Source organism: Lactuca sativa, chromosome 9 (genome assembly GCF_002870075.4).
Source record: "Lactuca sativa cultivar Salinas chromosome 9, Lsat_Salinas_v11, whole genome shotgun sequence".
Lineage (NCBI taxonomy): Eukaryota > Viridiplantae > Streptophyta > Magnoliopsida > Asterales > Asteraceae > Lactuca > Lactuca sativa.
In genome coordinates, this window is record NC_056631.2 from 188,858,125 (window position 1) to 188,930,213 (window position 72,089).

The 72,089-nt window shown below is 36.6% G+C and overlaps 2 protein-coding genes across 2 annotated transcripts; one reads left to right on the top strand and one right to left on the bottom strand.

The window, feature by feature from the left end:
• Positions 1–28,757: 28,757 nt before the first annotated feature.
• On the bottom strand, positions 28,758–30,023 carry LOC111889749 (uncharacterized). Its single transcript, XM_023885905.3, has one exon. The coding sequence runs from the start codon at positions 29,495–29,497 to the stop codon at positions 28,898–28,900; it is 600 nt and encodes a 199-aa protein (XP_023741673.1). The 5' UTR covers positions 29,498–30,023; the 3' UTR covers positions 28,758–28,897.
• Positions 30,024–48,026: 18,003 nt separating this feature from the next.
• Positions 48,027–48,950, top strand: LOC128129211 (extensin-like). Its single transcript, XM_052767856.1, has 2 exons — positions 48,027–48,179; positions 48,738–48,950. The coding sequence occupies exons 1-2, from the start codon at positions 48,027–48,029 to the stop codon at positions 48,948–48,950; spliced, it is 366 nt and encodes a 121-aa protein (XP_052623816.1).
• Positions 48,951–72,089: the final 23,139 nt, after the last annotated feature.

Below are 72,089 nucleotides of genomic sequence, written 5' to 3' on the forward strand. Positions count from 1 at the left end.
TATAATGGTTGAAACACCAATTACGTTGGGCGTAAATTATGAGTATGTTGGGCGTATTGCTCTAACAGCCACTACGCTGGGCGTACAACTTAGTACGCTGGGCGTACTCTGATGAGTGGCATCGTACATGTTGAACTTGTGTGATACGTGTCAATTGCGAGGAATTGGCGACGTGGCCAATATCGGACCGTGAACACGAGTACACTGGGCGTACTCCGAATTTCCAAACTTCAAAATTTTGTATCTTTTGCATACGAGCTTCGTTTTTTACGTTCTTTATATCCACGCATAGCTGAGATTATGATCTAAAACTGCCGTTTAGACTCCGTTGGCTAATTTTGAATTCATTTTTAATAATATATTTTTAATAGGTCGGGACAGGAAAAGTCCGTAAAATTTTATAACTTCTTCATCCGACGTCCGTTTTCGACTGTCTTTTTACCGTTGTACTACTATTGATGAGACCTTTGATTCTCGATTAGGTTGTGTTGACTAAAAATCGTTCGATCTCATATTCGAACTTTGCACTGCATATTGCAAAGCCGAAACTTAGAAAAATCATAACTTCCTCATACGAAGTCATATTTGGACATTCTTTTTATGCACGCTCTCGGTTTAACGAACACTACGACTTTTGTTTAGATCGCTAAGGTTAAAAAGCACTTTATCTTAAATTCACTTTTTATGTTACGCAACGTCGTTCCGGTTTTGTCACGAAACTTCGACAGGTCATATCTTCTTCGTTATAACTCGGACTTCAGTATTCTTTATATATTCGGAATCCTTGTTTCAACCGCTACAACTTTCTTCATAGATATCGTCTTTATCTAATATTTATTTTCGATGCTTCATTTTATCCTTAATCATAATAATTAAGTTTAAGGCACATAACTCATGCTTATTACTTCAAAACGAGTTCCAATGGTTGACCTAGACTTTTATATCATCATTAATGCTTAGCCCAGAAACACGGGCGTTACAATTCTCTCCTCCTTAGAATGATTCCATCCCCGGAATCATACATCAGCAAACAAATGCGGATAGCGATTCATCATGTCACTCTCCGTTTCCCAGGAGATATTTAGCCCATTCGAATGTTTCTATCATACAAGCACTAAATCGACCATCTTGCGTCGCATCTTCTTAGTCTTATGGTCAACGATTGCCTCTGGTTTTTCAGTTAACCTCTTGTTTTTATCCAACCTTAACTCAGAAACTGGAATTATGTCAGGAACTTCTCCCATGAACTTTCTCAAATAACACACGTGGAAAGTGTTATGAATATCTTCTAGTTCTTCTGGTAGTTCTAGCTTGTAAGCTTGATTCTCAATATTCTAAAGAACTTTAAACGGTCCAATAAACTTTGGACTTAACTCTCCCCGAAGCAGAACTAGATGAGTCTCCGCACCAGCACCATCCACCTACATTGAATCAGCATCCTTTTCAGCGGAAGCTTTTCCTTTTCTCAAACCAAGTAACATACTCATCTTAGTCGGACTCGATTCGACATGACCTCTAGGGTCGGAATGACAATCATCTTCTTAGTCATTACTGAAACGATGGTAACGACATACTTTGGTCAATGGATTGTCAGCTCATGTTTTTTTTAATTCGGGGGCTACCCGATTATATGTATCTCTTGCACTCAGCAAGAGGTTTCGAGATGCTTGCGGATGATCGTACCGTGAATGCTGTGAGGACATTTTGGAGTAATGTTCTGAATATGTTTGGCGAGAGGTTTCTTATTGATTTGGTTCTGATTTGTTTGAGAGGATTGAAAGTAATCATTCGGATGGACTGGTTGGGAACCAATGGGGCCATGATAGATTGTGAATGCCATATGGTGAGAGTTCGAACCCCAAATGGGGGAGAACTGGTTATCCGTGGAGAGAGAGCCTCGCATGGGCCAAACCTCTGTTTGGTTTGTGAGGGCTAGGAGACTCCTTCAGCAAGGTTGTTATGGGTTTTTGGCTTATGTCTCGGATTAGAGGGTGGAGGCCACGTCAGAGATGAGCAGGGTACCTATTTTGCGAGATTTTCCTGATGTATTTCTAGAAGAGTTGACTAGGGTGCCTCCCGAGAGACAGTCGGAGTTCTGTATTGATTTGATGCTTGGTGCGGCTACGATAGCCAATGTTTCGTATCGTCTAGCTCCGAATGAGATGAAGGAGTTATGTGCGCAGCTCCAGGAGCTGATAGACAGGGGATTTATTCATCCGAGCAGTTCCCCATGGGGAGCACCGATCTTATTAAAAAAAACAAGGATGGGTCGCACAAGATGTGTATTGATTATCGGGAACTGAACAAGCTAACGGTGAAGAACCGTTATCCACTTCCGAGGATTGATAACTTATTTGATCAGCTTCAGGGTGCATCTTGGTTTCCAAGATTGATCTTCGGTCGGGGTGTCATCAGATGAGGATATACCGAAGACATCGTTCAGAACTCGTTATGGTCCTTACGAGTTTGTGGTAATGCCATTTGGGATCACCAATGCTCCATCAACGTTCATGGATCTCATGAACCGGGTTTGCAGGTCGACGCTGGATTAGTTTGTGATCGTTTTCCTTGATGATATCTTGGTCTATTCTAAGACCAAGGAGCAGCACAAGCAACATTTGAGGGAGGTGTTGGACACCTTGAGGAGGGAGAGACTATATGCCAAGTTCTTCAAATGCGAGTTTTGGTTGTGTGAGGTGTAGTTTCTGGAGCTCATCATCAACCAAGAAGGTATCTTGGTAGATCCGACCAAGATTTAGCAGGGTACTATCAGAGATTTATTCAGGATTTCTCCAAAATCGTCGTGCCTTTGACCCACTTGACCAAGAAGAGGGTGAGCTTTTGGTGGGGTCCAGAACATCAATTGGCATTCGAGACTTTAAAACAGAGATTATGCGAGGCCTCGATTCTAGCACTACCCAAGGGATTGGATGATTTCAGTGTGTATTGTGACGCTTATATTTCGGGTTTGGGAGCTATTCTGATGTCAAGGGGGCATGTGATTGCTTACGCCTTGAGGCAGTTAAAGCCTCATGAGGCAAATTATCCCACTCATGACTTGGAATTAGGGGCGGTGGTATTTACCCTCAAGATTTGGAGGCATTATTTATATGGGGCCCGATGCACTATTTTCACCGATCACAAAAGTTTGAAATATTTGATGGATCAGCAGAAGCTGAATATGAGTAAGAGGAGATGGTTAAATGTAATAAAAGATTATGACTGCGAGATTTTGTATCATCCCGAGAAGGCCAATGTGGTGGCTGATACCTTGAGTTGTAAGGCGAAAAGTTCTTTGATCCGAGATGTTTGTTTGAGGATGACGATTACCTCACCATTGATGGATATGATCAAAGGAGCACAGGTGGAGGGTTTGAAAAAGGAGAATTAGAAGACTGAGCGGATTTCGGGGTAGATTCCATTGTTTGTTCGAGACAGTCGGGGGTTATTGACTCAGTGTGGCAGAGTTTGGGTTCCGACAATTGGGTGAGTGAGGCAAAAAATATTGGAGGAGGCGCATAAGTCCAAGTTTTCTATCCATCCGAGGGCCAAAAAAATGTACCGAGACCTAAGATTGAGTTATTGGTGGACCTGCTTGGAGTGGGAAGTTGTGTGGTTTGTTTAGCGGTGTTTGATCTACAGGAAGGTCAAAGCCTAGCATCAGAGGCCTCATGGGTTGGTTCAGCTGCTACCCATCCCCATGTGGAAATGGGAGGAGAGCACCCTGGACTTTATCATTAAATTTCCAAGGATGGCACTAGGTGTTGATTCCATTTGGGTTATTGTGGACAGGTTGACCGAGAGTTCTTATTTTATTCCGATTTCCAAGAGTATCTTTGCCGAGAAATTAGCAAATATTTATATGCGGGAGGTGGTGGTCAGGCACGGGGTTCCAATATCTGTGGTCTCGGAAAACGATGTTCGATTCACCTCCAGATTTTGGAGGAAGTTCCATGAGGATTTGGGTACTCAGTTTCACTTCAGCATTGCTTACCACCCCCAGACTGATGGTCAGAGCGAGCGGACGATCGAGACACTCGAGGATATGCTTCAGACATATGTATTAGAATTCAGAGGGGTTTGGGATACTTATCTTCCAATAGCAGAGTTCTCATACAACAATATTTATCATGGTAGTATTGACTGACCCCCATTTGAGATGTTGTATGGTCGGAGGTATATGAATCCAGTTTGTTGGGGATAGGTTGGGCATCAAGTCATGGGAAGCACCTAAGTGGTGCTTAAGACCATTGAACTGATTTAGCAGGTGTGTGATAAACTGCGGATTGCACAGAGCCGTCAAAAAATCTATGCTGACCGGCATCGATTAGATCTCGAGTTTCAAGTGGGAGATTTTGTGTTGCAGAAGGTGTCACCTTCGAAAGATGTCATTCAGTTTCGGAAGAGGGGCAAGCTAGGGCCCCAATTTATTGGTCCATTCAGGATTTATGCCCGAGTTAGCAGGGTTGCTTATTGGTTGGATCTTTCGGATGAGCTAATTCAGATCCATAACACCTTCCGTGTGTTTCAGCTTCGGAAGTGTGTATTAGATGAGGCTACAGTAATTTCATTGGATGATATTCAGGTGGATGAGAGCCTAAACTATGTTGAGAAGCCAATTGCAGTTCTGGATAGAAACACTAAAGCTCTTCAAAATAAAGAGGTGAAGCTAGTGAAGGTGCAATGGCAGCACCGGAGAGACTAATGGACCTAGGAGCCAAAGGACGAGATGAGAAAACATTATTTAGATCTTTTCGCATCAGCAGACTTCGAGGATAAAGTCTAACTCAAGTGGGGGAGATTTGTAACGGTCGGAAAATATGTATTTACCTTTCTTTCCCTTAGAATGAAACTTTAGTGCATGATTGCTCCCTTCGTACGCTGGAACAAAAACGAAGTCAATTACTAGCTTCTTGGTAGCCTTGTGACTTTCCCTGATCCAAGTGTGATTCATGTGCTTCCAGTAGTATAGGCCTCTACTACTATTCACACCTACTAATACTTGTCCCAAGTATTATCTCGCAGTTTTCCATGTCACCATTCAAGAAAATCAAATAACCGTTTAACACATCAGATAACAAAACCAAGTTTTATATAACTTCTTGCTACAATTACACATATGTTTAAGTTTACCCTGTACTATGCCTCTAATAGGCTACACCATACGTTACTATTCACATTGTTACTTCATAACTTGATCTTCGGGTATGAAGTCCTCATCCTTGATTCCTCGCGTTGTTATCTGTTTCGTCAAGGATCATGTGGAATGCCCTTGGCTTTGGTGGTGCATTTGGCTTTGTAGCTCCTTCCCTCTTTGGGCAGTCTTGCTTGTAGTGCCCTTCTTCATTACATATGTAACACACCCTTTTGTTGAATGTACACTCATTGGCATAATGCCCATACTTACCACACTTGAAACATGTAACCTCCTCGCCACATTTTCCAAAATGTTTCTTTTTACACTTTTCACACCATCTTGTTTCACTTCCTCCTTATCCTCTCTTTCTAACTAAAGGTCGACATATCCTATCACCTAATCTTTCTAAGGAGTGAGAGCATGGGAAACCTCTCAGATTGATCTCCTCCAAACGTCGAGAATTTTCTCTTCTTGTTGGACCTTGAAGATCCTTCAAACTTCCTCTTTTCTCCTGCCTTTTCTTTTTCCCAACCCTTTTCTTTTATCTGGGTCTCTACATTCTTAGCTGCTCTAACAGTTGTTTTCAAATTACTTGCCATTTGGACCATCGGGCCAAAGTCCGTTGGCAATCCGCTAGCATATCTATCTATCTTTGAAAGTTCAGTCGGCACCAAGTATGGAAACTGATGAGAATATTATTCTCTTAGATCGATAGATTCAGCAGATAATAAATAATGACAACAAGAATGGAAAACAATGAACGCAATAATGAGTCAAACGAGTGTCGAATGATTAATATGCACTATCTAAGAAGAATTCGATGTGAATTGCTACTGTAGAGATAGGCTAGGGTTACATTACTTGATAAACAAAAATAAAGATCTAGAAGTGTCTCATGATATAATATGTGCATGCACTATATATATACTAAACTCTAAGAAAAAAACACGGTTGGACACGCCCAAACCGAGAGTACATAATGGACCGAACTATCAAGGCCCAATGACGCAATCACTTGGACTCAACAATCTCCCCTTTTGCGTCAATTGGAGTGAGAGATCACTTCAGTTTGGCAAGCGTGCTCTTCTTCACTGTCTTGAATAACATTGGGATGATGGCTAGAAGAGTTTTTCGAAATGAAATGTACTACCAAAGCATATCTGTAAAATTCTTCTTGTCACTCTCACTGTTCTGTTTACACCTATGTATGATATCAATGATGTGCTCCAAACATGTAGTGGAGAATAGGTGCTTGTCTTCAAGAGCGAACACAAACTTTTTACCTTCCCCTTGAGTAAACATGACAGTGTGATATTTTGAATCGATCTTGCCTATCTGCATTTGGTTTGCATCGCCAGTCTTCCCAATTGGTTGGACAGTTGGCTTCTTCCTTAGAACACTTACAATTTCTTGATCCAATCTTGCAACCTCCATGATATAAGAAGCTAACATCCTTTTAATATGATCGATGATTTTTCATACTACTGTTGATTCGTTAGCAAGATGTTATTGAGAATAATCCAGTCAATTGGATTTAGATTCGGTAGATCAGCCAATGAAATCATATGGATCGAACCGTCTGATCCTCGGGTCACTCTGAATTTTACATTTAAAAACATACCCGCAGGAGCCGGTTTCAAAACCTTAACCGAAGTAATATATTGAGCACTCCACGTCAGATATTGAGGTTGAGAAAATTCCAGATAGTAGTTAATTAAAACTTTATCAACCTTTGAATCAGGAGAAGGGACTTGGGAAATAGAATCAAAACAATGAAACACAAAGGCTCTTCGAGTGATAGGCATATCAAATTGAGAATCCCTTGTATTCTCATAGTCAAAAGAAGGCACTGGTTCAAGCCAATGAGTACTAGGGGACTCAATAGCTTCCTTTATCAACTTCTCCAATGACCATAGTGGAAAGAGAGCTTGTCTACAGACCAAAGTGTCATGAGCATCTTTTTCTCTTTTCTCCCTTACTTCTTCGGTTTCCTCTTCTTCAGTATCCAGACCCAAAATACCTTTTCCTTTGAACAACACACTAGAACCCGAAGCTTCATTACCCTTTTGTTTAGTGTTGACAATTTTGGGAGTGTTTTGAAAATCTTCTCCCCCTTGTTGCGAAGTAAAAACCGACTCTGTAACACCTTCAATTCGGCTTAGGATTTCAAGAGCAGGAAGTAGCTTCTCAGTAAGATGCTTTCGAACTGAGAGGGTAAGAACCGAATCATGTGCATTGACTAGGTTGGAAAGAAATGCAAAGACATCAGAGACACAGGTCTTGACAACGGCTCGCTCTGATTTTAGAGAGTCAATCTCTTTATTCGCCTGGTTTAGGTTTGCGGACTGAACTTCAAGCACAGTAGTTTTGCGAGCAAGTTCATCCCTAATCTTGTTCTCCTTGGCAAGATCAGCCTAAAATTTGTTGAGGCGAGAAGAAACAGAAGACATAAGAGTAGCTTGATCGGCTTGAAGACTGGTTCGGATGGACTCAAACTTCTCTTGCTCAGCCTGAAGAGATTTAGACATTGATTCAATGGAAAGGTTGAGCTAGTTGGTGTTAGACAGTGTAGCTTCCTTAAAAGAATCCAATTGAAGTGTAGCATTGGAAATAAATTTGGCTACATCTTCAGAGGCTTTTTGACAAGATAGGGTGGAGGCATCTACAGCCTGAGTTGCCTTTTGGATGGTCTCATCATGCTGTTTGAGAGTTGTTTCAATTAAGGCACGAACAACAGTGTCTGAGCCAGAAGATGTTGAGGAAGAGGAGGATGAAGCGAGCAGCTTGTCAAGTTTCTCGTTCAAATCTTTCAAGTGTTGCTTAGTAAGAGGAGCATCATCATCATCCTCACTCTCAACTCTATAAGGACTAAACTAGTAGGATTCAAAGTCATGTTCTTCACCACGTAGAACAGGGCAAGAATCTGATGAAGGAGATGGGGAAATGGATTTGGTAATGATAGGGGTTCGGGTTCGGTTTCTGAGGTACGTGGCCCCGTATCAGATACGTTGATGCGAACCACATGTTCGGGTGTAGTGGTTGTTGTTGAAGTAACATGAGTGTAAATTGGTGGAGGAAGAGGTGCAGTAGAGATATGTTGAGAAATAGCAGGTGGTGGAAGTGGTGCGATGGAAATCGAAATAGTAGTATGAGATGGAGAATGAGGAGGATTTGGAACAGAGTCTTGAATTTGTACCTCAGGAGTTGGAGAACATGGAGGCGTGTTTCCTCTCAGTGATCCTTCTAGATGAACATCTTCACCTTCGTCAGATTTGTGCTGATCTATGTATGAATCACTAGGCGAAGCTCCCTTCAGTTTCCTAGCCATTTTTTCACCTTTCGCTTCTTTGGAGCAGAAGGGGTTGTTTGTTCGTCCTTACGCTTTTTGGGCGTAGAAGCTTTAGAGGATGGACCTTCTGTCTCGGGCTTCTTTGAATCAGGCATGTTCCCACGTTTTGCTGGTTTGTCAATGGTATCCAGCACTGTTTTCATCTCAGGAGTTAGTTGCCTTGGTCCTGAAGAAGGAAGCTTTAGATATTCCTTGATAACTTTTCTTTCGGAAGAGACACACCGATACGTCGATTCAGGAATATAACCAACAAACTCGAACTTGGTTGGATCTGATACAATAATCTTAGTGGTATGAAAAGTGTTGATCGATGATCTGAGTGCATCAGCCATGACAGGAACACTAAATTTCTCAATTGCCCGGTGAGTAACCAGAGTCCAAAATCTGCCACATGATATTTCAGAGTGCCTAGAGGAGGAGTTGAGACTTTGTACCAATTGCGACCATAAAATCACCCCATAATCCAGATTGATACCGTAGTAAATTCCATAGAGTAAAGTCATGAGAGCTTTGGTAGCCCCGTCTGACCCTGCAACTCTTTCAGGAAAGGCCTTGAAGATAAGGGTAAATAACCTATTCCACTGTGGTGGGAGGTATGACTTCTTGAACTCGGTTACTATGGTGAGAAGATCAGTGTACTCGCATGTCATAAAACCTTGTGAATAGCTGAGATGTAGAAATAGAATCAGGATTCACCAATTAATCATCAGATGCAATCTTCAATAAGGAACAAAATCGGACTCTAGAAATAGAAGTTTTGTGATTGAAGATATCGAAGAAGATACGTTCCTTGGTTTTGTCATATGAGGCTGTTGTATATACTTCGGATAGCAAGGACATGGGTACATATTCAACTTGGGTCATGGCGATCACAAGTGGTGAATATTGAAGGCATTCAACCACTTGAAGCATATAATCATTGTAAAGGAAGGGATTCAAATCGATGATGAGGTTTTTAGTTGGTTTTAATGGTTAACAAAGAAGATGAGGTAGTTTGTCCGTGAACAGATGAAGATTCATCCACTGTTGCAGGAATGAAGAAGATGATGAACAGTAGAAATTCGCCTGAGTGTGCTTGAGAAAATGTGGGAGTGGTAAAGTGGTACAAGAGATGTTAAGGAACCTTATATATCGTTCCCAGGAGAGAGAAAGAATCGTGAATGATAATGATACGATCTTCTAAATCGGCGCCTGTAAAAGCGTGATTTGACAGCAGTGTTTCCCTAGGAAGATGTCATCAAGCGAAATGTCATGAATCGTTTCAAATTCACACGCCCTTTGCATTTCTTATCCATTAACTCGGTTTGAAATCTTATCTTGTTACCGCCATTTCAACTCGAAAACGATTCAAATTCGTTTGCCAAATGTGACTCGTCCTTTCGCTTCATATTGAGCTGTTAGAGTTCGTGCCTTAACAAAGTGCATTAATTCTGAAAAAAAATGTCATTAGTACCATGAACAAGAATTGGGAAAATCATAAAAATTTTCATGCAAGAGTGTGCCAAATGAAAAGAAATAAAGCATGTTATTTGTGAGATTTAAGTGATGTCTATATAGACACAAAACTATAGATCTCGGGCACGAATCGCTTCCTTCAAAGTCAAGAGAGACTTAGAAGTGTCTGTGTGGTTTCCTGTTGCAATAAAATCAAATGTTTATTAAGAAACATTGAAAGGCATCTTTTCATGTGTAAGTTATAACGGGTGGCTTCGCTTCAACCAAACTTCAGGACTTTACATAAGACCGAGAGTTGGATGAAGTACTTCTGAGACCGATGTGGCCTTTAAAACAAGTAGGTTGGAAGTATTTTCAATGACTTGGTGATTGTTATAGAAATCTCAAAAGCATAAAAGTAAACTGGATCTTATGGGAAGAAACGCCTTGGTGTTTAGACAATTTCATAAAGATCGCTCAAAAATGAAAAAGAGACTTCTTGGTACCTATCACAAAAGTGATTTCGTTCATCAAACATGGGTGGAAACTAGAACAAACAATTAATTGTTCACCATCAATTCGTTATTGGTGTTGGATTGTGGGTTTCACTTAGTATGTGGTGAAACGAAACTAAGATCATTAACAAAGATGTTTTGTAACCATAAACCTCAGTTGTAAAGGCTGAGAGTCTCAAGGGTTACTATTATGAAACGAAAAGAGATGGAGAAATAATAAGTGGTGGTTAAAGAACCGAAAGTACCTCTGTTGTTTTAATAGACCAAGCAAAAAACTTTTAACTCGATATGAGAAGAGTAAGGTAGCTCATGACTTGAATGATATTATCAGACTTGTTGGGAAGAAATGATTGGTATATATCAAATCATCAAGGCTTCACTCAAAGTCTTGGAGGCTTCGGTCGACATGCAACAGCATACTTCTAGGGACACTTAGCTAGTACATAGTTAGAAAGTTTATACCTGCCCCAGCTCCATCATGAGATTTCTTCTGTGATACGGAATAAAAAAATTATTTTGAATTTTAAGAGTTTTCTGAAAAAGAAATAAAAATAGAAAAGAAAATATTTTTATGTTTTAGGAATTTTCTGAAAAAGAAATAAAAACAGAAAAGAAAATATTTTTGTGTTTTATGACTTTAAAGATATAAGAAAAGATATACATAATATACAAAGGATATATGAGTTCCAAACCAGAAAATGAAACAATCGCTTGCTTTAAAGAAAAATTAGAATAAGCAAAATAGACCGAGCCTTCAGTTTATTTCAGTTCCAAAATATTAAGGAGCCGAAATAGACCGAGTGTTCGGCTCATTTCGGTTGTAAAAAAAACTTAAAGAAAGCGAAAGAGAAAGTTATACTTAAGGAAACGAGTGAGGTTTTGGAACTGATTCAAATTCCATCATTCCTAAGCCTTGTAGTATTTTATTAAATGATGCTTCAGGCACGGCCTTAGTAAAGATGTCAGACAATTGATCAGAGCACCGACCGAAGTGAATTTCAACATTCACGTCCTCTACGTGATCCTTGATAAAGTGATATCGCAGTGCTACGTGTTTCGTCTTGGAGTGTTGCACTGGATTATGATAGATCGTAATGGCTCTTTCAGAGTCACAATAGAGTGGAATCTTCTTCATGTTAAGGCCATAATCTCTTAGTTGGATTTGGATCCAAATGACCTGAGAAGTGCAAGATGTCGCATCGATATATTCAGCCGAAGCTGTAGAGAGAGAAACACATGTTTCAGAAAGTGTTCATGTAGTCTTCAGAGGTTGTATGGTCTTGTAAGTTCGGCTAGTAATGAATCGCTAGCATTAGTAAGCGATGGTTGTCAACAGATCAATCATTGGAAGGTAGGAAGGATAAGAAATCCTTCCATTTCTCGTATCGCATGGAGACTTAGTCAGATCAAAGTGGGGGAGAACCGTTCAGGTACCTAGGACAGAAGCAAGTGTGAAATTGGGATGAGCTCATATCCCCATTAGGAAAGGAATGGTGGCCAAGTGGCTGCATGTATGAAGGATAATGTTTCCCGACTTTGGGACCACACCTAATTGATGTGTAGAAGACTATGGGGAACCAGGTTGAGGATCCCAGTCAGGACATGAGTTCAGTGAGGGATGTTAGACCGTGTGTGTGCTCGACTTTAGATGTGTTCGGATTGGTAATCAGCGGTAAGACCATGGTCAGCAGTTAAGTTAGCGTGGGAAGTGATGGAAGAGTGCGGGATAGCCGTAGCATTCACCAGTATCCAGATAGCATGGAAGGTGTTGTAAGACTGCAGGATAATCGTAACATTCACCAGCAACAAGATAGCAAGGAAGGTGTTGTAATACTGCGGGATAGTCGTAGCATTCACCAGCAGCTAAATATCATGGGGAATGTGGTAAGATTGCGGGATGACCCGTAACATTAGTCAGCAGACAGTGTAGGAGTATCGTAAGACTGCGGGGTGGCCCGTAGCATTCACTAGTTCGCAAGTAGTGTAGAAGTGTTTTAAGACTGTGGCATGGCCCTTAGCATTCACTAGTTGGCAGATAGAGTAGAGGTATTGTAACACTGCGAGGTGGCCCGTAGCATTCACTAGTTGGAAGATAGAGTAAAAACGTTGTAAGAATGTGGGTGTGGCCTATAACATTCGTTATTTAGCCGCTAGTATAGTGGTATAGTAAGACTGCGAGGGTGGCCCGTAGCATTCACTAGTGGTCAATTAGTATGGGAGTGTTGTAAGACTGCGGGGTGGCCCATAGCATTCATCGGTCCCTATTCGATAATGAGAATGTGACAGATTTGTGATTCACTCACGGATTCCTTCTGATGATTTAGGCCAGGGCGACTCAGCCGAACGAATGCGAGTAGGCCACAGTATGATTGAATTCGGGAAATGGTAGGTCGAAGGAGACCGAGCATGATGTAAGACTACAACTATTCTGTTAGCATTCACTATTTTGTGTCAGATTCACTGGCGACAGCTTGTCAGCATATCATGATCAGATGGATCAAGAGGATTGAAGGATACACGAGTGGCGGTATAGATAGGCTAGTTATTGTTAGACGAGGTATCCTTCGGAGGTCACATGGGGCGAATGTAAGGTTGTTTGTTGGCTCAACAAACAGCTAGGAATCCGATATTTCTTATAGTGGCAGGCAAGATTGGGATCCAGGGAAGCCATGGTTGATAAAGAAAGTAGCTAGATAGCGGTATGGTATTCCGAGTAGCGGTACTGATTTGGGATCCTTATGTGGAGTAGTCGTTGACCGGGAGATGCTAATCCACTTCCAGTGGGATTAAATAATCTCAAAGTAATCGATTTGACTCTGCTGCACAGCTCTCGTCTGAGTCTAACCATTGCGAAGATGGATCCTTTACTCGAAGGATTATTTGGACTATCTGTTAAGACGGGCGTTTGACATCTGGATATGGTAAGTGAATTCATTTGGTTGGTAACGTTGGGTAACACATGCATCAAATACACTCTATAACTAGGCAGCGGAAGAATCGAAACAACAAAACGATTTACCTAAGTGTACATGCACCTTATGGATCTAAGGATTCATACTATTACTTCTACCCTATGAAATCCAAAAATACAAGGAAGAATACTAACCTCTTTAGCAACCAATGATCTTCGAGCTTGACTCATTGTGCGTGCCACCTTGTTTGGATGAAGAGGATCCAAACTAGAATCCCTCTCTTGGTTCACACCTAATGAACTCAAAAGAGTAGAAACAAATATTAAACTAGGAGGGATGAACGAAAAGAAAGTTCTTCCACAATGATGGAGAAAGAAGGTGGCGAATACTCAAGCCAGAATGAGCCAGGAGGAATAAATCCCTAAGGCCCTATTTATAGCCTTGGATACCTCCTAGAGTTTTATCCTTCCACCCATGTGGGATGGGATAGGCTATGAACGAAATTCCCTTTATCCAAAGGGAATTTGCTTCCAACCCCTTTCCTTCTAGGGTTCTAGAATGTTCCTTGATTAACCAACTATTGATTAATTCACATTCAACCCTTATATCAATTAAACTATTAATTAATTCCCAAATTGTTTTCTAATTAGTTTCTAATTAATTATTAAACCATAATAATTAATAAACTAATTACTCCTATTATTTATTGTACTCAATTTTGAGTCTTGGGGGCAACGCAAGAGGACCCTGCTATTATTAGAAATATCACCAATTAGTTAATGACCTTGGACATACTTCCAATAGTCTCCCAATTGGACAAGTAATCAACTATATATGGTCTTATATCCATCTAATATTCAGCAGAGAGAATGTCATCCAATGCATCTGCCGAACTCTGATCTAATCAGCTTCAACCCTCAGATAAGTGATCAACTATTCTTTCATCCTCATGATATCTGTATGAATTCGAGACATGGATAATGGTCAATCTCAGAATTCAATATTATGTTTCCCGATATAGATTTATGACGAGTACATTTGACTACTAAATCGAACACATCAATTCTAGTCAGCACCCGACCAGGCTTTTAAGATGCCAGCACCAAATCATCGAGGGGCCCATAGATATCGCTTCTCCTATCAAGGCAGAAGGGACGAACAAACTTTAACTACATAGTCTTTGTCTATTTCATCATGTCACACATGAATACACCGATTATAGCCACCAATTACGGATAGCGTTGGAGTATACCAATGCATAACAGAATCTTAGAGCAAAGCCCCACTTGTATCTCGGTTTGAAGAACAGAAGATATTATCATCTTAGAATTACTTGTGACTCAATCCATGAAGTAATCTCTAAGAGCGGGTTGATCCAATACTTAAATCACTATTAAGTACTCATAAGTGTTGACACAATCACTATGTCATACTCAATCAAAAATGGTCAATCCATCAACACTCATGACAGTCTTAAATCACTACTTACTTCTAAGAGTATGACCGACTATGGATGTTTGAGTAAATTAATACTCGGGAAGTGGGTTCTAAACATGCAAAAGAGAAACACAATATTAAATTAATAGAAATGATAGCAACACCAGCACTTTATTAAGTTTCCACAAAATAAACACCAATTCAATTACAAATTCATACTGCTAAATGTTTCAATATTTTACCAAACTAAACAACTAAACAATTACACCATATTTTTAGCAAATCTAATGCCTATAGATCTAGGATGACTATCATGCTTGATCCTTCATAATGGTTTAGTGAACGGATTGGCTAGATTCTCCTCCGACGACACTCTGCTCACGACAATATCCCCATCCTCGACTCGATGTCTCACATAGTGGAACTTTCTAAGTGTATACCTTGAGTTACCATGGTCTTTTGGTTCTTTAGTCAAAGCGACTGCACCCTCATTGTCACAGAAGATTTCCAAGGGATCCTTGATGCTCGGAACGACACCAAGATCATCAATGAAATTCTTCAGCCATGTAGCTTCTTTCGCAACTTCACTAGCCGCTATATACTCTGACTCGAACGTAGAGTCTGCCACTGTTGACTGCTTGGAACTTTTCTAAGTGACCGCTCCTCCATTGAGCAAGAATACCCATCCCAACTGCGAACATGAGTTGTCCCTATCAGTCTGGAAATTGGCATCTGTATAACCTATGACTCTAAACTCATTCTTACCCCCATATACCAAGAACATATCCTTTGTTGTTCTTAGGTATTTCAAAATGTTCTTTACTGCCGTCCAATGACTTTCTCCTGGGTTTTCCTGAAAACGACTCACCATGCCCAGAGCAAATGAGACGTCAGGACGAGTACATGTCATGGCATACATGTTCGATCCTATAGCGGAAGCATACAGGACTTGACTCATTCTTTCTTGTTCATCACTAGAACTAGGACATTGAGTCTTACTCAATTTCGTGCCATGTTGCATAGGTAGATAACCTTTCTTGGAGTCCTGCATCTTGAATTTCTTCAAGATCTTATCCAAGTATGTACTTTGGCTCAGTCCTATTAGACGTTTTGGCCTCTCGTTATAGATCCTTATACCAAGTATGTATGCAGCTTCTCCTAGATCTTTCATAGCGAAACAACTCCCAAGCCACGTCTTAACACCATGCAACGACGGGATATCATTTCCTATAAAGATCATGTCATCCACATACAACACTAGGAAGACTACATTACTCCCACTAGCTCTGATATATACGCAGGACTCTCCTTCACTTCTTGAAAAACCAAACTCCTTGATCTTTTCATGAAAGCAAAGGTTCCAGCTGCGAGATGCTTGTTTTAGTCCATATATGGACCTCTCAAGCTTACACACTCTATTTGGATATTTTGGATCTATGAAACCCTCAGTTTGTGCCATGTACACTTCCTCTGTGAGTTTTCCATTAAGGAAAGCAGTCTTCACATCTATTTGCCATACTTCATAATCATGAAAAGCTGCTATGGCAAGTAATATCCTAATAGACTTGATCTTGGCTACTGGTGAAAAGGTTCTCTCATAATCAATTCCTTGAGTCTAAGTGTAACCCTTTTCTACCAACCTAGCCTTGAACATGTGCACATTCCCATACATGCCTGTCTTCTTTTTGAAGATCCACTTGCACCGAACAATTTTAGTGTCTGGTGTAGGATCAACCAAATTCCAAACTTGGTTGTCACTCATAGACTGAATCTCACTCTCCATGCTTTCCTTCCACTTGGCAGCCTCAGTGCCTGTCATCGCTTCCTTATAGTTTGATGGTTCATCCATATCAACCAATGTACGATAACTGATCAATACGTCTCCTTCTATGCTCACATGGAAACCATAGAACTTAGGAGGGTAACGAACTATGTTGGATCTGTGAAGGGGAGGTGTAGATATATCATTTTGCTCAACATGTCTCTTAGCCTCGGGTTGAGGTTCCTCAACGGGTTGTTGCACCTCAGGTTGAGTGCTAGTGTCTACTAAAGGTTCTTCTTCATTTGTCTCTTAACGTTCTTCGAGGTCTATGTGGCTCCCACTGTCCTCTTTGGAAATGAGATCTCTCTCAAGGAAGAATCCCCTTCGAGCAACAAACACTTTGTTTTCCGAAGGCTTGTAGAACAAGTATCCAAATGACTTTTGTGGATAACCAATGAAGTAACACTTCTCTGACTGGGGTTCGAGCTTGTCATTCGCCTCACGATGAAAAAAAGCTTCGCATCCCCAAACCTTTATATGTGCTAGAGAAGGACGTGTCCTACTCCACATTTCGGAGGGTGTTTTAGCAACCTTCTTAGTAGGTATGAGGTTTAGGATATGGGAGGCTGTCTCTAAGGCATACCCCCAAAAAGATATCGGAAGTGTAGTTCGACTTATCATAGATCGAACCATGTCCAACAATGTTCGATTTCTCCTTTCAGCTACACCATTCAACTGTGGTGTTCTGGGAGGAGACAATTGTGAAACTATTCCACAATTCTTAAGATGATCGTAGAATTCAAGACTTAAATATTCTCCACCCCTTTCAGATCAGAGCATCTTGATCTTTCTGCCTAATTGGTTCTCTACTTCATTTTCAAACTCTTTGAACACCTCAAACGTTTCTGACTTATGCTTGATTAGATAGATATATCCATATCTACAAAATCAAGGTTGTAAAAATCGTTCGGCGGTAGCTTGGCGGTCGACTGGCAATAAGCGATTAATCGGACTAGGCGGGGATTAATCGGAGATTAATCGGGGACCCTTAATTATTAATAAAATCATTTAAAAAATTAATATTCCCTAAAAAACCAAGTATTTGAAAATTTAAAATTTTAAAAATTTAAAATTTGAAAATTTAGTTTAATATTTTAAAATTTGAAAGCTTAAAAATTTTGGTGTAAATTTTGAAAATTAAAATTTTTTGAAATTTTTTAAAAATTCCAACCTATGACCGCCAAGGGCCGCCAAGGACCGCCAATTTCGACTTTGACCGATTTTGACCACTTCCCGCCAAGCACCCTAATCGTAATCGGTTTAAGGCCGCCAAACGATTAATCACCGATTAATCGGCCGCCAAGGCCGATTTCTACAACACTGACTAAAATCATCAGTAAAAGTCACGAAGTATCATTCTCCATGTCTTGTGGCAGATTTTGAAGGGTCCACAGACATCTGTGTGGATGAGGTCCAACAAATCTTCCCCTCTTTCACACTGGTCTGTGAATGGCGGTTTTGTCATGTTGCGAAGTAAGCAAGATTCGCATACATCATCCGATTTGAGGTCGAATGATTCGAAGATTCCATCGGATTGGAGCTTGGCAACGCGTTTCTTGTTTATATGGCCAAGTCAACAATGCCACAAACATGATTTATCTAATTCATTATTAGATGAAGCAACATTCATAATTAGTTTATCAAAATCCGCATCACAAACAATACTTTGATACACACCTTTACAAGGACTAGCTTTAAAAAAAACAACCATTCTTATAAACCAAAATGTCACCATTATCATTATCAAAAGAAAAACGACAACCATCCTTATAAAGTGCATGAAAAGAAATAATGTTTCGTGCCATATCAGGCAAGTAGAAACAATTTAATAAACTAAGATAAACACCACCACTAAGCATGAGCTCATAGTTTCCAATCCTTGTAACAGCTGACTTGTGCATGTTTCCCATGATTAGGTTGAGCTCACCATGCTTCAACTTCTTACTTTGTCTTAGTCCCTGCATATCAGAGCAAATGTGAGTACCACACCCTGTATCAAGAATCCAAGAACTAGAAATAGATGTGCTATGGAGTTCTATCATGAACATACCGGAGGTGCTAGCCACCTTGACTTTTCCCTTCTTAAGGTCCTCGAGGTATTTAGGGTAGCTACGCTTCCAGTGTCCCTTTTCTTGGAAGTAAAAACAAATGACTTCACTTGGATCAGCAGAAGGAGCTATTTCAGCTTGAGCCCTTTTCTTAGGAGCAGGTTCAGACTGTTCGACCTTACCTTTACCCTTTCCATTGGGTTGAGGTGCCCTTTTCCTTTTAGCGGAACCACGATCAATAGCCCGTACGGGAGTAGTAGGGTTAGAGTTGTTGGGCTTCTTCATGCTCACCTCAGCAGTTTTGAGCATGCCATGCAACTCCATCAAGGTCTTGTCAAGGCCATTCATATTGAAGTTCATGATGAACTGCGAATATGAACTAGTAAGCGAGTTCAAAACCATGTCTATGTCCAACTCCTTAGGCAGCTAGACACCTAGATTCCCAAGTTTGTTTATGTATGACTTCATCTTTCGGACATGAGCACGCACATAAGCTCCCTCTTGTAGTTTACATGCCATGAGGGACTTGACGATCTCGAATTGTTCCTGCCTAGCTTGCTCTTGGAACATCTCCTCGAGTTGCTGGTTTATGTCAAATGCACCCCATGTTTCAAAGTTCTTCTGTAGACTAGAAGCCATGGTCGCTAACATAAGGCAAGCCACTTTGGTTGATTCATCGTAATGCTTGTTATAGGCAGTAACTTCTTCTAGGGTAGGGTTCTCTCCAAGTACATCTTCATCGAGAACATACTCTTTGTTCTCATATCTTAACGTGATCCTCAAGGTCCTGATCCAATCAAGATAGTTGGATCCATCCTCCTTGAGTTTCTCCCTATTAAGAATCGGAATTAAAGAGAAGTTTGAGTATTGAGTTAGAGGAGAAGGAGGAGGAAGAGGAGGAAGATTGTTGTAGTTGTTGTTTTCTTGGTTCGACATCTACAAAAGATAAGATTCCAATTAGTTTGATACAAATCCTTAATTAGCAATTACCCTAAAACAAATTACTAGAATAAGGCTAGGATCCATATTTGGCTTCATGATGTATAAACGGATGCCGTAAACACACCATGAAGTTATTTAGGTAGACAAAGCTCTTTGTCAATTTCAATCACTATGAAATTCCTAGATCTTTGAGATTCGTTGACTATCAACGGCATGTTAATCTCAGATTATGTTCATCTCAAATTCAATGACGGGGATGCCGCGGATCATTGAATAGATGGTGAATCACCCATACAAAATTGCATGGTCCCCGGCTCAAGTTACGCTTGAGATTCGCGAGTCTCACATCATTCTTTACCTATACTCTCAAATTGACGTGCCGGTTAACCACACAAGCTCCATCAACAAGTTATAAAGAGAATGTGCAATTTTTTATGGATAACATAAGATTCACTTTTATTTAAATAAAATGGGATTTTGTTTTATACTTGTATTTAGAATACTTTTAGATTGACCATCGTTACTATCAAACCGTTTCGGTAACTCCATTCTCAAAATGCAACAGGGCGGTGAGGGTGGTAAGCGCGAAGCATATTAAAAACCGACCTCATTAGGAATTATAGAGATCTCCTTAAACCCCTACATTAGAACCGGTGCGCCTAGTCGAGGTAAGACCGACAATCTCAATATTGAAAATATACGAGGACGCATATTGTAATTCTCTTATACATACAATATGAATTTTACATATATATAAGGGGTAAATATAAAACACTTTAAATTTAGTTGTCTATTATTAATTCAAATTAATTACAAGGATGTAATATAATAATTAATAAAACATGAGAGGTTGATATTCAAATTTATAAAACTCTTATTATAAATAATATTTAAATCCATTAAATAATAATATATATTCAAATTTAAATTATGATTAAATAAGATTTATCCATAAATATTCAAATTTAAATAAAAAACATTCAAATAATATTTAATTTTCCATATCTAATCTAATTAGGTATTTATCCATGCAAGATAAAACTTGAATTCAAAAAATAAGCAAGATTAAAAAACGATAATTCTGATCTGCCTATGTTCATGTCGTGAACTACTCCTTCAAGTCGTGAATTAGGGTTTTTAACAAGTTATGGATTTTTCAATCTAACTTTCATCATTTGGTTCCAAAACAATATTTTCAGAAAACATAGATGTAGGGTGAAGGTAACCAAGAACCAATGGCTTTGATACCACTATTGGGTAACACGTGCATCAAATACACTCTATAACTAGGCAGCGGAAGAATCTAAACAACAAAATGGTTTACCTAAGTGTACATGCACCCTATGGATCTAAGGCTTCATACTATTACTTTTACCCTATAAAATCCAAAAATACAAGGAAGAATACTAACCTCTTTAGCAACCAATGATCTTCGAGCTTGACTCATTGTGCGTGCCACCTTGTTTGGATGAAGAGGATCCAAACTAGAATCCCTCTCTTGGTTCACACCCAATGAACTCATAAGAGTAGAAACAAATATTAAACTAGGAGGGATGAACTAAAAGAAAGTTCTTCCACAATGATGGAGAAAGAAGGTGGCGAATACTCAAGCCAGAATGAGCCAAGAGGAATGAATCCCTAAGGCCCTATTTATAGCCTTGGATACCTCCTAGGGTTTCATCCTTCCACCCATGTGGGATGGGATAGGCTATGAACGAAATTCCCTTTATCCAAAGGGAATTTTCGTCCAACCCCCTTCCTTCTAGGGTTCTGGAATGTTCCCTGATTAACCAACTATTGATTAATTCACATTCAACCCTTCTATCAATTAAACTATTAATTAATTCCCAAATTGTTTTCTAATTAGTATCTAATTATTTGTTAAACCATAATAATTAATAAACTAATTAATCCTAGTATTTATTCTACTCAATTTTGAGTCTTGAGGGCAACCCAAGAAGACCCTGCTATTATTAGAAATATCACCAATTAGTTAATGACCTTGGAGATACTTCCAACAGGTAACACTGAGATAATCAAGACCGGAAGTAGTTGTTTGATCAGTTATTTGATAAGGAATAGGCATGGTAATAGATCATCGGGGGCGGTCTGTCGAGAAGTCAGACCAATGCAGATTTTAGGTCTCGGAAGGGTAGATGTGGTCCGATAAAAGGTATTAAGGATTCGTTCTCTTTGAGTTTGGAGAGTTCTGTTAGGGTTGGTTGCGGTTGCCTTAGGAAGGATGTGGTATTCACGGGATTGTAGCTGTGTTGCTCAGGTTCTCTTGTATGCTAGGGATGGTAGTGAATGATTTTGGGGACGAAATCTAAGTTAAGTGGGGGAGAGTTGTAATGCCCTGTTCCGAATAAATACTTAATTCAAGGATGTGGCCCGAAGAGCAGTCATCATAAGGATTAGGGATTTTGAAAAGGTAAGATTTAGGGCCATTTTGATATGGTTAATGTAGATATGTGACCCAATAGTTCGGTTTGCACTTTAGAGTCAAAGGGTAAAACGGGAATATAGTGTTTCAGATTTTTTTATGAATTATGGATTTTATTTCAATATGTTTTAAGTCAAAATTAATTAGATAGGGTTGTAGAGATCCTTAATACCTTTCATGTGGTTTTAAAGAACGTCGAAAACAGAGTTAGAACGAAGAAGTTATGACCGATTGAAGTTTGGATGATTTTGGGCCAAGCTGAGTACACTGGGCGTACAAAAAGGTGTACGATGGGCATACTAATGGAATCCTGAGTATGCTTGGCATACCAGGATTATGTTGGGCATGCACAATCAGTGCCCAAATCCTATTTTCGTGGTTTAAGCCCTATTTAAGCTCCTTTGCTCCCCCAAACCCACTCCATTCTCAGCCTTCACCCCTCCAACACCCCTTTCATGAAACCCTAATCTTAGATGAGCCTTGTGAGCTAAAAGAAGGTGAATTTGAGTGCTTTGGATTATGCATGGTGCACCTTGCAGAAGAAGGAACTTCTTGTAGAAGTGTTGGTTGCATTGGAGCTTGTAGATCTGGACTTTATTCACCTTGATCTATCTTCTAGAGGTATGAAGTTTGAATCTTGATGATGCATTTGTTAGATCTAGCTAGTTTTGGATGTTATGAGCTTTTGGTCATTTTATTGCATAAAGTTTATATCTTGAACGTTTGTGACCTTGTTATGGATAAAGTTGGAAACTTTATCCATCTAAACATCATTGTGATTCATATATGAAGGTTGCAGACTTAGACTTAATGGATTAAGTTGAAAAGGATGTACTTTTGGTCCCATTTGATGCTTAAAGTCTAGATTTTGGTGGTTTGGACCATTCTAATGGATAAAGTTACAAACTTTATCCATTATGGAGCTTTTAGGATCCATAAAAATGTAATGTTGATCCTTTTATACCTTCCATGAGAGTATTGTTGGGTTTTATGTACTCTAACATCCATATGGTGCACATACAACCCTAATGCTTTGGATCTAAGTTCTCTCTAATTATACATGCGATATTCGTTTTCCAAAGCATGAAGCCTAAAGCATGCAAAGGTGATATTTGAATCATAAAAACTAGTTAGAATATCACCTTGTGTAGTAGCTTGTAGAACTTGGCCTTAAAAGAGCTTAGGACCCCAAGTGTGATGCCTCAAACAAGCCACAAACACCAATAAACAATTAGATGAATATGAGAGAGGTTTAGGAGAGACAAAATCGGCTAGTCCATCTTGGAATGCAAGTAGTGTCCGATTTTAGAGCTTAGGGTACACATTTATAGTGTAGAATACCCAAAGTCTTTTGTACCCCTAATTCTTACACATAAGCTTATAATCCAACAATTGATTTGGATTATCACATAATGGACTTTCACATAAGCTTAGTTCAACACAAACCAATCATGGATCATTAGCCCAAACCATATGTTTCACTGATTTACATAATTCATCCCTGTATATATTTAATTAGTCTCTTTTGATCACTAAATTAATTCTTAATCAATAATAATTAAATAATATGATTTCATAATTAATATATTATTCTTATAATATATTAATAAATCAAAAATAACCTCTTTCTGAAATATCCATCTATCAAATTGTTCTGGTGAAGGTAACCCGAAATGGACCATGCTACTATCGGGTCAAGTACATACTAATTATAGTTATGGGCTTAGACACTTAATCCAACAAGTATCATGATGTCTTAATGGATTAATAAGTTAATGTTTTATCTTTTGGACCTTTTCTAGACATGGAAAGTCATAAAGGTGGAAACTTTATGACTTAGAATGATGTTGTGGGACTAGATCTAAGTGATGGATGAAAGGACTTAAGAGATTAAGCACTTAATGGAAAAGTGCCATTTGGCCGGGTACATCGGGCGTACCTTTGAGTATGTTGCGCGTACTCGTATGGGGTACCGTTTCTGGTAAGTACACCATGCGTATGAGCTGAGTACGCTGGTCGTACTCAGCCTGAAGTTTGATTTGTTGACTTTGACTTCCATTGACCGTAGACTTTTTACCAAGTTTGACCTTGGGCCAAACTTGAGGGTTTTGGCCTATTAACTAAGATTTCATCTGGTTTCAGTATTGATAGCTCGGAAAGCCGACGGGGCAATAGCTAAGGATTTCTTCCACGGAGCTTCTGCATTCGAGGTGAGTCTCCTTACTATTTGTATGGGTTGAAGGAACCAATATCAGCCCATTTGGTTTATGTACTATAGGAAGACCTAGGGGTTAGCCCTAGGCATTATGTATGAAAGACCAAGAGGCAGCTCCTGGCACATTGTATGTTATTATGTATTTTAGGAAGACCTGGGGGTTAGCCCTAGGCATTATGTACCCAAAACCAGGAGGTGGAACCTAGCACATTGTATGCTAGTTAGTTAAGTAGAGTAGTATGTATGCTATTTGTCTTTGTGATGCTTGCATGGAAGACCAGGAGGTGGCTCTTGGCACTTGTGTGTAAGACCTAGGGGGTGGCCCTCCGCTTGGCAAGAAAGACCACATGACGGCCCATGCAATAATGGCAAGACTATATACGGTATTTGGGGAACTCACTAAGATTCATAATTACGGTTTCCAGTTTTGGTTTCAGGTACCTCCAGTTTTCAAATAAAGTAGCTCGGGACGATCGCGACACATACACCTATGTTTTCCGCAATATGTGATTTCTGGGAATGAACTCAGATAAATGTTTTATATGAAATGCTTTTCAATGTGTGAACCAAGTTACAAATGTGTTTTATTTATATTAAAAATGAAATTTTTGGTCAGGAACTTTGGGATGTTTCAAATTTCAAGTTAAGTGTAGCTTAATGACCATTAAATTACATGAACTTGATTACCTAGTGATTTAGTGCCCATAAAATTACTAGAGCTAAGATCGACCAAATGTTAGATAAGCAATAAAGGTAACAGGTTTAGTTGTACTGGAAAACATAAATTGTGATCATAGTTGTGTTTGCTTAGATAAACCTTACATAGCCTATCTATAAATAATAACTAATTATGTGTGTTGCTTGTGTATGACCATACAAGGTAGCTCATTAATTGGTGAAAATATTAGTAAATTTTGACTTGAATTGCTAAATACATAATAATTGGTAACCAACTTTAATAATTCATAATTAATAACTAATCGTAGAGAATAAGTGGATTCGAACTAAATGAAAGTGTTTTTAAAAAAAAGAATGAGTGCGCCCCCATTTGGAGGCAAAGAAGATAAAAAAAAATAAGAAGACTTATGGGAACTAAAAATGGAATGCTCGCCCGTCTGGCCCTTAATTGGAACAATAATTTAATTCTTCCGCGACCACCCCCGCTTAACCGACTTGAATCTGAACTACGATTCAGACCAAGTCTTACCGAAATTGGATTTCCTTTTTGTGCCATTATCGTCCACAGATATGAAAGCCCCAATACAAGTAACTGGGTCGCCGTATATTGATTAAAATCGTTTGTTAAGTGTTTAAGTTTGTCTAAACTTGAAAAATCAGATAAAACCCCTTTAAACTATTACTTGCTTTTTAGATTAATTTTTAATAGTTATTTTAATATACCGAATCCGTTCCCTGTGTTCGATACCCGACTATTTGTGCTATATTATTTGCGAATAGCTCCATTGCCTTAAGTCGTAATAAGGTAGTTAGATAGTTTGTAAAACTAATAGTTGGTATAATATTATGAACACATCAACCCAAAAGTCCAAAGCCCATCCGGAGACCAAAAGCCCACCAAATCCACTACAAGACGTACGCTCGACGTACACGTTGTATGCTCGGGGCACGCGGCCAATCGCCAGTACGTGCAACATATCCCTTTGTATGCCCAATGTATTGGGTTGCTTGCCACCCTATGACATTTAGCACTTAATCTATTCAACCATAAGGTCAAGTTTTCAGATTTCTTCCATTTTAGGGTTCTAATGCTTAAAGTGTTTGCAACTTTAACCCTTAGCAAATCTTGATGGAGCCCAACATCCATTTTTTCCAACAATACTTATAATAACAACCCAAACGCATGCATGGACCAATAACAACCATAAAAATGACATTTTTATACATCATGGAAAACAAAGATGCTAAGATCTAACATATCTAACTCCTAGAGTTGCTAAAACTCATAAGGAGAAACCATGGGACCAAATAAAGCTCATAAAAAAACCCTAATCTCAAACTACCATAATAAATCATCAATGTAAGAACTTTATAACTTCTCTAGCTCCCAAAGTTGATGAAGACTCTGGATCTAAAAGCTCAACCTCAACAAATGCTTGGCATCCAAGTTCCTTCTTATTGAATACATACAACAATGCCACAAAATCACTTTCAAAGCTCATAAACACTTAAAGAATGAACTAGGGTTTCAATAGGACGAAATGAATGGTTGAGGCTGATGAGGGTAGAGGTCCAAAGGCTATAATGATGTTTAAATAGGGCTCAAGCCCAAAAAATTAGGGTTTTGCCTTGGCAGCTGTACACTCTGTGTACACCACGTACGCTTAGCGTACATGGTTAAACTCCCCGTCCAAAACAATCATGTACGCTAAGCGTCCAAGTGTACGCCCAACGTACGAGGGACCAATTTCACAAATTTATCAAATTTAAAGGGCCATACAAGCAGTACCCGGAATCGAGTGTTACACAATTTTAAAGTAATATTTTTTTTTTTACTTTGGATCTCAACATGGGTCGTAAGATTTTACCTAACTTAATCCAACATCTTTAGTATTTTTTGTAAAATCTAGTTTATAGCCTTCCAAATCCTACAAAATATGTTATTTCTACTAAAAATTTCATGTAGGGTTGTAAAAAAAGTGTAGGCCTCAAAAGTAGTCCATTGAATTCAAAATTGAGTATTACATATTCCAAGAAGTCTCATAGGACATCGCAATTTTGGGTCCTACTAATTGGACCCCAGATTTTCTTAGAGGACCCTTATTAATGATTATTTAGACATAAATTTTCATGCATTTATAATATCAATAGCTTATATGATTACTAAAAGTTATTTTTTTTTTAAACTCGTATATATAATTTAATTTCTATAAACTTTTTATTTATTATATATTTTATTCTTTTATAATCAAATAATAATACAACATGTCAACGTTTTTTATATATTTTAATATTTATGTAAACCAAAAAATAAAAATAAAATGATATTAAATATTTAAATAAAAACTAAATATTATTATTATATCGTATTTGAACTCACTTATTATTATTATGCATATAAAAATGATTTTAATAAATTGCACTAAAAAACCGAAAAAAAAATTGTTTAAAATATTTCATTTTATATATTTGAAAAAAAATGAATATATTATTATTTTAATACTTTTTTATAAAAATGATTTTCTTTTCTATAAACAAATCTTTATATTGGGTTTTTTATTATGTAATGATTAGTTTTATTTAAAGTAAAATATAAAATAATCATGAGGGTCTAATATTATGTAATGATAATTAATAAAAAGATAATTATTTGGTAATGATTAGCTTATTTTAGGAAAAAGTTAAAGTAATGATTAGTTTATTTTAGGAAAAAAGTTAAAGTAATTATTAGGGGTCCTTTAAGAAAATAAAGAGGGTCCAAATAACTGAACCCGAGACTAAAGATATATTGAACATTTATGTAATTTTTGTTTATAAAAAGGGACTAATCAATAATATGGATGAATGTATATTGATTGACTTCCATAACCTTATAGAGAATAATTGTAAAATATGAATTTGTTTCTCATTTCTAATAATAATATACTATGTAAAAAATATAAATTAGCATTTAAAAAATCAAAACAAATATATATATATATATATATATATATATATATATATATATATATATATATATATATATATATCTACTTATTAGAATATTTCGATCATCGCCCAATTTTACGATCATGTTCTTACAAACCGTAAAATAACAATATATAGGATCAATCCAGAGAACAATTATTGATTATTTTTTTATATTTTATATTTTTATTATATGCAAAAAAATAATAATAATAAATAGAGTTCTTTTTAATTAGATTTGAAGTGCATCCCGTATATAAAGTTTCTATTGATATATATAAATTGTAATTCATAACTAAATAACTTTTTTTTTTATGAGAGTTGTCTAAGATGATAAAAGATTAAATATTTTGTGTGTTTAAACTCAAAAATTTTAAACTGGTTGATAGTATATTGTTTGGAATGTACTGTTTTTGAATTCGATCCAACCAAATTACATTTTTATTGACAAAAATTATAATTTAGCTCAACATTTTTGGGTACATAGTTTAAAACGAAAAACAATTTGAAATTAATTGATCGGATCGAAATCAAATTAACATCCATTGCCCGTGCGTGCTAAACTTTGGATTCCAAGTCAACTCTTCTTTGTATAGGCTTTCGTGTTGTGTATAGATTATTTTTTCATAATTATATAAAATAAAATCAATAAAAAGCCAAAATTATCTATCAAACTAATAGTATTTGGTGTTGTCATTTTTTTTTTTTTTTTTTTTTTTTTTTTTTTTTTTTTTTTTTTTTTTTTTTTTTTTGTGGAGGGTTTAAGACTGGTTAAAGATATTTATGGATTTAGAAGTAGTTCAGTAGTAATTTAGGAAGACAGTATATTGCAATTCAAAAAAAAAAAAAAAAACCAACTTATCGAAATCAGTATATATAAACATAATCTAAAATTTATGTTATTACAATAACAATAATCAGAAGAAAAATAGTTGAAGGGATACAACAAATCCATTAAGGATTATAAAAAACCTTCATCATCATGAAATGTTAACTACTCACGCTTTAATTTCAAATCTTGAGCACTTAATTGACCCCACAGATAAGTCAATTTCTATCATATTTTCTTCCTCATTCATCTCCGGCCACCACAATACAGATTCCGGTGACCTCTGCCGACAACAAAACTTGGGTTCTTCCACATCTTGGTAGCCAACATAGTGGCCACCGGGGAGTGCAATTTCAATTAAGCTCTCCTCGTCGGATATGGAGCCGTCAGAGCAGTCAGGTCTCCGGTATACCTCGCCGGAAAATTGCCAGCCATCAAAGTCGGAATCTTCTTCGGTTGTACATGAGAACTGATCAATGACTTCACTCTCAGAGCAAGAATCCGGTGAACCCACATCAAAACACCCTTTCTTTACGGCTTCTGTAACTTGATTCACATCATTCTGATCATCTTCTTGGAAGGGTTGTTTCTCTTGCTGCTCAAGAACTTGTAAGTTGTGCTTAGAGTGTATCAAGAACAAAAATGCAGAAGAAACCAAAACTAACGTCGTGATGATAGACATAGTGAAATGCCCATGAGCAAAACTGAAAATGGGGATTAAAAAGGAAACGATCCATGTGTAGCTAAGTGAACAACAACAAGAATTCATCTGATCTGCTACTATGCTATTCAGACTCGTATATTCAAGAAAAGGAAAGGAAAAGAGTCGAATTTTAAAAATATAAAGATAGGGTTTTCGATTGATTGTGCAAGATTCAGGAGGAGAGGAAAAAAAAAGATACAAAAACAGATTCTACTGTGTTGAGAGAGATGTGTGGTGTGAAAGATATATAAATACATAGAATTTGAAGTGGTGAAGAAATAAAAATGAAATGAAACCTTTTTGATATACTAAAGATGATCCGAACTCAGACAAGTTTACACACAATTCTCCATAAGTGTGACGATTATTTTTGATTAGAAAAATGGCCACCAATGAGATTAGTGTTTGCTGTTTCCTCTGCAACTGATGATTCTCTCGGAAACCTAAAACCCTACTCGTTTGAAGCTTAGAAGTTCGTGAAGCCATGTGCAGACCTCTGAGCTCACCACATGGCACTTTCCCTCTAAATATTCATAGTAAATTCTATAAAACTGATGGGAGTTTAAATATTTGTCAGTATTTAAAAATGTTTTTCCTTAATATATTTTAATGAAGGGAAAAGGTTACAAAGGGCAAAAGAACATACGAGAAAGAAGCCAAAGTGCTTTCATAAAACTGTTGCTGGAGGTTGTGGCTTTTGGTACTCATTTACGAATTTGAGTAATGTATGCAATTATTCTTTTATATTTTTTTAGGGTTACGAAAATAAATATAGCTTATAATCGATTCTTAATTTGGGATATTTAACATTAAAGGAAATAACAAAAAGGATATGTTTTATTAACAAATTATCAATGATAGGGCATTTCGGACCCGATAACAGTTGAGCATCCCACCCGGATTTATTGGCCCCTATTTATTTATACCTTGTTTTTGGATTGTGACATCTAAAGTTCATAAAGCGAGCTAATCCGTACACAACAATTTTTCTTCATACACAACAATTGGTTCTATAAAATGTTGTATTGTACAACTATATAATGCATGAATTGTTGTGTATGACAAAAAACTGTTGTGTAGAATCACTTCACTTCATGAAAAGTTTGTGGTGTTGCAACTATATCTCTAATGATATGCGTCGTTAACATTTTATCGATTAGATAGTGTAAATCATAAGCCATAATAGTAAAATTAAAAAATAAATAAATAAACATGTCCAGATTATGATGACTGTGGCCAGAAATGGAAATTGTTCCAAAACTCGATGAACTTAGGATAAATACACATAAATGTTGAGTATCCATCGATACTTAGTCTTAGTTTACATAAATCATGAGGATGTCTCATGAATTTCATAGAATTAAATGCATGCTCGGAAGAAAAATAAGTGATGTTTAACATAATGAACTAGCCTAGAACATGATGAACTAACATGGCACACACATAACATATATAATAATACTCACATCACACTGTCGAATCACACAGACAAGCCCCGACTCTTGGCTGAAAGATCCCCAAATTGTCAAACATCAAACAACACCTAATTAACAGTTGGGTGCCAATGCATAACCATAAATCCATACTTGGGGTAAATAGTCTATTTTACCCCTAACCTTGCTTGGTCCAAGACTAAGGCCCCAACTCAAACTCTAGAGGCCCAAAAGCCAAATAATCAACCAATGCCCAAATATGGCATAATTTTCCAAATTGGGCCCAAACCTCTTACATGGGCCTTACCCTAAAGCTCATCCAAATATCCTAGTCCATACCCTTGTTCTCAGATGGCCCAACAAGAACCCAAACACCTAAGCCCAAAAGAAAGCCCCAACTCGAAGCCCAAATATGATTAGGGTTTTCACATAAAATGACGATTAGGGTTAAGTGAGAACGCTTAAGCCATTACAGACTTAATCCATTAAGTCCATCGCTCTACCAGGTCAATCATACAATGTGGTCGGGTATAACTCATAACTCCAATCCAACGGTCCAAAACGCGGGTCCTGGCAAGTCTCAACAAAAATCTCCAAGATTAGGGTTTTCTAAACCCTAATTATGATTTCCAACCCAAAAACATGCCAATTAGCTTCAAAGTTAAGTTTTAGGTTAATTAGGGTCTCACTAGGTGGGGCACCACCCACTGCCACCTCAGGCAGTGGTGGTCGATGGCGGTTCACGGTGGTGGTGGGGGATTTTCCTTGATTTTCCGGCCAAGAATTGCTCCTACAACATCACGCCATAATACACACGCATATTTACACCGAAACACACACACACAGACACAACCACCTCCTCATGTTGGCTGGTGGTGGCAAAAGATGGCAACTTAGTGACAAACACCATGGTTGGCTACCATAGTGGTTCACCTCACCTCCGGCCAACATAACACCCCCATATATACTCCACGGGTTCTAGCAGCAACACACACATATACACGACACGAGACCACAAACTCTCAACCACCGACTAGGCTACTGATGACGCCAAAATAAACAGTAACAACGACCAAAGGCCACCGGCGGCAACAAACGACGTACACAACATCATACACATAGAGAGGAACAAAGGAGAGGAGAGAGGAGTGGCGGTTAGCCTTATCGAGAGCTGTCACACCCCCGAACTAGACGGCGGAAACGTCCGGGGGCTCGTGTGACTAACAATTAAATAATCATGAAAGGTCAAAGGATATGGTTTGGGCTAGGCATTACATGTATAGACGAGTTAGGGATTTTGAGAATGTTATTTGGAGTGTTTTCGGTATTTGTTATGTTTTCGGACTAGGAAAGGTTTTCGGTCAGGCTGTGACCGAAAACCTGTTCTCGGTCAGTGTTAGTATAAATAGGTGTCAGGTTGTCATTTGTACAATGATGGTTCACTACGTTTTCGATTCATTGAGTTGTATTAGATGATTTTCAGATCTAATCATATGCAAGCTCAATTTTGATCATTCTTCTTCTCATCTTCTTTATTATTTCACTTGCTTGATTGATCATTGCTATAGATCCTTCCATCAAGTACGTTACAATTGGTATCAGAGCTTCAAACTGGTGTCAATTAAGCTTGTTTTTCAATTCTCGGTCTCGCAAGTTCGTGTTCATCAAATTCTCAGTCACTCAAAGATTGTTTTGATAGAATTTGAAGATCAAATTGGAGTTTCAATCGTGTGCCATTAAGATCTGTTTGTATCGTGTGGAATTTAAATTTTTTTGATCAAATTCTTATAGTTTTCGGTTTGATCCTCATCAATCGAAAACTCATTTTCAGCCAAAATTTCGTTGATATGTGGTTCATAAAGCTTTAATTGTATTCTTATTGCGTGGAAATCAAATCAGTTCGAAAAACCGAGATCTTCATTGAAAACTCCAGAGTTTTCGGTTTGATCTTCAGAAACCGAAATCCTTGTTCTTAAACCGAAAATCTTTGAACATTTAGAAACCGAAAACCCTAGAATATTCAGAATCCGAAAACCACCTTTCTTCAATCAAAAACCCATTTGGTTTATTTTTCAAGTTAATTTTTATTAAAAATTTTAAAAAAATTAAAAAAATATAAATATAAAAAAATGAATCTCAAAACATGTCTGCTCATCTTGAATTGGATGCTATCATGGGACTACTCGAATTCCTCGATTGTTATCAGCGGAAGGATTTTCTGAATGGAAATATCGGATTGAAAAGCATATTAAAATGAAGGATTTTAAAATTTAGAGAAGTATTTTGAGAGGTCCAATCTGTATCACAACAACTTTGGAAGATGGCACTATAATTGATAAGCAAGTTGAGAACTACACCGATGATGATTTCGAGAGAGTCAAGGAACAGGAAAAGGCTCTTGCCACACTCACTATGGCATTATCCCCAGAAATTGCTCAAGGTTTCCGTGAGTACACCTCAACAAAGGCATTATGGGAAGCATTGATTGAAGTATGCGAAGGGAATGAAGACATGAAACAAAGTCGCCAAGACATGTTGCGACAGAAGTTCAACATGTTTAACTATGTCTTCGGGGAATCTCTTGAGAAACAATTGCAAAGGTTTATCACACTCACCACCAAGATGAGTTCTGCTGGTGTTATGGTTACAAAATTTGAGATCAACAAGAAGCTACTCAATTCTTTACCAAAATCTTGGGATATGAATGTTTCAGAGATAAAGAAGACCAAAGATTTGAACCGTTTGAGTTTGGCTGAAACAATGGCGATCATTAAGGCTTGCGATCTCGATGATAAACAAAGAGAGATTAATCATGTTAATTCATACTCCTCTGCAAATCTTGGAATTCAAACCACCAACAATACTACTTTCTCAAGTTTCTCTATTCCTCAAGTTTCTCAAGTATCTCATGTTCCTCAAGTTCAACCCTATGTGACTCATTAGCCTACTTCATATGTCATTCCATCAATGCAGAACATTCATGTTTCTAAACCTCAATCTTCACTTCAACAAGTTGGTTCTGTTGTTGGTTCATCGTCAAATGCATCCATTCAGGCTCAAGGAAATAATCTTCAATCTTCATCATTGAAAGAAAACAAAGAAAATCTGGCCCTCGCCACTGATTTAGTGAACTGTTACAACGCTTTTGTGGCCGGAGAACTTTCCCCACAATTATCATTTGCTGACCTTGATCAGATCCATCCAGAGGATGTGGAGGAGATGGACATCGCATGGCAAATGGCTATGGCTGTTTTTTGGGAAAAACAATTCTCCAAGAAAACTGGGAAAAACAACTGGAGTGTGAATTCTGACAAGAAAGTAGGGTTCAACAAAGGAAAGCTGAGGTGTTATAATTGTCATGAACCTGGACACTTTGCCCAAGAATGTCCAAAACCAGACCGAAGAGACAAGTCTGAGCGGGCTTTGGTTCCGGTGAACAACAACAGGGGATCCTCTGCAAACAATCAGACTACAAACATGGATATGGTGGCTCAATCCATTGATTGGGAAGACCAAATTCAGGCTCTGAATATTTCAGGACCTGAAAATGCACATCTTGCCCAGATCAAGGATGGTGTGGAAGAAAAAGCAGAGAAGGAACCATAAGAGGGAATGATGAATCTTCAATTTGCATTCATGGTGCAAACCACCCCAGAGCCTGCCAAACCTGAGGTGATTGGTTGCTCTCAATCTTGTATGAAAACTGTTAAATTCTTACGTGACCAAATTGAATTAATTAAGAGACAAAATGAGGACCTTAAGTATGAAGGCTACACTCTTTGGAAAAATCAAAAGCCTTTGAAAACTTAATTAGAGAACAAAACAAAAGATTTTAAAAAATTGCAAGAGGATTACAGCAACAAGTGTGAGAATTATGATCATCTCAAAGGAATGCTTGCTGTTGTAATCGCTGAACTTGACGCATTGAAAAACCGATTTGAAAATGCTGAATTTAATTTTAAAAAATTCGATGGGTCAAGTGAAATTGTTGCAAAAATGATAGAGGAACAAATGCAGTGGAAGGATATTACTTGTGGTAACCAAAGAAAAGTAGGATTAGGATTTGAGAGTGTCCCTCCTCCCTTCAATCATAATTACACTGCTATTCCTTTATCTCAAGAAGAAATTGACAGAGAACCTTTCTTGGTTTATGGGAAGCCAACCTCTGAACAAGCAACACAATCTAATGATAAAATTTTGAATACTAACATTTCTACCTTAAGTGTAGACGTGTCAGTAGATCATGGGGAGCAAGAAGCCGAAAAGTCTGAGTCAAATAATTTTGTGTCTAAATTTAGTGTTGAATTTTGTGATGAGTCTGTGTTAAACTCAAAAACTAATGTCTTTGTTTCTGGTGGTGTGTTATTTCAGAATGAAAATTTTAAAAATAATGATGTTGTTTCTGATAAAGTTGCCAAATCTAATCCGAGTTCTTCTACATCTTTTACGTTTGCAATCTAGTTTTTGTTCTTGCAAATGTGAAAATGCTAGAAAAGATAATAAAAGCCAGAAATCTAACAAAAGCACTACCAAGTCGAATGATAATAAACAAATTTGCTTCAATTGTGGTAATGCTGGTCATATTGCATGAAATTGTCTAAATCGGATGTTTGTACATTACATGTCACAAAGAGGAGAGAACGAGGCTAGAGGACGGTCTTTAATTAGAAAGTCCTCAAGACCTCGCTCTCAATATGATAACTGGAAAGCAAATCAAAACAAGAAAATGGCAGTTTTTCATAAGAACAAACATGTTTTAATAAAATCACAAACAATTTGCCAAAATCGACCAAAGCTAAGCCAAAGTCGATTTCGTCAAAATGCAGGTCTGGTTCTTCAACTTCCTCAAATAGAAAATCCACCTGCTCAAAGCAAACTAAAGAGAAAACTGTTTCAAAACCTAAATATCAATGGGTGCCAAAAATAAAGTCTAATCAGTCATCATCATCCTCTGTATCTGTTGTAAATGACATTTCAACTTTAGAAAAGTTAAAAGATAAATCTGTGAACATTAAGGGTCAACCTAGGAATGTAATGACCTGGGTCCCTAAATCTAAATGATTCTGCTCAATGTGCAGGGACAGTTGCGGAGGAATGTCGTCAGACCCTGGTATATCGACATCGGGTGCTCCCGGCACATGACAAGAGATATCTCCTAATTGCACAACATTCAGACCTTTAATGGGAGATATGTCTCCTTCGCCGGAGGAGAGGGCGGAAAAATCACACGAAAAGGAACGGTGACCAATGGAGTGCTTAGTTTTGAGAACCTCAACTATGCTCCTGAGTTAAAGCATAGTTTGTTGAGTGTTTCCCAAATCTGCGACAAGGGTTATTCGACACACTTCACCGATAAAGAATGTCTGATCTTAAAGCCTAACATTGTCATCCCAGAGGAGTGGATTCTTGTCAAATCAAAGCGGGATGGAAATGCCTACATTATTGACATGAACAACAACGTACCCGATGAAGTCACTTGTCACTTTTCAAAAGTCTCAGAACAAAACCCTATGTTGTGGCATCGTCGACTTGGGCATGCAAATGCAAAGAATCTGAACCGTATTGCCAAAAACGAAATGGTGCGTGGTCTACCCGTCAGACACTTCATCACCTTTGAAAATGTGTGTCATGTGCTCAAGGTAAACATCATCGAAAGCCACATCTGCCAAAGAAAGTCGATTCCATCAGTCAGGTGCTCCAATTGTTGCACATGGACTTGTTTGGTTCGGTCAACGTCCTTAGCATCAACTGAAATTCATACTGTCTCGTTGTGATAGATGACTTCTCTCGCTTCACGTGGGTTTTCTTTCTATCCAACAAAGCTGGGATCACTAACCTTATCAAGTATTTCATTGTAATGATTGAGAACCAAACCAACCACTGATAGAAAGCGCTACGCACAGATAATGGAACATAACTCAAGAATGTTGTTCTTAATCATTTTTGCGCTGAGAAGGGTATTGTGCATCAGTATAGTTCTGTTCGGACACCACAACAAAACGGTGTTGCTGAGTGTAGGAATCGTAAGTTACAAGACGCAACAAGGACGATGCTATGTGATTATGAACTTCCAGTTTTCTTTTGGGCAGAGGTGATCAACACTGCCTGCTATGTTCAAAATCGTGTCCTAATCAACAAAGCCCAGTTGAAAACTCCGTGTGAGATTTTATATGGACACAAGCCATCTGTCAGCCATTTCAGAGTATTTGGTCTCCCTTGCACCCTTCTTCACTTAGAATCCAACCCAAAATTCAATCCAAAAGCTGATGACTGCTATTTCGTCGGATACGCTGCTCGTACTGCTTACAGGGTATACAATAAGAAGACAAAGCAAATCGTGGAATCTTTTGATGTTCGCTGGCTGGAAGAGAATGAAATAGATGCTAGGGTGGGTCCTGATTGGCTGTTCGACTACACATCACTATTCAAATTATTTAGTGTGTTGTCTGATAACCAAGTTGGGTCTACCTTTGGCTCGAAGAATAACATTGAAGACGATGATGAAGAGGTTGTTTACAGACCACCTTTGGTTTCTGCTACTGATCCCCCAGTGGAGTCATCTATTCCAATTGCTTCTTTAGAGTCCCCAACACAACAATCTGCTCCAGATGCTGATGCTACTCCTCTAACTCTAATTGAAAGAGAGTTCATGAAACAAGATGCTTCCGCTATTACTCAAAATCTGATGGATCTTCTCTTTCCCGAACAAATCACTGATGAGTTTGTAGCAAATCCACCAATCGACAATGCTTCCTCTACCGTGGATTCTTCAGCAAATGACAGAGCCGTTAATATTCATACACTTCCTGTTTCACTCAATGACATCAGTCACGATATATCCTCCCGTATACAACGTGACCATCCGATCGAGAATGTCATTGGTCAGCTGGGCAATGCTGTTAGAACTAGAAGCCAGAGTGGAGACGTCAACGAATGTCTCTATTCTTGTTTTATTTCTCAAATAGAGCCCAAGTATGTTGAAATGGCTTTGAATGAGCCCAGCTGGGTGGACGCAATGCATGACGAGCTAAATCAATTCGAAAAGCTCGGGGTTTGGAAGTTGGTGGAATTGCCTAAAGGCAAGAAGTCTCTCGACACAAGATGGGTATTTCGGAATAAGCATGACGATTTGGGGGTAATTGTAAGAAATAAGGCGAGATTGGTTGTCCGTGGGTTTAGATAGATAGAGGGTCTTGATTATACAGAAGTATATGCTCCGGTGGCTCGCTTGGAGGCTATTCATATCTTCCTAGCTTATGCCTCGTACATGAACTTCACTGTCTATCAAATTGATGTCAAGATGGCTTTCTTGTACGGCAAGGTGAAGGAAGAGATCTATGTTGATCAACCTCATGGGTTTGTCAGCTCGAAATTTCACAACCATGTCTACAAGTTAGATAAGGCTCTGTATGGGTTGCATCAAGCTCCCAGAGCCTGGTATGCTACTCTCACAGAGCACTTGCTCAATCATGGCTACTCACGCGACACTATCGATCAGACCCTATTCATAAAGCATGTCTTTGTGGATCAGATTCTTGTACAAATCTATGTAGACGACATCATTTTCGGGTCAACGAGTCCTCAGCTGTGCAAGGAGTTCGAGGATGTTATGAAAAAGAGATTCGAGATGAGTTCGTTGGGCAAAATGACCATGTTTTTAGGGCTTCAGGTCTAACAATGTTCAACTGGAATCCTACTCCATCAAGCCAAATATGTGGAGGATATGCTTGAGAAGTTCGGGTTCAGAGACGCCAAACCTGCCTTGACACCCATGGTGGAGAGACCCCTACTGACTCCTAATATTTAAGGCGTATCTGTAGACCAAACATACTACAGATCAATGATCGGTTCGCTGATGTATCTTACTGCAAGTCGCCCCAACATTATGTTTGCGGTCTGTCAATACACGCGTTATCAGGCTAATCCTAAACTTTCTCATCTTACTATTGTCAAAAGGATTTTTCGGTACCTCAAAGGCAGCCCAAAACTAGGTCTTTAGTATCGGAAAAGTTCTGAATTTGATCTATATGCTTTTGTTAACAACAATTATGGAGGCTGCGAGCTTGACAGGAAATCGACTTCAAGCGGATGTCAATTTCTAGGTGATCGGCTGGTGTCCTGGCAGTGCAAGAAATAGAACACTTTCTCAACCTCAACAGTAGAAGTGGAATATGTGGCTGCATCGACTTGCTGCTCTCAAGTCATATGGATCCAACATCAGCTGTTGGATTACGGTTTGAATTTTCAAGAAACCCCTATATTCTGTGATAATGAGGCTACGATCCAAATTGCTAAAAATCCGGTCCAACACTCAAAAACCAAGAACATCGACATCAAAATTCATTTTATTAGAGATTGTTATGAGCACTCGCTCATTCGGCTAGAACAGGTTCCCACTGCGAACAATGTGGCGGATTTGTTCACAAAGTCGTTTAACAAAGCTCGATTCGATGTGCTAGTAAGCTTTTTGAAAATGATTCGTTTTGAGGATTAATTTTTGTTTAGGTTAGTATAAATTTGCGCATTTATATTTCATTCTCGCCCATGCACAAATTTAGGGGGAGAAATAAACAAAAACCAAACAAAAACTAGAAAATCAGAAAATCCAAAAACATTAGAAAATCAGAAAACTTAAAAAAATATTACTGGGATAATTCTTTTGTGTAAGAAACATATGGGAAGTGATATCAGCAAGTGATAACAGGAAATCTGAATCTGTGTAAGGTACCAAAGCTGAATTGTCTAGGCTCTATGCTCGATGCGCTGGTAGGCACGAAAAGTTTAATGGACTTGACTAGGTACAGATGAACTTAAGGAATCTAGAGACTTGATAAATCTTCACCTAGATAGTTCCGTTTAGTCTGACAATATGACACTTGGGTAGGTGGAGCAGGGAGATATACATGAGAATCCACCAGTCACATTAAAGAAACCCGTATCTAGAACCGTGGATTGACTTTTCTTCGGTGTACAGATTATTTCCTTAATTTCGGTATTGATGGAGCGACTGGGGAATTCCGATAAAGTAGGTATGTAGAAAATTATTTCCTTTCTTTCTTACTATTAGTCATATGTTGCCTCCTCTGTGTGATTGAAAGATCCGACCTGGACTGCAACATATGCAACTTTGTCTCTCTTCATCCTCTATCTATGCTATTCTTTCTGTCTGTTAGCCATATGATGTCTCCTTTGCGTGATTAATAATCTGACCTCGTACACAACATATGCAACCTTCTACTTCTCAATCCCTCTCTAGGCAGTCATATGTTTCACCCTCTACGTGATTGGAATCGATCCGACCTGGGTGTACAACATATGCATTCTAAAACAGTTCTCTCTCCTAATAATTGTCTGCTCACCTAAAGTAAGGAGTATCTCGGAAGTTCTTGATTATTGGGGTATATCAAGAAGCGGGAAACACGTTCTAGTACAGCTAAAATTGAACAATTATAGATTGTCTGTAGATCTCGCTGCTCAATTTAGGTGGATAACAATATTCTTGGTCGTCGTCAGATAAATGGTCCTTTGGAATTTTATCTAGTAACTTAGGATCAATCTGTCCAGTCACTGATAACATTTCTAAAACCTGTCACAAGTTTTTGTTTTTATGTGGACCACAATACCGGCGATCGACCAGATCTATTCATGAAAGGAGAGGTACTGACAAATGAAAATGATTGTCTAACAACTTTGATCCCACGTCTTAAAAAAGGAGTTATAAATTTCAGTTAGAGGTGAAATTTAGGTTAAAAATTCAAATTTTAGTTTTATTTTAATTTTAAATTTTATTTTATTTTTTTTTAGTTTTTTTTAAATGGTAGAATTTTAGAAAATACTTCATTTTATTTTTATTTTTATTTTTTTAATCCTCAAAATGTTTTATTCTTAAAAATTGTTTTGAGTATTGGGCTTTATAATATTTTGGATGCAACCCACCACGTTATTGGTCCAGGTTTGGATCTGGTACTTAAAGGAATAGATCAACCGAATTTTTTTTCCCTTCATTTTTCTTCTCCCGGACCGAAATCCTCTCGTTCTTCTCTCTACCCTCGAAACATTTTTTTGCTATTTCTTGAAATTGATCCAAAATATTCACATGTATGATGTTTTCGACCATGGATGCACCATTATCACAGTGAATCGACCACGAAATCGAGGCCTAATCGTTAAATTTGATCTGTCGGCGAGTTTTCGGTCCAACGGCTCTCGGTCCTGAGCTTTCGGCCCATCGGCTAACCGGCTTTCGGTCAAGCCGTTTTCAGTCTGATGGCTCACAACTTCAACGGATTCAAGACTTTCGGCTTTCGGTCTAAATGGCTAAGATGCCTTCGGTCTTGGAGCCTTCAGTCTTGATCTTGTTGACCGAAAACCTAATTTTTGTCTAATAAATTTTAAATAAAATGGCCAATTAAATTGATTTAATTGAGAAAATAATTTTAATTGTTATAACCAAAACATTTTCTCACTTGGCTAGGTTTGTGCAGGAAAAAATGGCAAGTCTTAAGGTTGCTGAAAGTCACAACATGTCAATTCTTCTAGGTGATCCTCCAGTGGCACACAATGAATTCAAGTCAATGATGTATGGATTGAGGGAATGTTGCATCTTCACTGCACTGACCTGGAACCCAGTGATCTATCTGGACCTAATCAATGAGTTTTGGAAGTCTGCTAATGTCAAAAGAGAAGAAGATGACTCAGTGATCATTGAAGCTTCTGTCAAAGGATGTAAAGTTGTTATCACTGAACAATTTATCAGAGATGTATTGAATATCCATGATAAGGCAACTTACCCGACTGATATAGATCTGAATCTAGTTTAGAAGTATCTCGAGAAGATGGGATATGAAGGAGTCTTTTCACCTACCATGAAGAAGCTGTTACATCCTTCCTAGAGGTTTCTAGCTCACGTGTTTGTGAATTGTATATTTGGGAGGAAGGGTGGCTCTGATGAGATATCTTCAAGAAATACTCAGGCAATTGTTGCACTGGCTGCGGGAATTGACTTCAATTTTTCAAAATTCATTTTGGAAGAGATGACTACAAACGCTAGCAAGAAGTCAAAAGATCAATTCATGTTATACCCAAGATTCATTCAAATCTTTATCAACAAGCAAAATCCTGAGATGGTCAAGACAGGAGAGGTACTAGATATGAAAGCATTTGGTCCCCACACTGTAAGCCTCATCAAGCAAAATCGAAAAGGGAAAATCATGTTTCAGGGAAAATAACCATTAGTGAAATTTGGAAACTTTGCGGAACTGATCGACTCATCAGAATCTCATGGGTTCTCAGAACAAATGTCTACAGACCAAGCATCATCAGATCGTGCATATGTAGATGATGATGTCATCACCGTTTCAGACCATGAGATTGAAGATGTTGCTCCGTCTACCATTGTTGCTGAAGAGCATGATCTTGAGAACGTGGCAGTTTAAACTGATTTTAGTAAAGGAGGAGAAGATGATGATTATGAGGATCTTGACCATTCCGGTTACGATGGAGATGATGTAGCGGTGAATTGTGGTGTGAATGAAAATCTTTTGTCAAACGGAGACCTTGATGACTTCTTTGACTGTGTCCATGATGGTGCTAATCAAACACCGGAGATAAGGGAGAAAGCTGATGCTCAAGAAACTGTGCCTCCGTCTACCGTTCAGATGGCTGATTCATCAATTCCTATGGACACATCATCAGGGATTCCTCCTCTTTACAATGTTCCAACATCCGAGCCCATTGAAAGTGATTCCCAGACAAATTTGACCTTCCAGCCTCCTTTGAACGCAGAAATGATCCAAGACTGGGATTCCTTTTTCCTGACCTGACTCAAACTACCGTGACTCTTTCATCTACAACATTTGCCCCTTTCCTCATTTGTACCCACTCAAGAAGGTCCCAGTTTAATCCATGAAGCTGGTGGTTCATCTGCTAGCCACGGATCATCTCCTCCAAGGCCATATCTTGATGCTGCCTCTGAGAGGTGAGTTGTGCATTTGGCCCAACAATTGAGTCCAACTCATTCTTCTCACGGAAAAGGTATATCTTTTGAGGAATGTTTGTCTAGAGGTGATGATTCCTCTGTGCCTGAGCTGAGAAAAGAGATTGGTGTGTTGAACTGGAAGCTTATTAAGAAAGACCTTGTGATCAGTCAGCATTCATCCTGAATTGCTGATCTTGAGGCCACCAATGCGCAGCTCACTAGTCGTATCGATGATCTTGAGGCAGATAAGTCACTGAAGACTGAGAAACTTTCAGCTCTTGAGACTCACCTTGGAACTCTGTCAGCGTGCTACTTTGAAATGAAACAAAAACTGACAGAGGAACTTGGTGATAAATTCAAGTCTTCAGTGGAAATTCTTCGAGCTAACCCACCATCTGGAACCCATCCTGGTGACTCCTCCTCATCCAAGAAAACTATAATATATGATAAATTTCCCACAGAACCTGTCCAAGCTCCACATATAATTGCCATCAAGAAATCAAAGTTGAAAGAATCCTCCAAGAAAAAGCAAATCATGTTCAAGCGAAATTCAGATGATAACGCCCCTCCTGGTCAACCACAAATCACTCGTATTGACCTTGAAAAGAAGAGATTTGTTCATACCTATGGTGACCGTTCTGGAATCAGATCATGGGGATTCCACGACCGCTTGAACATGTGGATCGTGAAACGGAAGATCAATAATATTGAATACTACAAGAATATTCATGATTTCGAATCTTGGACAAGTGTTGATCTCACTGAACTTGTTAACGCTCCGTTTGCAAATCCGTCAGGAAATCCTCAAGCAACTCAATTCAGGTTATTTCTAGAAAATCAGACAAAGAAGGGATTTCCTACAATGAAAACTGCCAAGTCTATATTCAAGCTATACCCAAAAGTTATCGATCCAAAGACAGACAGACCTTTCAGAACAGTGATGTGGCCTCCCACTAACCAAGTGAGGAAAATTCATGTGCTACAAAATTTCAGAGACAGATCACTTGAAAACATGCTCTACTGGATTTATGATGAATCAACAGCTAGCACTATCATCAAACTTCCAAATGACAGTTTTCGTATTTATGAAAATAATGACCTACTTCAGTTTGGAAAGTGGGATATCCATCACTTGTCTCTGCATTAAATTAAAGTTGTTGAGGAAATCTTCAAGCATGCTGCAAAGGAGTACACTTCAATGGTGGCAGAAATTATCCAAAAGGGTCTGTGGAGTGGATCGATTGAGGGGACTGATGTGATGCTGTTTGATAAAGATTAACTCATGCTAGCCGCAAACCAAGGGGGAGATTGAAAGGTCAAAGTATATGGTTTGGGCTAGGCATTACATGTATAGATGAGTTAGGGATTTTGAGAATGTTATTTGGAGTGTTTTCGGTATTTTTTATGTTTTCGGTCTAGGAAAGGTTTTCGGTCAAGCTGTGACTGAAAACCTGTTCTCGGTCAGTGTTAGTATAAATAGGTGTCAGGTTGTCATTTGTACAATGATGGTTCACTGTGTTTTCGGTTCATTAAGTTGTATTAGATGATTTTCAGATCTAATCGTATGCAAGCTCAATTTTGGTCATTCTTCTTCTCATCTTCTTTATTATTTCACTTGCTTGATTGATCATTGGTATAGATCCTTCCATCAAGGACCTTACAAATCATCACAATGAATATACATGAAACATAACACATTCATCACCAACATAACATCATACAACCAGCATTGTTCACATCAAGTACATTGTTAAAATACATAAGTTCTAATTGTTCAAAGTACGATAAGTGATATTACATAAAAAAAAAACCATACACACTCGCATGTCTTCTAGCTTAACGATTACCTGAGAATACAAGTTATTTTGAAAATGGTCAACATATATAATGTTGGTGAGTTCATAAGTATGTTCGAGTAAAAGTTTTTGTATCTTTCATAATAACCTAGAAAATTCGATATTTTTTGTAAATTTTTTGAAAATGATGAGCAAATGAAGTATAAATGCATGTGTGAATTTCATAGTTATAACTTATATAAGCGTAGTTTAGATTCATTGTATTTTGAATAACTGCTAAATATGTATGAATAATTTCCCCAGAAAATCCGATATTTTTCGTTTTATAGCAATGTTTGGATTTTTGTATCTTTAAATAAGGGTTTTGTATTAACACCCTCAAAGAGTTTATCTTTAAAAGGTTTAACTTTTGGTATCGAATCCCTATATGAGCCGTTATAACCATGCATGATAATGACTAGGTCGCTCGTCTTGGTATTTTTCCAAATGTCAGTCTTGATAAGGATGTTGTCGCCCTAGACTGGCCTAATGAAGCTGTAGAGAACAGCTAAGGCGTGGGGGGTCACCCCGTATAGATATATACGCAAACTCCCGCTTTCCACCCAATCTACTCTGATTATAACTACAGGCTACAATTTTACACTCAGTGAGGCCAAACGACATCTCTCACTAGATTCTCAACTCCTTTTTCGTACCACGTTTAATGTTTACACATAAGTTGTAGGTTTTGGATTCAAAAGGTACATTTTTATATAAGTATAAGACGTTAAGTGATTACGCAACGGTATAGTTTTGATCACAAGCACATGAATTCCATTCCAAGCCCAATTATCATGTAAATGGACCACGAAGGCCCAATAACATGTAAGATAGTAACTTGGGCCCAATAGACATGTATATGGGCCACAAAAGCCCAATAAACATATAGTCCATAATTTAGGCTCAAATTAACGTGTAAGTGGGTTGCAAGGCCCACTAAACACGTCATGGAACACATTGGGTTCAATTTACACTTAGTTGGGCCCTTTGGGCCCAACGGCTAGGTATCGTGAATAATAGGCCCAATAATTGATTATCGACATAATTTGTTCGTTCGTTTTTGTTTCGTGGTTTGTTTTAGCTAAGGGTTTACTAGATTGACGTTAAAAGTTTTCTTTTTTGTAAAAATGAAATTTTTACCCAATAATCATCAAATTTTTAGTTAAGGCCCAAAGTTTTGTAAAAATGACATTTTAGTCCATAAGTTATAAAAAGTTGGAGTTTTGTCCCAAATGTCAAAAAAACTTACGGTTTTAGCCCCAAAAGTTATATTTTCACATTAAGAAACCTGTTTTGTAGAAAAGTGCATTTTCAGCCCTTTGTTTGTGAAAGTTTACATTTTCGGCCCAATTTTGGAAAGTTTTACATTTTTGGTCCATTTTAAAAATAAATTTTATTTTCACCTCTAGTTTTGGTTTATTTACATTCATGACTCCAACATTGGCCAAATAACATTTTAAACCTTAAAACTTCATGTTTTTCGCAATATGGGCCCTTAGGCCGTGAGGCCCAAAAGTTTGGCCCAATAAGCCTAAATTTTCATTTTTGTACCTTGTAAAAGTATGTTTAGCATAAAAATATATTTTTATACATATAGGACCTGTTTGGCCCCCTTTAAAACAGAATTTTAGCTTTTTACCCCTTATCTTTTGTTTTATTGACAATTTTGACCCTTAACAAGATTTTTGTTGAATTCTTTTGTATCCCAAAATGTGTTCTTCTTTGGCTTGGTAATATGATATGTATAATGTAATAGTTCATAGATCCTTGCTAGATAATACTTAAATTTTGAGATTTGCTAAGATCTAACCCATTATTACCAAATAAAACAAGTATTCACACAAAACATGCATATAACACATAGATCTACACATTTTTCATGTATTCTCCCTCAAAAATCATATCAAAACCGAAACAAGGGGGTATGAACTCATGTTTGCTTTGAAGTCTCGATTTTGAAGAATAAATGGAGAAGATTTTGGTCCTAGCAAGCTTTCTTGAGGGGATTTCAAACTTAAGGAGTTCTAGGAAGCATAATCACCAAAAACTTGCTTAAAATAGTGATCCAATCATGAGAATAGAGTTATGAACTTGGATGTATAAATACTTACCAAGAAGTGATGATTGCCTTGTGAAAACCTCCTTGAATCACAAGTAAATTTCGAGATTTTGGAAGAAGGTGTAGGATGATTCTTGAGAGCGTTTTAAGAGAGTTTGATGTGTGTGTGTGTGGTTTCCTTCGGTCAAGAGTAGAAGAGGAGAGGGGAGAGAGTGATGAAGTGACTATTATGGATACATGGTGGTTTAAGGCCTAGTTACCCTCTAAATAAAAATGAGGTGGCACCTCCCAAAGTCAACCCTCCCATAATCTTCTCCATTTATTTAATCACATGTGATTATATGCATTTAATCACATATGATTTATGTGGACAATATTCATTATTTCTTTCTCAATTCAATAGTTGTACTCATATACTTAATCACATGTGATTATATGTATCAAATTGTATATGATTTATATTGATAATATTCAAGAGTCAATATTTTTTCTTATGTATTTAATCATATGTGATTGTATGTGTTAATCACATATGATTAATGTATAAAAAGAAAAATTATTTAATCAAAAACGCGAAAATGAATCTTGTTTACAAAAATCATAAGTGACTAAATGTACAAGAACAACTATTGAACTAGAATGTGAAAATGCATATAATCACAAGTGATTATATGCATTTAACCACATATGATATATATGGAAAATTTTTATCTTTGTGTTCTCGATTCAATAATTATTCTTGTGTATATTGTCATATGTGATTATATGTATCTAATCACATATGATTTATATATGTGATTAGATACATATAATCACATATGATTATATGTATTTAATCACATATGATTACAGTGGACAAATAACAATTATTGAATCGAGAATGTTACAATGAATCTCATCCACATAAATTATATATGACTGGATACATATAATCATAGTTTTGGAATGAATAATTTCTTTTGTATAATTAATCACATGTGATTATAAATATATATATATATATATATATATATATATATATATATACATATATATATATATATATATATATATATATATATATATAATCATATATGATTTAAGGTGGACAAGATGCATTTTTTCCTTCTCGATTCAATAGTTGTGCTCATGTACTTAATCACATACGATTATACCTATAATCACATGTGATAAAATACATGAGAACAAATATTGAATCGATAAAACAAAAATGAATTATGTCCATATAAATCATATGTGATTATATGTATTTAATCATATGTGACTAGATTCATATAATCACAAAGCAAAAATGAATTACCTCCGCCACCCACACCCACCGACCACCCGTCACTACCACCACCACTTGCAACCACCCAACCACCTATCACCACCCATCACCACACACCACCACCATGAATCACCACCAGCCCGCCTCTACCACCCGCCGCCACCACCCCCACCCGTACCTACAAAGATTTGTTATTGTGTTTTTGATTCATTAGGTTTTCTCTTGTATATAATCACATGTGATTATATGTCTCGAGTCACATGTGATTATATATATCAAATCATATATGATTTATATGTTATTAAATACATATAATCACATGTGATTAAATACACATGAAAAACTAGTGAATCGAGAATGCAAAAATGATTATTGTCCACGTAAATCATATGTGATTAGATACATATAACTACATGTGCTTATATGTATTTAATAAAATATTATTTACATGGGCCGTATTTATTTTCGTGTTTTCGATTTAATAATTGGCATCGTATATTAAATCACATGTGATTATATTTCTTTAGTCACATATGATTTACATGAACAATATTTGTTTTCACGTCTTGATTATATATATTTAATAACATATGATTCGTATGGAAAATATTTATTCTTCCATCGATTCAATAATTGTTCTAATATATTTAATCACATGTGATTATATTTATTTAATCACATATGATTTATGTGGACAACATTTTTGTGATTATATGTACCCACCACCATTAGCAACACACAACACTACCGCCAACCACCACCCATCAATACCACCACTATCCATCACCACCACCTACCTCCACCACCCATTACCACTGGTCGTCACCACGCCCACCACCCATCACCCAACAAAACCACCACCACTACCACTCACCACCACAACCCACCACCATCACCTATCACCACCACCCAATGCCTATAGCCACTAACATTGGATCTGATTGAAAACATATAATGGCATAAATCATGTGTGATTATATGTACTTTTTTATATGTGATTAAATACATATAATCACATGTGATTATATGTATCTAATCATATATGATTATATGTATCTAATCACATATAATTTAATCGCATGTGATTATATGTATTCAATCATATGTGATTTATTTGGAAAATATTTGTTTTTAACGAATCTTGTTTATATAAATCATATGTGATTAAATATATATATATATATATATAAATATATATATATATATATATATAATCACATGTAATTATATTTATTTAATCATATGTGATTATATCTATTTAATCACATATGATTTATGTAGATAATATTCATTACCCATTTTCGATTCAATAGTTGGTCTCGTGTATCTAATCATATGTGATTATATGTATTTAATCTCATATCATTTGTATGGAAAATATTTATTTCCATGCTCTTGATTCAATAATTGTTCCCGTGTATATAATCATATGTGATTATATATATGTATGTAATCACATATAATCTATAGACAAAAATTGTTTATGATTAAATACATTCACATATGAATAAATACAAGAGAAAAATTATTTAATCAAAAAAGCAAAAATAATTATTGTGATTAAATCATATGTGATGAAATATATATAACCACATGTGATTATATGTATAATCACATGTGATTATATCTATTTAATCACATATGATTTATGTGGATAATATTTATTACTCATTTTCGATTCAATAGTTGGTCTCGTGTATCTAATCATATGTGATTATATGTATTTAATTGAAATACCCTCACTTTGATAATATTAAAACAGTTGTTACTCCAAAACAATGTACATGCATATTCACAAACAATATTTTACACTGATAATTTATTTACAAACGACTGGATACAAACCGACTAAGTTTAAGTTTGTTACAAAACTACCCAAGATATTTTATATTTTATACATACTAAAACTTAAATACAAAAGTAATAGTATAAAAACTACTTTAATTCTTCCAACAGTATAAAGTTGTACCGCATGCTTATTGCCTGTAATATATTAAAACATTGAGAGGGTAAGCGGTGACGCTTAGTGGGTTCAATAATAGATACAATATAAGGTTATGCCATATATATACTTCAATATGGCAGAAGCAAAGAGGAACAAGGAACAACAAAGACATATATGAATCATGTGACAAACTTTCCATATCAATCAATGACTTGATTCAAAGATATACAATCAATGAGACATAACAATTTCCAAACTTGATATACATCAATAAAGCTTCGGCCCAAATGGCACAAAAGACATACAATTTCTGATTAACATTTTGGAACTTCTCTCTATATTCAAGGGACTCACGATTGTGCAACGAAGTCTCCTATTCGGCGATATTCACATTGATTCTGGAATAACCTATCATATGCGGCCTCTGCTGCTGTTCACAAGTACAAGATGAGGATCAACAACAGGTATTACCAGAGTATCATAGCTTATTTGACAGAGACGACGTTTCACCTTTTCCGCGGTGTGAACCTTGCGGGAAGTGTTGTATACTTTAAGAAGAGAGATCTATTCTACTTCTTTATTCTATCAAACCTGAAAACGAGGCCTCCGGTAAACAAGCTATAAAAGATGAATATCGCTCTCTCTAGCTAACCTGGAAAAAGTCTACCTTTGCGGAGCTGGAGCCGAAGCTCCTTCCTTTCTTCCTCCCTTGTTCTATTACCCCAAGGCCTCCTAGGTCTTCTTGGACTTGGTTTCTGTCTGATTTAACCTCAGCTAGATCAATTCACTTATTTCACACAATTCTTCTGGTCATGCCTTTTCCTCTTTACTTTCTATATTGCCATATGCAATGATGGAGATGGACTACTTGGGATCAGCAGAATTCTAAAACTACGTAACCAACTGCTTTCACACCGTACGAACAACATCCGGAGCAAGGAGCCCAACAGTTTAGATTTCAGGCTTATAGACCTAACTAACCATTTGCCAACACCATAGAATAGAAATCATTCTCTTACGGAAACATGTTCTACATGGCCAGAGGCTACATACTAGTACCAACGTGAATCTAAGTCCTTTCACTAATCACAAGGGCAAAGTTATTTCTTTGCTATTAAAAATAGCGAATAAAAATAACACGGGAAAATAACCCGAAATAATAACACAGACAAGCACATAGCACATATAACACATAAGATACAATTGTTCCTATATATTAAACTCATCGTGAAATAACCGGGGGTTAAAATATTAATTTGGGCAACACTTTGGCTCTAAATATGACTTTCTTCGTTAAAAATCGGGAGTTTTCTTGATAACCGGGCTCTGCGAAGGTAGGGCTTCAAAACCGAAAAGATAAATTTTTCGGGCTTCTCGGGGACTTCGGGACGTGTTTCGGGTGTTAGAAATCCTACCGGTGCTTCGGGGGAAGTGGAAGTAGCTAGAATATTGAAAAAGAGGTGAAAAAGTGCTAAAAATACAACATTAGTCGGGAGGTCTCGCAGGCAATATTTATAGTGCGAGCCTCGGATCCGAAGCAAGAGGGAAGGAGGGCAGGTGGCAGCTTTGCAGGTGGGACATGCAGCTGATGCGAGGCGTCTTACGAGCCGTCTTAGACGTCGCCTAGGATGCCAGGCGCGTCGCATGCGCATTGGACCTCGCTTTGGTCCAATCAGAGGAGGACACGAGTCAACAACGAGAAAGGGCAACGTGGCATTTCCGGATAAGGCTTATCCATGCGAAAATTCTCGAAAAATGTGCCCAAATATTATAAAATCCATAACTTTCCCATACGGGCTCTGTTTTTGACGTTCTTTATATGCACGCGTAGGCGGGAGTATATTCTAGAACTTTCGTTTAGACTTCGTCGGCTAATTTTGACTTTATTTTTAATATTATTATTTTTAACAGACCGGAACAAGATAATCCGTTAAAAATTCATAACTTCTTCATACAGAGTCTATTTACGCCAGTCTTTTTACCGTTGTACTACTATTGACGAGACCTTCAATTCTCGTTTAGGTTGTGTCGGCAAAATATCGCTCTATCTTTATTTCGAGTTTTTAGCTGTCTACTACTATTCCGAAACCTAGAAAAATCATAACTTCCTCATACGAAGTTAGATTTAAAAGTTATTTATATGAAAGTTTATTATTTTAGTGAGTTCTACAACTTTCATTTAAATCACTAAGGTTAAAAAATAGTTTATCAGAAACTCACTTTTTACGCGACATAGTGTTTGCCGGTTTTATCGCGGATCTTCGATTGGTCATAACTTCTTTGTTATAACTCGGATTTCGACGAGGTTTTCGCCTAAACTTTTCTAACGAGATTCTTTAAAACTTTAAATAATTAAATATTACTTATTTCAAATTTTATATTTTCGCTAAATTTCATTATATGGCATTTGATTGGAGTCTCATAAGACTTCCAATACTTTCTGAATGATTCTAAACATAGTTTTACTTTATTTCTAGTAAAAACCATCTGTTAGAACTCAAAATTCAAATTCACATATTATTTTGTAATATTATTCACTTTTATAATTTACAATACACGATAACTAAACATGTATGTTACATTAATCTCATATCATTTTTATGGAAAATATTTGATTTCGTGTTATTGATTCAATAATTTTTACTATGTATATAATCATACGTGAGTATATATATATATATATATATATACACACACATACACACACACACACACACACACACATATATATATATATATATATATATATATATATATATATGTCATCACATGTAATCTATAGAAAAAACTTGTTTATGATTAAATACATTCACATATGAATAAATACAAGAGAAAAATTATTGAATCAAAAAAGAAAAAAATATACATTCGTATATGTCATTATCGCGCTCTCGATTCATATGTGATTAAATACAAGAGAAAAATTATATAAATCATATGTGATTAAATATATATAATCACACGTGATTAGATGTATAATCACATGTGATTATATCTATTTAATCACATCTGATTTATGTGGATAATCTTTATTACTGATTTTCGATTCAATAGTTGGTCTCGTGTATCTAATCATATGTGATTATATGTATTTAATTTCATATCATTTGTATGGAAAATATTTGTTTCCGTGTTCTTGATTCCATAATTGTTCCCGTGTATATAATCATATGTGATTATATTGTTGGATTAATGTCTAAGTCCATAACTATAATTGGTAAGACTTGACTCGACCCGGCATGGTCAATTTGGGTTGCATGGCATCATGCATTTTGATAGACTATAATGAGAGAAATAACACTTAAGGTTTGTTAATATATTATAAGTTCTAATATATTAATAAGATTATTTAATTAGTATTGACAAGAATAAATCTAGGAATAATTAAGTGATCAAAAGAAGACTAACTAAATATATGGGTTGATTGTGTAAATCATCCATACTTGTATAGTTGGCTAATGCTTCATGGATTGTCAAGTTGGGCTAAAACCCATAAGATGCTCCATGGATGCTTCATGGTATATTTGAACCCATGGATCCATGGAAATGGAAAGCCATGACAATTAGGGTTTACCCTAATTGTCACTAACTATATAAGCATCTTATTGTTGACAAAATCGGCACTAGAGTATATGTGAAAGGGCTAGCCGATTTTCATGAAATGTGGATTTCTCTCTAATCTATTCCATGTTCATTTGATGTTGTGTGAACCATTTGAGGTGTCACACTTGGGGCACTAGGCACTCAAGCTTCATGAAGACATTCTACATCAAAGAGGTATGTAATTCTAACTTGATATATTCATATGAATCAATGTTATTATGCTAGTTAGGATGAATACCTTGGAAAGTTCATATTTGCATGTATAATAGAGAAAACATAGATCCAAGGTATTTAGGGTTGCATGTACACTTAGGAGTGTTAGAATGCTCAAAACCCAACAGTGGTATCAGAGCCTAGGCTTGTTTTATATTATACTTGATGCAAAGTGCTGAAAAATGCTGAAAAAATCGATTTTCTGGCTTTCTGGGCACTGGAATCACCGAGTCCACTGATGAACTCGCTGAGTCCATGAAGAAAATCATTCTACTCGTCGAGTAGGTTCATACACTTGATGAGTAGGAGCCCCAGACAGCATATTTTCGAGTTTTTTGGCTAGAAATGGACTAGGAACATTACCCTAAGCTGTTTTTGGACTTATAAACTTGTTTTTGATGTGGTAATGTTCATTCTAATCCAATTTCAAAGATAATTTTCAATAGATTCATGTTTTGTATTAGTTTAAAAGTTATGCTAATTACATGAAAAAGTTTGATGTGAATTATCTTTGTTCATATGAGTTGCTTAGATTAATAGATAAGTTAAATGATTATGTGTTTTCAATCCATTTTAATCTAAGAGATGATTCTAAAATGTGTTTGTGTAACTTGTCCTCAAGTTACATGAAAGGTCACATTTAAGTTTCTTAAAACTCATGAAAGTTGGCAAAGGTTACAAAAATGAAGAGTCTTGTCCTCATTAAATGGATTTATGACTCCATAACTTGTCCTCAAGTTATGGAGGTTCAAGAGTCACTTCATTAAGTAATAAAATGTGTAACCTTAATTAATTCCATAAGTTACAAAAATAAAGAAAAGTTACATTCTTTAATAGTTTAAAGTCTTCCATAACTTGTCCTCAAGTTATGGAACTTGAAGAGTTTTTAATTAAAATACTTAAAACACATAAGTTATGGAATTAATTAGTTTTGAATATTTTCAAAACTTGCCCTCAAGTTTTGGAATATTAAAAGTTTTCTCTTATGAATACTTTAATTCCAAGTTAAGCCCTTAGAATTTTAAAAGTTAAAATTCAACCCTTATACTTTATAATATTATAAGTTATATATATATATATATATATATATATATATATATATGTATGTATGTATGTATAAGAGCAAGTCAGTCTTACCATTAGTAGGCCTCATTCACGAAGCCGGTCTATAAGGGGGGTATAAGGTTACTTCCTATAAAATGGCAGTTTAATGGGTGTCCACTCTCATCCACCGCTTCCTTGACCGGTGGAGGGTCGTTAGCCGAACGGGTAGGACAAGGACTAGAATTCTCCCTTCATTAAAAATATTAATGATAAATACTAAGTAACTAAACCTTTTATAAATACCCAATCTTAGTTACTTAGGAAAATGTGGATAAGGTGCTAATCCATGAAATTACACTTTGCACTTTGTTTAAGTCGGTTAGTGGAGTGTGTGTGGTTAACCGACACACTAACTCATATTTAACAAGTTAGGCAAAGGGTAACTTAATGTTTATCATATAATCGATGGAGCGTGTGTGGTTAACCGACACATCGATTGAGGGGTAAACACTTAAGAGTACCAAGTAATTTGTATGGTTACTTCACACCTTGTTTTGTGATCCTCGACATCCCGGTCACAAAACCTGAAGGGCACACTCGAGATTGAAACATGCCATTGAAAAGTTCAATGAATCTCAAAAGATCTAGGAGTTTCAAATCAAATTAAAACCTAATAATACATTTCGTTTATCTTGGTGGAAATTGGTGAATCGTCATTCACCTACCTTCAAATATTTTATAGCTTGGATTACGGCATCCCTCTTCCAAGTTATAAAAGTATTGTGTTGGGTCCTAGCCTTAATATTTCATATTGGGTGTTATATTAAGGACTTTAAATCAACTATCTTGAATATCTCCCAAAAGATGTCTGGTTTAGACATTTATGATCTTCCCAAATCTCTTGAAACAAGCTTTCCTAAATGAAGATGATGTCCCATGGAAATCATACTTCTTTCACCTCCTCTAATTATTCTCCCTAACCCACAAGTTCTTGAAAATTTTAAGGTCACTCAAGCCATATTGGCAAGAAAAGGTCTATGTGTGATCACATCTTTGAGTTGTAGTCACATATTGACAAGCCGGGAGAGTTGGGTGTCAAAGTCTTGAGAAAGTTGGTGGCTCAACTACTTTCTATGTCACATAGTGAGTTCCTTTGGGACTCCTATGAAACAGACTATGACAAGACCCATAATGATCTTATTTATTTGCTAAGATCAACTTCCAAAACTTTATGGACATTGACAATGATGACATTGGATATCCAGTAAAGCTCTCTCTTCCCAATGGAAAGGGATCGTCCATAGTCAACTCGGTTGACCAAATGGTAAAGAGAAAGGCTAAGTCTGTGATAGTCCCATGTTCCATTACCAAAGCGTCCATATGTTAAATTGCCAAAGGAAGGGGCATTGGTTGCGAAGCTGCCAATTTACCTAAGGGTGTTAAACTCAATAAGTTTGACTGTACTTCAGGTAAAGTCCACTATCTAACTCTGCTAAGTTTTTATTCTAAGATTATTGATACATGATGTGACTGGGTCACATGGTGATGTTTTAAGAATCAAAGAAAAGTGAAGAAACTTAAAGAAAGAATATGTTAAATCTGATCGCGTAGATGGATTTCTATCGCATAGTTTGAAGATCGGATTCTTGAGCTACTTCTTAGGAGTTATCAGTGTTGTAAAACTCGCCGACTTGGCCGATTACTCCTCCGAGTACTCGCTACTCCCCCCTTGCCGAGGCGAGTTACATAATCCCGAGTACTCCCCGATCGGTCCCTTACGAACTGAGTAGTGTTGTGAAATTTGGTTAAATCGGTGATTAATATGTATAATATACTTAATGATTTATTATTTAACACACACATGTGATTATTACTACATATATATATCTTAAATTTTCAATAATTATTCACGAAGCGAGACCATTATGTGTTTTTCATTTTTTGTGTATTCACATGTGTCCAATTTTGTTATATATTTCAATCAACTTATGATTTTATCTTATGATTTTGACATATATAATTTCCCTAAAAATATTTCTAAGAAGGGAAAAGGTCTAGAACTGGATATGACTAAAAGGATTAAACAGTTGTTGAGGACAATCTAAGGTTTACCAAAGATTGGTTGCTCAAGGACAGTTGGAAGTATATTGTTAATTGTTGGAAGGACCATATTGACATATTCTGGAAAAAGGCAACTCTTGTTCAGAAGTGATAGTCAAAAAGGGGAATATGGAAATGATCCCATAGGTGGAAGGTGTTCAATAAATATGTGTAAGATTAGGAAACTTAATGCAAGAAGGATGTTTCCAAGGAGTTGATCTCCTTTGGAATGCTCTGTAATGTTTGTTGTCAAGTCTTTGTGACTTTGTGCATAATCATTACAAGAGGATCAATGCATATAAGTTTAGAATCTAACAGATTTTAGTAAATGGCATGAATTTGGAATTCTTGCATTTGCAGTAAGGATTTGGGACTGTGAAATGAGAATCATTGGAGTTATGTTCAATTGGTCTATTTCGCAAAGTAAAGATCATAGACAAACATATTATGCATACTTGGTGTGTGGCATGACTAATGTTTAGAGAACATAGTGTACATGCTTGGAGCATGAGACTGATGGGTTTTGAGCATTCTAAAATTTCCTAAATGTACATGCAACCCTAATAAACCTTGGATCTATGTTTGTCTAAGATACATGCACATAATTATTTTTCCAAGGTTCATATCCTAACTAGCATGGCATGGGGAAGTTGAATCAAATAAAGCTAGTAAAAATACTTACCTTGTATTTGTAGTTGATTCCTTGGAGTTTTAGAGCCTAGCACCAATAGTGTGGATGCCTCAAATGGAAATCACAAATCACCACAAACTTGGAACTTTGAGAGAATAGTCACTACTATCTTGAAAACGGCCCTCTTGCTTTACTCACTCAACTAGTGTGATTTCAAGAACCAAAGCCTCCTTTATATAGTGTGGTGGATTAGGGTTACATCCATGTAAACCCTAATCCCATGTCTCTTCATTTCCATGAGATCCATGGGTTAAAGCTCCATGGAGTATCCGTGGACTTTCCATGCAAGCCTAGCCCATTCCAAATAAGCATTAGCCCACACTATATAAATAAAGAAGCCCATATTTAATTAGTAATATCTTTGATCTCTAAATTAATCCTAGATTAATTATAGATCAATACTAATTAAATAATATGATCTTATAATAATATATTAGAACTTATAATATATTACTAAATCATAACTTGTACTATTCTCAAAAGATTATCCATAAATTGTTCGGGTGAAGTGCAACCCAAATGGACTATGTCGGGTCGGGTCAAGTACATACAAAATATAGTTATGGACTTAGACACTATATCCAACAGTTTCCCACTTGGATAAGTCTAATAACTATAGTTGCAAGTATGACTTCAGGAACCGATCAGCAATCGTAGCTCTTTAAACTCTATTGAACTAGAACGCGCCATTTTAGATAAGTGATCATATAATCCTCTGTTCTAGATATGAGTCGGACAAATACATGAGACATGGTCTTACTTATTGTCCAACATTTGTTTCCCGATTTCCGATTTGTTTGACATAGAACTTAACTGAACACATCAATTTAGTTCTGACCGGGCCCGATACTTAGGTCAAAACAAAATTATCGAGGGGCCCAGATATCGCTTCTAATCCTAAAAGGAACAGATAAACTTCGACTCATATGTTTGTTCTACCACTCATTGAATTATACACAAAAGCATGTTTTATAACATCGAGTTACCAATGCGTTTTCATACAATCAATGCATAACCAACTTGTAAGTAACAAATCATATCTCTAGGTTTGAAGACTTATATGATATTACCATCTCACGATCACTCGAGATAAATTCCATGAAGTGATTCCAGTGAGCGTGGGTTGAGTCCAATGCTCAGAACTTATGAGCACTCATGATTGTTGTAGCCTATGTCCAACACCTTAGACCTCTGCAACCAATCATAACAGTCTTGATTCATACCTACTTCCGACGTATGACCGACTGTGGAGATTCGAATAATATGATACACCAAACATAATTATTCTGGAAGTCAAAACATGCAAAAGAAATATAGTAAACAATTGACAAGTGATAACAACACTTTACTCATAAATAACAGCTTTTATTTATCATCAAATGTCAATTACATTTTACAAATTTCAAGATTATCTAACTACTAAAACTAATATCATCCTTCAGCCCTATGCTCCGAGCATGCTTGAGATGCTTAGCCCGAGTCAGTCCCTTCGTGAGGGGATCTGTTGGGTTCTCATCCGATGATACCCTCTTTTCCACGAGGATTCCTTCTTCTATTCGATTTCTGATGAAGTGATATTTTCTGTCAATGTGTCTGGATCTCCCATGATCTCTTGGTTCCTTGGCTAAGGCAACTGCACTATTGCTGTCACAGAAAATCTCCATTGGCTCCTTTGTAGTTGGTACAACTCCAAGGTCTCCGATGATGTTCTTTAGCCATATAGCCTCCTTTGCTGCCTCGCTTGCTGCTATATACTCTGATTCACAAGTGGAATCAGCCATTGTCTCCTACTTGGAACTCTTCCAAGTGATTGCTCCTTCGTTTAAGGTAAAGACCCAGCCCGACTGAGAGCGGAAATTATCCCTATTAGTCTGGAAGGTAGCATCACTATACCCTACAACTCTCAAGTCATCACCCCCACCGAGGGTAAGGACCCAGTCCTTAGTCCTTCGCAGGTACTTGAGGTTATTCTTTACTGCAGTCTAGTGTGCCTTGCTAGGGTTCCCCTGATACCTGCTAACCATGCTCAAAGCAAAGGCTACATCAGGTTGAGTACACGTCATAGCATACATGATCGATCGTACAGCTGAAGCATAAGGTAGTCGACTCATTTCTGATATCTCAGCCTCAGTACTAGGCCTTTGTGTCTTACTCAATCTGGCATTACTCTGAATGGGTAACTCACCTTTCTTGGAGTTATGCATGTTGAATCTTTTCAACACTTTGTCCACATAGGTGCTTTGACTAAGTCCACTTAGTCTTTTACTCCTGTTTCTCAAAATCCTTATCCCTAGGATATAGGCAGCTTCACTAAGGCCCTTCATAGCGAAACACTTCCCAAGCCAGGACTTTACTTCCCGCTGGGTTGGGATGTCATTTCCTATGAGTAATATGTCATCCACATACAGTACCAAAAAACTGACTATGCTCCCACTAGCCTTGATATAGACACAAGATTCATCTTCACTCCTTGAAAAGCCAAATTCCTTGACCTTCTCATCAAAGCAAAGATTCCATATGCGAGGTGCTTGTTTCAATCCATAAATGGATTTCTCGAGTTTACACACTCTATTGGGGTACTCTGTACTGACAAAATCCTCTGGTTGAACCATGTAAACATCTTCAGCCAACTTTCCATTAAGGAAAGCGGTTTTGACATCCATTTGCCATATTTCATAGTCATGAAATGCATCAATGGCTAAAAGAAACCTAATAGACTTTATCTTGGCCACTGGTGAAAAGGTTTTATCATAATCAACTCTTGGAGTTTAAGAATAACCCTTTGCAACCAGTCGTGACTTATAAGTGTGTACATTACCTTCCATGTCGGTCTTCTTCTTGAAGATCCATTTGCACCCAACTACCTTACGATCAGGTACATGGTCAACCAAGTTCCAAACTTGATTGTCATACATGGACTATATCTCGCTATCCATAGCCTCTTTCCATTTAGCAGCCTCAGGGCCTGCCATGGTTTCCGTTAAGCTGTCAGGCTCATCCAAACCTACTAGTGTCTCATCACTAATAAGTGTCTCACCTTCTGCAGTAATATAGAAACAATAGTAATGCTCAGGTGCATTCCTAACTCTCGTGGAACGTCTCAGAGGTACAAACTCATCAATTGGCTCAACAAGAGTTTCCTCCTCAAGTTGAGGGCTAGCGTTTGAAGTTCCTTCACCACTTGACTCTTGAATTTCTTCAAGATCAATTTGCCTCCCACTGTCTCCTTGGCTTATAAACTCTCTCTCTCTCTTGAAAGACTCCTCTTCTTGCTACAAAGACCACATTATCACTAGGTCTGTAGAAGAGGTAACCAAAGGATCTTTGTGGGTAGCCGATGAAAATACACCTCTCGCTTCGGGGTTCTAGCTTATCATGAGTCTCGCGCCTCATAAAAGCCTCGCAACCCCAAATCTTGATGTGGTCTTGTTTGGGTACTTTACCAGTCCACATCTCGTGAGGAGTTTTGGCAACTTTCTTTGTAGGGACTAGATTAAGGATATGGGCGGCAGTCTCTAAGGCATACCCCCAAAATGAGATTGGTAGCGAAGCTCGACTCATCATGGAACAAACCATATCCAACAAGGTTTGATTACGCCTCTCAGCTACACCATTCAACTGTGGTGTCCTGGGAGGTGTCAATTGTGAGACAATCCCACATTCCCTAAGATAGTCGAGGAACTCTGAACTAAGATACTCAACACCTCGATCGGATCGAAGCATCTTAATGTTCCTGCCCAATTGATTCTTGACTTCCTGTTTAAATTCCTTAAACCTTTCGAAAGTCTCTAACTTATGTTTGATTAAGTAGACATAGCCATATCTACTGTAATCATCAGTAAAAGTCAAATAATAACGATTAGCATCCCTTGTGGCATGTTTGAGTGGTCCACACACATCCGTGTGTACAAGGTCCAACAAAACTTCACCCCTCTCACAAGAGCCTTTGAAGGGTGACTTTGTCATTTTTCCAAGTAAGCATGACTCGCAACTATCATCTGACTTTAGGTCAAACGACTCCAATACTCCATCCTTTTGGAGTTGGCCTATGCGTTTCTTGCTTATATGTCCAAGACGACAATGCCATAATGATGCTTTATCCAAGTTATTATTATTAATAGAATCAATACACATCACATTATTTCCTAAGTTATCTACAACAGACACAACTTCATACACACCATCACAAGGTAATGCTTTAAAATAAAGAACATTATTAAAGAAAGCATCAATAGAACCAACTTCATTATTAAATGAAAAGGTAAACCCTTGTTTATACAATGCATGAAAGGAAATAATATTTCTTGCCATTTCTGGCGAGTAACAACATTTATTCAAATCTAAATTAAACCCACTACTTAGCGAAAAAGTATAAACTCCAATCTTGGTGACATGTGTAACTTTCCTATTCCCCATGATTAAGTTTATCCTTCCTTGCTCCACATTCTCACTTCTTCTTAATCCCTGCAAGTCACAACAAATATGAATACCACAACTGGTATCAAGGACCCAAGAGTTAGAATTGGGTGAGTTATTAGAAATGATAGTGTAAATACCTGCATGGTTGGGTTTAACTTTCCCGTCCTTCACATCTTGCTGGTACTTTGGGCAGTTTCGCTTGCAATGTGCCTTTTCATGACAATAGAAGCATTCATCCTCTTTTGGGTCAGACGAAGGAGTGATGAAACCTTTCTTGGTTCCACTTGAAGAAGAGCCATCAAGGGTCCTAACCTTGGTACCCTTCGAAGAACTCTTTCTCTTCTTCCCTCTTCCTTTATCGATTGCCAAGACAGGGGCGATGTTGGTAGGAGTAGGAGTAACAATCGCCTTACCCTTAAGACCACTTTCCACGGTCTGTAAGAGTCCTTGAAGTTTGCTGAGTGTGACCTCTTCCTTGTTCATGTGGTATGTCATGCGGAATTGATCATAACATGAAGGTAAGGAGTGTAAAATGATATCTATTGCATGCTCCTCGGGGAAGTTCACATTTAGCTTCAGCAAACGGTCCACAAATCTTTGCATTTTCTACATGTGGCCCGTGATGGGTTCACCATCGTTCATGCGAGTTGTTATCATGGAGGAGATGATTTCATACCTCTCTTGAAGAGAACTTTAATGGTATCTTTCCATCAAGTCTTGGTGCATCTCATAGGGGTAGAAATCTTCATAAGATTTTTGGAGATCTGTGGTCATAGTGGCCATCATGATGCATGCCACTTTGGTGGCATCCCTTTCATGTGCCCTAAAATCAGCGATCTCTTGAGGAGTAGCAACTGTCTCATCAATCTCCTTAAGCTCCTTATCGAGGACATATTCATTGTCCTCGTAGCGAGTAATCATTCTGATGTTTCTGATCCATTCATTAAAGTTGGATCCATCAAAAGTGACTTTCCCACACAAGTTCATAAGAGAGAAGGAGCCACTAGGATTAGAGCCAGAAGCAACATTGTTTGCAGACATCTGATAAGAGAAGAAAGAAAGGATTAGTTTAGATATAGAGATAGTCCTTAATAAAACACCCAAATGTAGTATTAAGGCTAGGACCCAATCACAATATATTATACTTAGAAGAGGTATGCCGTAATCTAAGTAATAACATATTTGAAAGGTAGGTGAATGACGATTCACCAATTTCCGCCAAAGTCAAAATATTAAAAATATTTAATTTGGTTTTTAGAAACTCCTAGATTCTTTTGAGATTCAATGAACTTTTCAAAGGCATGTTTCAATCTCGAGTGTGCCCTCCAAGTTTTGTGAATGGGATGCCGAGGATCACAAAACGAGGTGTGAAGTAACCATGCAAATTACTTGGTACCCTTAATAAATTACCCCTCAATCGATGTGCTGGTTAACCACACACGCTCCATCGATACTATGATAAATATTAAGTCACCCTTTACCTACCTTGTTAAGTCCAAGTTAGTGTGCCGGTTAACCACACACGCTCCACTAACGACTTAGACAAAGTGTAAAGTGTAATTTCATGGATTAGCACCTTATTCACATTTCTCCTAAAGTAACTAAGATTGGGAATTTAATAAAACATTTAGTTACTTTATAATATTCATCATACTTTTAATGAGAATTTATAAGTCCTTGTGTTACCCGTTCGGCTAACGACCCTCCACCCGTCAAGTAAGCAGTGGGTGAGAGTGGACACCCATTAAGTTGCCATTTTATAGGCAACAACCTTATACCCACCTTATAGACCGGCTTCGTGAATGAGGCGTACTAACGGTAAGATGACTTTAATCTTATACATATATATATATATATTATTAACTTATAATATTATAAGTATAAGGGTTGAATTTTAACTTTTAAAATTCTAAGGGTTGGAACTAAAGTTTTTAATATAACTTTACTTGTTCCAAAACTTGAGGGCAGGTTTTGTAAACTTTCAAAACTTTTCATTTCTTGTAACTTATGAGTTAAATAGAGTAATAAAAATGAAGACTCTTCATTTTTCTAACTCTTGTGTTCTTTTAATGGTTTTAATTCAAGTGACTTTTGGTTTTCCATAACTTGAGGACAAGTTGTGGACTCCATTAAAACAAATAATGATCATGAATTAATCTACCACATAGGTTACAAATAATTCCTATGATCATCTAAACATCATAAGATCAAGAACATGAATCTGAACATTTTCATGAATCAAAATTACACTTAAAACTTTGTAATTTTGATAACAAGTTGTTATAAATGGATTAGCAAAGACATTACACCATCTAAAACAAGTTTTCAAGTACCAAAACAGTTTAGGGTAATGTTTCTAGTCCATTTCCAACAACTAAAGTCGAAAATCTGCATTGTGAGGCTCCTACTCGCCGAGTGCATGAACCTACTCGGCGAGTAGGTTGAAGATACACATGAACTCGGCGAGCCCCCCCATGGACTCGGCGAGTTCATCAGGCAGACAACAAGTTTTTCGACTTTTTCTAATATTTTGCATCAAGTATCAAACAAACAAGCCTAGGCTCTGATACCGCTGATGGGTTTTGAGCATTCTAACACTTCCTAAGTGTACATGCAACCCTAATAAACCTTGGATCTATGTTTGTCTAAGATACATGCAAATAATTATTTTTCCAAGGTTCATATCCTAACTAGCATGACATGGGGAACTTGAATCAAATAAAGCTAGTAGAAATACTTACCTTGTATTTGTAGTTGATTCCTTGGAGTTTTAGAGCCAAGCACCAATAGTGTGGATGCCTCAAATGGAAATCACAAATCACCACAAACTTGGAACTTTGAGAGAATAGTCACTACTATCTTGAAATCGGCCCTCTTGGTTTACTTACTCAACTTATGTGATTTCAAGAACCAAAGCCTCCTTTATATGGTATGGTGGATTAGGGTTACATCCATTTAAACCCTAATACCCATGTCTCTTCATTTCCATGGGATCCATGGGTTAAAGCTCCATGGAGTATCCATGGACTTTCCATGCAAGCCTAGCCCATTCCAAATAAGCATTAGCCCACACTATATAAATATAGAAGCCCATATTTAATTAGTAATATCTTTGATCTCTAAATTAATCCTAGATTAATTATAGATCAATACTAATTAAATAATATGATCTTATATTAATATATTAGAACTTATAATATATCAATAAATCATAACTTGTATTATTCTCAAAAGATTATCCATAAAATTGTTCGGGTGAAGTGCAACCCAAATGGACCATGTCGGGTCGGGTCAAGTACATACCAAATATAGTTATGGACTTAGACACTATATCCAACAGAGACAACTATTGTTTTAATTCAAGAATAAAGTTGATAGCTGAAACAGTATGCAATGAATAATGTGTAATCATATGGTGATAAATAAAAGGTGTTTTATTTATATTCATAATTTCTGAGACCATATTGGATTGAATTATTCTTGTGTTTCATTTTGCATGTTTTGACTTCCAAAATAACTAGGTCGCTCTTCCTGGTTGACTATGTTATTCAAACCATCCACAGTCGGTCATATGTTGGAAGTAGATATGAATCAAGACTGTCATGGGTTGTCTTATAAAGGTCTAAGATGTTGGACAAAGCGCTATAACACTCATGAGTGCTCATAAGTTCTGAGTATTGGAATCAACCCGCGCTCATTGGAATCACTTCATGGATTTTATCACAAGTGATCATGAGACGATAATATCTTATATTCTGCAAACCTAGAGATATGAGTTGTTACTATGAGTTGGTTATACATTGATTGCACGAAAACGCATTGGTAACTTGATGTTATAAAATATGCTTTTGTATATGATTCAACAAGTAGTAGAAAAAAGCCATATGAGTCGAAGTTTATCCATTCCTTTTACCTTATGGATAAAAGAGATATTTGTGGGCCCCCCGATGATTTGGTGATGACAAATGTAAGTGCTTGGCCGGGCTTGGACTGATTTGATTTGTTTAATTAGTCAGTCGTCATAAATCGGAAATCGGGAAACAACAAATGGACAGAGAGAATGATTATAATCCATGTCTCAGTCCATATGATATCTAGAATGGAGGAATATATGATCCCTTATCTAATGGACAAGTCCTTGACAAAGGTCAGAGATCATCGGCAAGGTCAGAGTTCGACAGAATCTTTTGAGAGCTACGATTACCAGTCAGTTCTTGAAGTCATACTTGCAATAATAGTTTTAGACTTATCCAAGCGAGAGACTGTTGGATTAATGTCTAAGTCCATAAATATATAATTGTTAAGACTTGATCCGACCCGACATGGTCCATTTGGGTTGCATGGCATCATGCATTTTGATAGAATATAATGAGAGAAATAACACTTAAGGTTTGTTAATATATTATAAGTTCTAATATATTAATAAGATTATTTAATTAGTGTTGATCAAGAATTAATCTAGGATTAATTAAGTGATCAAAAGAAGACTAATTAAATATATGGGTTGATTGTGTAAATCATCCATACTTGTATAGTGGGCTAATGCTTCATGGATTGTCAAGTTGGGCTAAAACCCATAAGATGCTCCATGGATGCTCCATGGTATATTTGAACCCATGGATCCGAGGAAATGGAAAGCCATGATAATTAGGGTTTATCCTAATTATGACTAACTATATAAGCATCTTATTGTTGACAAAATCGGCACTAGAGTATATGTGAAAGGGCTAGCCGATTTTCATGAAGTATGGATTTCTCTCTAATATATTCCATGTTCATTTGATGTTGTGTGAACCATTTGAGGTGTCACACTTGGGGAACTAGGCACTCAAGCTTCATGTATTCATATGAATCAATGTTATTATGCTAGTTAGGATGAATACCTTGGAAAGTTCATATTTACATGTATAATAGAGAAAACATAGATCCAAGGTATTTAGGGTTGCATGTACACTTAGGAGTGTTAGAATGCTCAAAACCCAACATATATATGTATGTAATCACAGATAATCTATAGAAAAAAATTGTTTATGATTAAATACATTCACATATGAATAAATACAAGAGAAAAATTATTGAATCAAAAAAGCGAAAATACATTCGCATATGCCATTATCGCGCTCTCGATTCAATAAATATTTTTTTGTCAACTTTAATCATATGTGACTAGATACATATAATCACATGTGATTATATGTATCCAATGACATATAATTTATATGAACGATATTCATTTTTGAGTTTTCGTTTCAATATTTTTTCTCATATATTTAATCATATGTGATTTTAAGTATTTAATTATATTATTATAAGTATTTAATTATATTTAATCATATGTGATTAGATACATAAATCATATGTGATCAGATTCAAATAATCACATGTGATTTGATGTATTTAATCATATGTGATTAATGTGGATAAAGATTTGTTTTCGCGTTCTAGATTCAATATTTGTTATCGTGTATATAATCACATGTGATTGTATATAGCTAATCACATATGATTAATGTGGATAAAGATTTTTTTTTTGTTCATATGTGATTAAATACATATAAGCACATGTAATTATACAAAAAAAACTATTGAATCGAGAAAGAGAGAATGAATTTTGTCCGCATAAACCTTTTCTGATTAGATACCTATAATTACATGTGATTATATGTATTTAGTCACATATGATTTTTGTGGACAACATTTATTACTCTTTTTCCATTCAATAGTTGGTCTCGTGTATTTAATCACATGTGATTATATGTATTTAATCACATATGATTTATATGAACAATATTCATTTCCACGTTTTCGAATCAATATTTAGTCTCATGTATTTAATCACATGTGATTATATGTATTTAATCACATATGATTTATATAGAAATTTTTTTTTTCGCATTGTTGATTCAATAATTGTTCTCATGTATATAATCACGTATGATTAAATTTATCTAATCATATAGGATTTATATGGACAGAATTCACTTTCGAGTTTTAGATTTAATAATTTTTTCACCTATTTAATCACATGTGATTAGATGTATTTAATCGCATATGATTAATTTGGATAATGATTTATTTTTGTGTTCTTGGTTTAAAATTTGTTATCATGTATATAATCACATGTGATTGTATGTATCTAATCACATATGATTTATATAGACAATATTCATTTTTTCCAAATAAAATCATATGTGATTAGAATCATATAATTACATCTAATTAAATGTATTTAATCACGTATGATTAAAGTGGAAAAAAACAATTATTGAATCGAGAACGCGAAAATGAATCTTAGCCACATAAATCATATGACATTAGATACACATAACCACATGTTATTTTATGTATCCAATCATATATGATTTATGTGGACAATAATCATTTTCATGATCTCGATTCAATAATTGTTACCGTGTAGTTAATCACATGTAATTGCACATATTTAATGTAACTCACCTCCTTAATAGGAGAGTTAATGTAACTCACCTCCTTGAACTTGAAAATCAGCTAGCATGAACAAGATGGATCATTTTCTTTCCAAGAACCTACACCAATTATAACATTATTTATCTTGTGCTTTGGTTTACTACTTTTATAAAACTTATGTATATATTTTCTTATTTTCTCTTTAATTGTAGTATGCTTTTGGGTATCTATTTTCTTACCTTTCAACGCATTCTTAAATTTCGATAAAATAATATTAATAAATTTCCCCTTTTTATCTTTTCATAAATATAAAGATCTAATTCTAATGATTTTTCGTTGATTTTATATTAAATTTACAAGTTAGTAACTTTAGGTTGTCACTTTCTGGACCACTCAACACTCTTGGTATAAATTGTACTAATCTATTTATAATTACATCAGTACCTTTATATGTGGGAAACTATACATCCATATCTAATTATAGGATTTGGAATTTTAGCATTTGGAGTTCTAATGCATTTATTATGATTTTTTCCAGACAACGCATGAAATCTGTGGCAACATGGACCAGCCTGAGAAGATTGCCAATTTTACCCCTCAAGGAATTGGAATTTCGAAATGTGATTCAAAGCTTGAAGAAACTAGACAAACTAATATTTCCAGAAAACTATGTCTTATGATTTTTAGATGTTTTTATTGACCTGCACGAATGTTAGAAGTTGGAGGACATATTTAGGAAAATTGATCATAATAGCTTTTAAATCGATTTTGGTGTTCTATTAAGGACTTAATGATTAAGCCATAAGTTTATCACTTTTTATATGATTGTTGGTTACTTATTAGGTTATTAAGATATGAAATTCAATTTAACCTAAGGGCCTTAATGCTTGGCTTAATGAGGGTTCAAAGTTAAGGATTTTCACATAAAATGCTACTTTTTCATTGAGGCATTTCATCGAACACTTGGGGTTCATAAAAAACTATAAAAATATAAACTTTACTAGCTATTGTGATTGTGTGTGTGTAATTATAGAGATAAGAGTGACCACCTGCAACATTCATAAACTCTACAAATATCAACTTTACTAGCGCAAAAGTTAACAAATCCATTCTGATGTATTATGTGTAGATAATATATTTTGTGGTATGACACTATCAATTACTGAAGTTGTGAAAGCTAAGTTTCTACAATATCTTCACAGGGAAGTGAGATGCCAAACAAGATGATCAGACCTAGCTCTTGTCAGTAACAAAATGTGCATGACCTAAATGATATGTTCTTTGGTTATATCACTAAAAATCACTCTCATATCATAATATTAATGCGAATAACAATTAAATAAAAACCAGCATTTGAGCATGTTGCCAAGTGTATAATACAAAAAATTAGTTCAAAATAAACATATATTACCATACCTAGCATAAAAACTAATGCAGCAAGCAATTTGACTTAAAGAAAATCGAGTCCATATCAACTCTAAAAGTGTAAAGAACATGTGTAACAAATAAATTGAAGTGCTAGCACTTTTGCTAGAATGGAGGGATTGGGAATTATGATTTAGCAGTCAAGAACATATACTAGTCACATTAATCCTGGTGCTACAGTTCCACCATCAACCAAAATATTACAATTTTTGCAATTAGTTACCAATGCGATTGATTAGACCAATCTACCGATAGAACAAGAAAACAAACCTCGATTATCAAAACATTCTTCTTCATCAGACTCAACATCGTTTTCTTCCTCCTCGTCACACTCTTGATCGTCCGATTTGTTATAATCGTTGTCATCTTGTGAAACTAGGTGACCGACGTTGGTGACGGTTCCAGCAGAACAAAGGCCAGGAGGTTGTTTCTAACGATGGGAGTGTCACAACTAGGAATTTGAAGGCTTGTAAACATTGAACAAAGATAACAAAAGTAAACCAACAATGGAAAAGCATGTAAGATGCTTATTCATTAACAACAAAATCTCAATCAAACACATCATATATGCACTACAAATAGGCAACAAACTATTGAGAACCAAGAAATCCTTGTTTAAGTCCATTTTGGACTAGGATTTCCTTATTGGGCCCAATGGACCAATAAGCTTCCAATTGGACAATCTTGGGCTTAGAACTCTTGAATGAGCTCTAATTAGACCCACTTTCATTTATTTTAATATTTTGGGCCATATTGGGCCTAAAATGAAAAAAATATTTAAATGGACCGTATTGGGCCATAATTAACCTAATTTAGCTCTAATAGGTCATAATAAAAAAAAAATCATATTTATATTTATTAGGGCCAAACATCACTCAACATAACCATGAAATGGGCTTAAGCATACAAGGCCCAATCCTTTTCTTTTCCCCTCTCCATTCTCGGCCCAAGCCCAACCAAAGAAGAGAGTTGACTTTTCCTATGCCACCTCACATTTATCCATAGGTTTCCCATGCACCATCTCATGTTTTCATGCAAATCAACTCAAAAACCTCTCTTCTCTCCCCTCTCTCTTGCTCTCGGCCGAATCCAAGCACACACACACACACATTTCACTCATAATTCTCTCAAGAAAACTCTCTCCACTCCTCTCCATATTTTCGAGATTAAGGAAGCTTTCAAGGAGATTTAACCCACAAACACATCATCTAAGGTAAGTTGATGTTAGATCCATAATCTAGCTATTTCCTTTCATTCAAGAATCATCTCTTAATTCATTCAAACTCATGATCTTGCACCTTAGAAGCATCTAAGTTCGAGATCCATCCAAGGAACTTGATAGGGCTGAAAATAGCACCAAACTTCTCCAAATCTTCTTCAAAACCGATCCACAACTTAAGGTGAGTTTCATACCCCCTTCTTTTTGGGTTTTATGAGTTTTATGGGGGAGAATACAAGAAAATGTGTTGATCTATGTGTAAATGTATGTTATGTGTGATTTGATGCATGTATGTGTGTGATATCATGTGTTTTGTGATGAATATGTTATCAAAAAGTGTGTAATAACCAAGATCTAAGACATGAGAAAGGAAATAAACATAACTTAAGATATTTTCCACTAATCAAGTCAAGAAAAAAATAGTTTATAAGGTTAGGATAAGCATACTTGAACATAAAACCCATTTTTGGGCTTAAATTGTCAAAAATACAAACTTGGGGTAAAAATCAACAAGTCACGGTTCTTGAAGGGTAAGAGGGTCCAAAACAGTTTCCATAAATATTTTCCTGATTTTTAGAAATTTCTAAGGACTTAGAATGTAAATTTTTAACCTAATGGGCTAATTTTGGGCTTTTCGGCCCAATAAGCCCCAAAATGCGAAATTTTACAAGTAGAGGGGCTGGAAATGAAATTTTCTATAAAACAGGGAGTAATTAGCATAATAAAATATTTATAAGGTTCAGAAATGCTTTTCATTATCAAAAAGGACTAAAAATGCAATCTTTTTAGATTTTGTGCCAAAATTGTAAAAGTGGTGAAAAATGGGTCCTTAACCGAGAACCACTAATCTGGAGGGGCTGAAGCTGTCAACTAAATAAAATTTGGGGTAAAAATTGTGTTTTCATCAAATAAATCATACAAAAGTGTCAAGAAAAGTGTTTTAAGGACTAAAAATGAATTTCTTTTATATAAACGGACCAAAAGTGTTATTTTTATAAA

Excerpts from the sequence above, each read along its gene's own strand:
- LOC111889749 (XM_023885905.3), bottom strand. The coding sequence starts at position 29,497 with ATGAATTCTTGTTGTTGTTCACTTAGCTACACATGGATCGTTTCCTTT.
- LOC128129211 (XM_052767856.1), top strand. The coding sequence starts at position 48,027 with ATGAATTACCTCCGCCACCCACACCCACCGACCACCCGTCACTACCAC. Across the intron at positions 48,180-48,737 it reads CGCCGCCACCACCCCCACCC|CAACACACAACACTACCGCC; the intron begins GTACCTACAAAG and ends CACCACCATTAG.